At 46.5% G+C, this 71,750-nt stretch overlaps 2 protein-coding genes and 1 long non-coding RNA gene across 31 annotated transcripts; all 3 read left to right on the forward strand.

Annotated features, from left to right (window-relative positions):
• Positions 1–4,293: 4,293 nt before the first annotated feature.
• On the forward strand, positions 4,294–11,647 carry LOC127294911 (uncharacterized). Of its 12 annotated transcripts, none has more exons than XR_007847214.2 (12): positions 4,294–4,660; positions 5,230–5,370; positions 5,990–6,141; positions 6,386–6,670; positions 6,870–6,997; positions 7,663–7,786; positions 7,860–7,952; positions 8,067–8,144; positions 8,240–8,330; positions 10,943–11,022; positions 11,127–11,213; positions 11,340–11,647. XR_007847214.2 is itself a non-coding variant. In XM_051324823.2 (10 exons), the coding sequence occupies exons 1-9, from the start codon at positions 4,423–4,425 to the stop codon at positions 8,327–8,329; spliced, it is 1,329 nt and encodes a 442-aa protein (XP_051180783.1). In that variant the 5' UTR covers positions 4,294–4,422; the 3' UTR covers position 8,330; positions 11,340–11,646. The 12 variants fall into 12 exon arrangements, 3 of the variants coding, with proteins under 3 accessions (XP_051180783.1, XP_071675256.1, XP_071675257.1); XR_007847211.2 differs by having other exon boundaries at positions 11,127–11,181; positions 11,340–11,646; XR_007847216.2 differs by having other exon boundaries at positions 11,127–11,156; positions 11,340–11,646.
• A 2,517-nt stretch (positions 11,648–14,164) lies between these two features.
• Positions 14,165–14,623, forward strand: LOC139839358 (uncharacterized). Its single transcript, XM_071829413.1, has one exon. The coding sequence runs from the start codon at positions 14,165–14,167 to the stop codon at positions 14,621–14,623; it is 459 nt and encodes a 152-aa protein (XP_071685514.1).
• Positions 14,624–17,523: 2,900 nt separating this feature from the next.
• Positions 17,524–22,683, forward strand: LOC127294912 (uncharacterized). 18 transcript variants are annotated; one of them, XR_007847240.2, is made up of 6 exons: positions 17,527–18,410; positions 19,324–19,407; positions 19,499–19,630; positions 19,871–19,946; positions 20,358–21,613; positions 22,140–22,683. It is a non-coding gene; the product is annotated as an uncharacterized lncRNA (long non-coding RNA). The 18 variants fall into 18 exon arrangements; XR_007847227.2 differs by having other exon boundaries at positions 17,528–18,410; positions 19,499–20,716; positions 21,393–21,451; positions 21,566–21,613; XR_007847236.2 differs by adding an exon at positions 19,124–19,239 and having other exon boundaries at positions 17,524–18,410; positions 19,499–21,613.
• Positions 22,684–71,750: the final 49,067 nt, after the last annotated feature.

A 71,750-nucleotide genomic window follows, 5' to 3' on the forward strand; every position in this document is an offset into this window, starting at 1 on the left:
GACAGAATTTACCTTCTTACCTTGTGGAGCTCTTTCCGTGTGCCATTCAGAGTAATTAATCATCATATTATCAAGAAGCTTTGTTGCTTCACCAAGAGTGATGGACATAAAGGTACCTCCAGCAGCTGAATCTAATAGGTTCCGCGAAGAAAAATTTAGTCCTGCATAGAAGGTTTGGATGATCATCCAAGTAGTCAGTCCATGGGTTGGGCAATTCTTTACCAAAGATTTCATTCTCTCCCATGCTTGAGCAACATGTTCATTATCTAATTGCTTAAAATTCATTATGCTACTTCTCAAAGATATAATTTTAGCAGGAGGATAATATCTACCAATAAAAGCATCCTTACATTTAGTCCATGAATCAATACTATTCTTAGGCAAAGATAGCAACCAATCTTTAGCTCTTCCTCTTAATGAGAAAGGAAACAACTTCAATTTTATAATATCACCATCTACATCCTCATACTTTTGCATTTCACAAAGTTCAACAAAATTATTAAGATGGGCAGCAGCATCATCAGAACTAACACCAGAAAATTGCTCTCTCATAACAAGATTCAGTAAAGCAGGTTTAATTTCAAAGAATTCTGCTGTAGTAGCAGGTGGAGCAATAGGTGTGCATAGGAAATCATTATTATTTGTGGTTGTGAAGTCACAAAACTTAGTGTTCTCAGGAGTATTCATTTTAGCAACAGTAAATAAAGCAAACTAGATAAAGTAAATGCAAGTAACTGATTTTTTTGTGTTTTTGATATAGAGAGCAAGACAGTAAATAAAGTAAAACTAGCAACTAATTTTTTGTGTTTTGTTTAAGTGCAGCAAACAAAATAGTAAATAAAGTAAAGCAAGACAAAAACAAAGTAAAGAGATTGGATTGTGGAGACTCCCCTTGCAGCGTGTCTTGATCTCCCCGGCAACGGCGCCAGAAAAAAAGCTTGATGCGTGCAATTAACACACGTCCGTTGGGAACCCCAAGAGGAAGGTGTGATGCAGATAGTAGCAAGTTTTCCCTCAGAAAGAAACCAAGGTTTATCGAACCAGGAGGAGCCAAGAAGCACGTTGAAGGTTGATGGCGGCGAAATGTAGTGCGGCGCAACACCAGGGATTCCGGCGCCAACGTGGAACCTGCACAACACAACCAAAGTACTTTGCCCCAACGTAACAGTGAGGTTGTCAATCTCACCGGCTTGCTGTGAACAAAGGATTAACCGTATTGTGTGGAAGATGATTGTTTGCAAAGAACAGTAAAGAACAAGTATTGCAGCAGATTGTATTCGATGTAAAGAATAGGACCGGGGTCCACAGTTCACTAGAGGTGTCTCTCGCATAAGATAAATAGCATGTTGGGTGAACAAATTACTGTCGGGCAATTGACAAATAGAGAGGGCATGACAATGCACATACATGATATGATAAGTATAGTGAGATTTAATTGGGCATTACGACAAAGTACATAGACCGCTATCCAGCATGCATCTATGCATAAAAAGTCCACCTTCAGGTTATCATCCGAACCCCTTCCGGTATTAAGTTGCAAACAACAGACAATTGCATTAAGTATGGTGCGTAATGTAATCAATAACTACATCCTCGGACATAGCATCAATGTTTTATCCCTAGTGGCAACAGCACATCCACAACCTTAGAACTTTACATCACTTTGTCCCAGATTTAATGGAGGCATGAACCCACTATCGAGCATAAATACTCCCTCTTGGAGTTAAGAGCAAAAACTTGGCCAGAGCCTCTACTAATAACGGAGAGCATGCAAGATCATAAACAACACATAGGTAATAGATTGATAATTAACATAACATAGTATTCTCTATCCATCGGATCCCGACAAACACAACATATAGCATTACAGATAGATGATCTTGATCATGTTAGGCAGCTCACAAGATCCAACAGTGAAGCACATAAGGAGAAGACGACCATCTAGCTACTGCTATGGACCCATAGTCCAGGGGTGAACTACTCACTCATCACTCCGGAGGCGACCATGGCGGTGAAGAGTCCTCCGGGAGATGATTCCCCTCTCCGGCAGGGTGCCGGAGGCGATCTCCTGAATCCCCCGAGATGGGATTGGCGGCGGCGGCGTCTCTGGAAGGTTTTCCGTATCGTGGCTCTCGGTACTGGGGGTTTCGCGACGGAGGCTTTAAGTAGGCGAAAGGGCAGGTCAAAGGGCGTCAAGGGGGACCCACACAGCAGGGCCGCGCGGCCAGGGCCCAGGCCGCGCCGCCCTGGCGTGTCGTCGCCCCGTGGCCCCACTTCGTCTTCTCTTTGGTCTTCTGGAAGCTTCGTGGCAAAATAGGACCCTGGGCGTTGATTTCGTCCAATTCCGAGAATATTTCCTTTGTAGGATTTCAGTAACCAAAAATAGCGTAAAACAAGAATCGGCTCTTCGGCATCTCGTTAATAGGTTAGTGCCGGAAAATGCATAAATATGACATAAAGTATGCATAAAACATGTAGATATCATCAATAATGTGGCATGGAACATAAGAAATTATCGATACGTCGGAGACGTATCAGAGACCAATCACTCAGAAGATCCTTGATACACTTCATAGATTCATCTCTAGAAGGGTTTCCCATAGGGAGGAGCAAAGCTCATATTATCTCAAAACAAGTCTAACCCTAGAGAGGAGCTGGTGGGGAGGTACTTATAGTCTCAGATCCGAGCAGGGGTAGTTTTGTAATTTGGTACAAATAAACATGGCCACATATGGGCAGATGAACGATCCAGATTCAATGTCGACTTGTGGCGGCGGCAGTGCTGGTCTTCACGGGCGGCACTGCCGGCCTGGGCGTCGAGCTGGGGACACTGGCGGTAGTGCCGGCTTCCTGGGCGGCAGTGCCGCTCCCCTTGGCGGCAGTACTGCTGCTCCTGGTGGCAGTGCCGCAGCTCCTGGCGGCAGGGTCACTGCTCCTGGCAGCAGTACCGCAACTCCCGTCGACAGTGCTTCTTCTCCTGGCAGTAGTACCGCGGCAGCTGGCGGCCGTGCCGTGGCAGATGGCGGCAGTGCTGCTACGTGTGGCAGCAGTGTCGTTCCTCCTGGAGGAGTGTGTTGTTCCTTGGCGTCCATGATCAGGAAAGGGTGATGACGTTGTCCTTTCTTCCTTCTCGGGGTCCTTTCCTGTGCGCTCCTCCATGCCTTCCTCTCGAGGTTCGTAAGGGTCTCGGAATGAAGTAGCATGCCATTCAAAGGTGTGTCAAATGTGTACATAGAGAAGAGCGAATTGACCTCTTGATGTAGTGCTTTGGCCCGAGCTCGTGTCATTGGGCCACGAGGAGGGCTTGTCGGTCTTGAGGAGGAGGTGTCCAAAAGCCACCCCGTATTAGGAAGTCATCCTCAGCGACCAACGACGCCCACTCCTTCTTTGGCTCGCGGAGGGAGACACCGCCGTTGTCGGGCTTGCTCTTCGGCTTGACGAGGCGAAGCCGGCCGCTCGGGGTGAGGGTGCGCCAGGCTCGCCGATGACGATGCCGTTGCGGGAACACGTCCGTGGTGTCGAGTGCGACGGCGTGGCCGGCTCGGGCTTCACCGGCGCCAGGGTAACCGACCTCGTAGAGGAGGCGGCCTTCCCACGTTTGCAGAGAGCTCCGGCCAAACCCATTCGCTGCCGCGCCGTTGCCAGGGAAACGGCCGGCCATGGCTGGAGGAAGGAGAAGAGAGAGGAATGGGAAGGGAAGTGAGGGTTTCTCCGGTGAGATGCAGGGCTATAAATGGAGGAGATTGGGCAGGGGGATGTAGCCGCGAAATGGCACAAGAAGCCGAGCGAGCGGTGGCGCGCCATTACTCCGCCACGTATCCCCGTACGCTGACCGGCGGCAGCCTTCCCGCGGCAGAAACAAGGAGACAGCCACGTCGGACGGTTCGCTCGCCGATAGTGGGAGCCCACTAGATTTTCCGCGTGCTTCGACGATTTCCCCCTTTTTTACTTTTTGCGGGAGCCCCCGGTTGCCCCCAGCGTGTTGGGTTCGGCCAGAGATCGCGGGCCAAAAAAATTGGACCTATACGGCGAATTTTGTGCTTTTGAGGGCCGAGTAGGAGAAATTTGTTCCGCCAGCGATAAAAAGAACACCTGAGTGGAGATGCTCTTGCTCCCCGGTGAACCGGATGGGGCATGAGGAGGCAACCTGTTTTTTGCAAGGGTTTAAGGGTTTATGAACAGCATCAGTCACCACCGACAGGCATTCTCAAAAAAAAAAAAGTCACCACCGACAGGCGGGCCCGGAGAACAGAGAGATGGAGCGGCAGCGGCCACGAGGTCCCACTCGTCAGCAACTGATGATCGGTCGATGCCCTACTGTCTCTCTTCCTAGTTGAAGGGGATACGAAGCGGCGGCGGTGGCGCGATCGCAAGAGGTTCCGGCTTCAGAGGGCGGCGGTCCGTCGGGATCTAACAAAGGAGATGAGTTCGTCCTCGGAGAAATCCATGCACAAAAGGGCCATGGAGGCCGATCCGACAAGCGGAGAGGAGCAAGTCCAGCCGAAGAAGAAGAATCCGGGGAGGGAGGAGGCGCCCGCACCGCTCCCCGTGCCCGTGCCCGCGCCCTCTGCCGGACCAGCTTTCTTCATTGATCGCCTCGAGCTCCTCGAGGCCAAGATGAAAGCCAAGATTGGAAGAGACAGGGTCGCTCCGAAATTAGGTCTGATTCCTCCCCTTCCCCATCCTCCACAAGCGTCCCCCCATTTAGCTAACTGGTATCTCGCAAGTGTGGCTCAAATTGTTCCCTGTTTGTTTGTTTAATTGATGCATATTCCAAACGTTTTAGTTAACCGTTGCTGGTTTTGCAAATTCAGTCAGCTTTTGCATTCATGACCATGTATATAATAACGTTTCAATTATATTTTCTAAGACTACTCACAATGGTTGTATCATACCTAGTATCATGCACTACATGCATGCAAAAAGCTGATGTGTCACATCAATTAATGATGAAAGAGATGATAGTAGTATCATAGGTAGATACCGTATCATAGCACGTAGTACTCAAAAAATTAATACCAAACAAATCTTGTACACACTTTTGTATTGAGATTCTAAAAATCATTAAATACATGTAACATATGATACTACTATATGATACTATGCATTGTCAAGATAGTATCGTACACTAGTATCATATGCATGATACTACTATATGATACTCTCCATTGTGACTAGTCTGGTATGAGTCAATGAGTGTGTAATTGATGCGTATTTACCTCGTTGTAGCTACCCCGGAAATTCCTACGCTCAAGGACTTCAAACCTCCCACGTATTTTCACACTCGAGAGCTTCTCCATGTCCGCGAAGCTGGAACCAAGGCGGCGCGCACTGCGGCTAAGTCTCTTCTTGGGATTTCATCCTCAGTAGGTATGTAGCACATATGTTTTGCACCAATCCTCTCAGCTTTAGGATGATCAAATGCGTGGCTAGATTTACAGTGCCATAGTCTGCCAACAAGGCAACAAATACATACCCAAAAAACCCATCAAATATAGTTTAGTGAGCATTCTATTTTTTGCTTACCCCTTGAGCCATTGTTATCTACTCCGTACTTAATTTACTGCTGCATTACGTTGCTATGTCATTTAAATAGAAAAATAAATGCTTGGTGTCGGGAAAAGAAAATTAAGACTTACTATATTTTTGGCAAGTCCTTTCGATTTCCATCTTCTCATCAATATACTTTTGAGAAACAATTTTCCGAGAAGTACATCTAAACATTTATGGGTCTTACGTAAACCAAGTGTTCTCTACTTTCCTTCCTTGACTAGCCTCATTATGGTTGTGTTGCAATTCAATTTTTCTGCTAGTTCCATATAACGCTTGAACATCTTTTTTTTCTCACTATATGTCTCCTATAAGTTTCTATTTCTATTGTGCATGTCTAGTTAATTCTAGTCAATTATTTTACTAGTTTAGTACTACAAAAAAGTGATTATCGTCGCACAACTTGATTTATATTTTGCATGAATCTGGGTGGATGCAGGTGGCAAACCTCTAAAACGGTGCTCCGGTTTTTGGATTGATTGGAATGAGGAGAGCAAAACCGGTATTGCTTTGACAACTGCACATCTGGTTTGCACAAGTTCTCCTGTCAACATCTGGTTAGGCGGAGGAGAGTATGCTTCTCATGCTAATGTGAGTCAATGTTTTGTCTATTAACCTTTATGCACGCACTTTCACTTTACTGGGTTCCATCTTAAACTAATAGCTAGGCGTAAAATCTAGTCGCCTAGTTGCAAATTGTCTTTTGCTATTTGACTTCTCTAGTAATGAACATGAAACAGCAAATACGTGTTGCTTTTAAAATATATTTTCATGTACACCTTGCCTGTTTGGTAGCTAATGCTCAAAATTGTGATCTAATCCTTTCTCCCCTTAGGTTACTGTTCATTTGCTAGACGGCACCAGTGCAGAGGGCCAGTTGCTCTACTACCAGCCACATTACGATCTTGCTTTTGTGAAGGTTAGAGTGGATCAATCCGTTCAGGTACCATCTTTCCATGAGGAAGTGATGCTTGCTCAAGAGGTCTTTCGGCTAGGAAGAGACAATATGTTAGATCTAAGGATAACATATGGTAGGGCAGAATATCAGAATTCAACAATGTATCAGCGGTATCACAACATGTACTTCAATTGTACAGGTGATACAAAAGATGACAAGGAGGTAATATTTCTTATCACGTGATTGTATTAAATAATAGCTTTCTTTTCTGAGTTCTTATCACGTGATTGTATTTAAATGCATAGCTTTCTTTTCTGAGTTCGTTTGATGAAATTTGATGTTTTATATTTCAGAATGCTACTACTGCTATAATTTTTTGTTATTATGAACTCTCATATTTTGTAAATGTGAATTGATGTAGTATGACAACGGGGGGCCAGTCGTTGACTTGGATGGAAAAGTTGTGGGAATGTCCAACAATAGTAAGAGAGGGACTTTTATACCTTGGTCTATTTTGGTCAAGTGTGTGGATTTATGGAAGAAATATGAGTGCGTTTTCTCTCTCTCTCATATGCAATTTATAATAAATAGAAATTATGTTTAAACAAATAGCTGCAATGCATAACTTATGTAAGTAATGTTATGTTTGAAAAAAATAGCTGCAAAAGGTAATTTAGCAGCTATAGTTAGTAAGCAAAAGCATGAGTGGATCTTTGATGGGGTTAAGGTGGGCACATTGAGACCGCAAATTTTTAAGAAAGAAATGATGATTGCATTACCATTATGCTCCACGTGATTGCTTATAGAAAAAGTGCAGAGCAAGGTTTAATAGGAATCTATGCTTTGTTTTGTCTTTCAATTTCGATGGCCAAGTTTCCCGAACCCATCAATTTTTGATGGACTGAACTTAACCTAGTTGGGATATTGTCTCTACAATTTTCGTGTGATACTCATCCTGTTTATATTGAAATATGTTGTTTTATTTTAACATCAAATCATGAAAGATTTTTTTTATAATCTTGTTCAACTATTTGTCATGTCTCATCTCACTTGGGCCCTTTTTGAACTCTATCCAAATTGAAATTTTTGGTTACTATTGGATCTTTTTACAGCATGCTAGAAAGAAGTTAAATTCCAGTAAAGACGGCTCATTTAAAAAGTTTTACTTGCTCATGTATACATTGTTTGAAATATTCAAATGGTTATATGGTTAGGTATAAGTACATCCCCCGGCCCCACCTTGGGATGTCGTTTAAGGCCATCAAGCTCCTTGAGCCTGCTCATCTTGATAAGATATGGCGTATGTATAACATTGATGATGGTCTTGTTGTTCGCAAGGTATATAATGCCTTCCTAAAGATGCTCAATTTCTCATACGGATAATGGTTAATGATTGTCATTTGAAACTTAGGTGTCAAAAGGATCTCATGCCGAACAATTTGGAATCCAAAGAGGTGATATTATTGAATGCATCAATGGAAAATGTATTTCTACAACAATTGAGGTTGGTGTAGTAGAGATTTGTTAGGTTTCAAATTAAGTGAAAATAAATTACATTTGTGTGATATTTAGTAGCTTCATGGTCTTGACCTTTATGTTTTTATTCTGCTATTATTAGTTGGAAAATATGTTGGCGAGCATATGCAAGGGCTCCTCAGACAATCTAAATGACCTTAATGTTGAAATTCATGTTTCTGTAAGTTCAACTACTTGTTCATGTCATCCGTTCTTGTATGAAACTATTATTAGTGAAATGTTAGTACTAAAAGATGTCTTATGCTGACTTCATAGGTTAGGGTGTTCCACACGCTAAAAAAGCACCGAACGACGGGACAGTTGGCTGCAAGTGTATCAGATCTTGGAGAAGTTATTATGGACTGAGGTACACATCTCAACTTTTAACCTAGTACCATCTAATAGTTGTCTAGATCTAAACTACCTGTAATATGTAGACTTGTCATCTTGTCGATATCCACATGGCAATAAGCATTCACTATTTGATTAAAGAGGTTTCTTACATGGGTTTCCTTACAAAATACGCGAATACAAGATCCGAGAAAAAAACACAAGAATGATGCAGTTCCATGTTATGGAGTCTCTAGATGCCCTGAAACTCTCTTTCTCCTTGGTGATTCCAACCTCCTTGCAGACTTCTGATGCATTTTTCTACTTCTCTCCCTTGAGACCCTTCCTTCTCAAGCACACCAAAGCATGAGTTGTACGGGCACTGAGATTTAAGACCCAAAGGTCTGGAACTTGGTCAATAATGGTAAACAAACTATTTGTTTTTTTCTTGAGAGAAGTAAACGAAATATCTAGCAAAGCATAATTAAGTTATAGATTGCTCATATCTAACTTGTTCACCAGAGACATTCTCTGGTGGAAGGGACATCAATTTTGTACTAAGTGTAAAGTGTAAAACAGATGGAATTTTGTATGTTTCTATTCTCCAAGTTCAACGCCCGTGGGTGTTGACAAGAAGGAGCACATGAGTCTTGCATAGGTTAATATTAGTATATATACTGCAATTAACATGATTTTACAAGGCAACAAGAAAAGAACAAGGCAAAACTGGTAAACCTAGATATATCTTTAGGTTCATCACAATAAATAAATTCTAAGCTGCAGGTATCTGTTTAAGAGTGAAATCATATACATCTTATTGGTCAGAGGACTCCCTTTCTACTGACTTTCAGTTTTTCCTTGGTATCCAAGAGATTCTTAAAACTGAGGTGCATATCACATCTTTAGTTGGTTAGCTAAGAACACAGACTCATCCAACTTTCTCTCTGCAAATCAGCAACATGATACCACACTTGAATATAAAGGTAGTAAATCAGAATTTTTACCCAAGGAGAAGGCACCAAGCAAGTAGTTGGTAGCAAAATTTGGATCTACATTTGCTTCCCAGATGCCAAATACAGGACCAGGGGACCTGAACTAAATTGTGCCCTCAAAGAAATTTCAGGAAATAATCCAATCTGTTTTTTATTTTATTTCTGGAACTTGGTAATCACAAGCAAAGCACACATAATGAGATCGAAACATACTATGTTACTGAATTTTGCTTCTACAAAGCCTGCCTAAGTCGTGCTATCTCAGTCACTTCCCTTAATTGTGCTTGAAACCTTGTCGGTTTGTCGAGCCTTAGAGCAAGAACAATAGTGTAGCCGGTAGCTGGCTATAAGAGTTTGTCACATTATCTATAGTCAGTTTATAGCTAGCATGTAGAATAGTAAGCTATAAAAGTATAGTACTTTTACAATACATGGTCCACCTTTTAGTCTCACATAGTGCCTAGGAGCACGTGCTAGAGCTGGCTATTTACGTGTAGAGCTGGCTATTGCACGTTCTAGAGCCCACTTCCCTCCTCTCTCCTAATCTCTCTCCTCCAACTAAGCAAACATATAATATTTAATCTCTTATAGCCAGCTGACTGGATCTTATTAGGACGCTGGGCACTAATTTTGAATTGTGTGACATTTCGCAAAGGAAAACGCTTACGAATCCCCAGGGGATCCCTCGTTCTCATCGTCCGCTTCGGCTGGACGACGCGTGTCCTTCCGCCTGGAGGCATCGATGGGTACAAGCCCACCACACCAGCGTTATCCCTTCCAACGATTATCCTCCACACGACTTCTCCCTTTTTCTCCTCCGCTCCGCATCCCCACCGTGGCGCAGTTAGTCGGCCACCATGCCACTGCCTCTCGCTGCAGTTGCTCTCAGCAACGAGGACGATGCGGGCGAGAAGCAGTAGTTGGTGGCTCCTTATAAAGAAAAGGGTCAAATAACAAGCCAGATCCAACCCAGGGGTTTCCTATCCCCGCACATGCCCCTGCCCTAGTGCAGTCGCCACCAGCGCCGCCTCCACACCAACCCTGTACCTCCGCCGACGGCCGCTGGCCGGAGCGTTGCTGGTTCGACGACGCCGTCCTGAAGACCATGCCACGCCAGGTCTGCTGCTCGTAATTTTATTGGTTTGCTTCCATCTATCCGGCCTAGCAGTTTATTTGTTTCTCCGGCGGGCAATCGTGTAGGTTTGGACGTGTTCAGCAATAGTGGTTTCCTGACTCAGTCTTAGAAATAGCTAGTACGGCTCGATCTGGTAGCAGCTTGGTCAAAGTACCTACTCGAATCAAAGAATCAGCTGCCTACCAAGGACGTGTAGTCCTATTAATTCATGGCTGTCTTTATTTTACCAATCTGAATACTAATTGATGCTAGCAAGTTCTAGCTAGTATTGCCCCTAACTGATTGATCTGGTAGTTTGCACGTCTTGGCTCAGGGTTTTGGTATAAGCTTAGACCTTGGACTAGGTACACTTCTTATTTGTAATTCTGGTTCGATGTTGCCCAGTGAAACCACTCTCTGGATACGAATAATGGTATGAATGCTGATGATTGACACGCAGTAGAACGGCAAGCGCGTACAACTTAGTAATGTTGATGTTACCTTACAGTAGTATAGTATTTTTAAACGTGTTCTTATCCACAGGTGTCAGGATTGTCGGTGCCGATACTAATTCTGCCGTTGAGCGTTGAGGTTAAGGCTAGTGCATGACGAACCTCGTCTCTGTATGTGTGATTGTGTTGTTCGGTCTTCTTCTGAGTTGCTTGTTTTTTCATGTTTGATGCTTTCATCAATTCGATATTGTTCTTCTAAACTTTAAGAGTTGCAGGTTGGTAATTTCGAGCCAACACTACGGCAGGTTGGTAATTTCGAGCCACACGCTGGTAATTTCGAGCCAGCCCTGCAAAAACTCATAGTTCAGTTTTCAGTCGAATTCTGTGTTTCAGAGTGAAGTTTGATCATGTTCATTGACCAATGTTGGTTCCATATTGTACTTGCTGAGTACTTCTGTACTCATCCTTGCGTTTTATTTGGTTTTCAGGTACAAAGTAAACGGGATATGCATGGGTGACGGGCGTAGCACTTATACCACCACACTCCATCACATATTTCTAGATAATGCTTAGTGAACCATCATACCATTACTCTAGTTGTTCTAAAATGTTCGTTGCCTATCTATTTGTGTTCTTTGGAATGGCTAGTGTGAGCTCTTTGTGGCTCGTATCTTTATTTTTGTTAGCCTCCAGCAAAGTTGTGAATCATAAGTTGTGTCCTTGTCTATGTGTATTATGTTCATACTTTTTGTCAAATATATATAAACTGCCTGTCGTGGATCTCCTTAAAAACAAAGGAGGTGATATCTGATATTCCTATCGTACTGTTTTGGATAGTGTGGTACATCAGCAGGTAGTGCTGATACCTGGGATGTTAGAGCATCTCTAGCCGTCTCCCCCCCAGGATGGCGTTTTGTCATCCGGATGGACGAAAACGGCCCAGTCGCGCCCCCGGTTCCTCGTTTTCGTCCGGATTAGGCCTTTCATCCGTCCGGAGAGCCCAGGCCATCCCCGGCCCCCCGGGGAGCGCTCGGGGACTCCGGATGAGAGAAAATCGCGGGAACCGTTCGGTGGCCCCGACCTGTCGGCGACAATGGCATGGGTTTCTACGGCAATACCCTCGTCTTCACGATCTACGGCACTACCCTCGTCTTCCCGATCTACGGCAATACCATCGTCGAACGAAAGCTTTGAACTCTCAAGTGGTGCAACATAGACAAATTATATATAATTCGAATAAACATAAAAATTACATATAAAAACTTTAAAACAAACTTTAACTATTTCTTCTTCCTAGATGGCCCCGCCTCATCGTCGTGGCGGCGACGCTTCCGGCTCGTCACCTCCTCGTCGGAGGAAGTTGAGTCCTCCTCGTCGTCGTCCTCATCAGCATCCTCCTGCTTCTCCTCCTCTTCCTCGGCCTCTTCCTCGGCCTGCTCCTCGGCCTGCTTCTCGGCCTCTTCGTCCTCCTCCTCGTCGTCATCCCATTCGTCCTCGCTGGCCGGCGGGGGGGAATCGTCGCTGCTGGACGATGCAGCTGGATCCCACCAATGGCGCCATCCAGGCGCCTTCCCCTCGCTGTCGGTGTCCGATGGCCAAGAGCGATCGCTCATGGTTGACAGAAGATGGTGAGGAGAGAATAGATGAATGGCGTCGGCCGTTGGAAACCGTATATGTAGGTCTCTCGACGAAGAGAGCGGCGGTTGCTCTTCCGCGGAGTTCATGCTCCATTACGGCGGTTCTCGCGTCGAGGCTACTTCGACCGTTCCCGACGAGGCGTTTGGGCTCTCCAGACCACTTCGCGGACCATTATTACGGCGGTTCAAAGCGACGAGGGCACTCCGACGGTTGCCCTTCCCGGCGACACCGTCGCTATGCAAGCGGTGGGTGAAGGCGACCATGGGCTCGCCACTGGGAAAATGGGCCTCCCCAGGCCAAAAAATACATCCATCCGGCGCTAAATAGCGCCGGATTTCGGCCTGGGGAGCCCCAACGGCTGGGGATGCTCTTACAATCGGGCTACCGGTGGGGAGTAGCAGCGGGCTCGCCGCCTCAGCCACGCTCTGTCGCTGGTTCCTCAAGCACGTGTCCTGTTTCCCGTGGCTGGTGCTGCCCATGGAAAGCAAGATGCAAGGTTTTTATTAGCAGATTTTTTGTTCCTTTGTAGCAATATTCTTCTTTCTATTCTGCAATCTTTCTATGTGAGGTGAAAATCTTTAGAATGTTTTGGAGCAGATTTTACCCTCTTTTAATGCAAATCCGCAAAACTGATGTAGCGATTTTTTTTTCTCGCTAGGAGTTCGGAGTGTCGAGTGGAAGTAGAAGCGAAGTTAGGGATACCTGGTGGTGGAACACTGATCAACCTGTGCATTCCTGGTTTGACCTGGTTTCTGGCGGTTCCTTAAACCAAACCGTCTACTACAGTTTTATTTGGTTTGGTCTGGTTTAGACATTCAAGACAGGAGGTGATTAGCTGGTTCGGTGCGGGCTGGTCTGACGGTGTAACCGGTTTTGCACCGTTCCAGCGCTCAAAGAGATAGAACGGGCGCTCGGCAGCCACGGCCCACGGCACGGGAAGCCCCGCCTCCTCATCACACTGCTGTTGGCCGTCGTCCACTGCCGAGAAGGAACGGCTGCCGTCCGCCGCCGAGAAGGAACGGCCACCGTCCGCCGCCGAGGAGAAGGCGCCATCGCCGCCAGCCTCCACTGATCCCTCGGCAGGAGGCTCCCATCAGCTGGTGGCCGTCGCCATCGTCCTCGCTGCTGGTGCCGTCCGGCACGCGCTCGCACACGTCGATGTCGGGAAGGCAGCAGTGCGCGGAGAAGAAGCTGGCGACGTGCTCCCACGCGGCGCCTGCCGGCGTGCTCGCTAGCGTGGCCTCCACGACGCCGGGCGGCGCCGCCGCGGCAACTGCCCACCCTCGTTCCAGGCACGGGATTTGTGTGGCTGTTTTAGAACGGTTTGACCAGTTTATCTTGGTCCAACCCATCTCAAACCAGCAGGAGATTCTCTAGTACGGTTTGAACGCGTAAACCAACAAACACCGGCACAAACCAGTCATACGGTGTGGTGCGGTGTGGGCTGATGGTTTCAGCGGTTTCGCACCAAACCATGCCCGGGGTTAAACACTGATGTCCAGAAGGCTATTAAGGAGAAGAAGGATTGTTTCAGACGCCTGTAGTGCATACAACATGGAGAAGTACAAGGTAGCAAAGAAGGCCGCAATGCGAGCTGTGAGTGAAGCAAGGGGTCAGGCGTGAGGACCTCTACCAGCGGTTAGGCACGAAGGAAGGCGAAAAGGACATCTATAGGATGGCCAAGATCCTAGGGAGGAAGACGAGGGATGTTGACAAAGTCAAATGCATCAAGGACGGGGCAGACCAGCTTCCGGTGAAGGACAATGAGATTAAGCATAGATGGCGGGAGTACTTCGACGGGGTGTTCAATGGGGAGACCGAGATCTCTACCATTGAACTGGACAACTCCTTTGATGATACCAGTTGGCGTTTTGTGCGGCGAATCCAGGAGTTTGAGGTCAATGAGGCGTTGAAAAGGATGAAGGGAGGCAAGGAAATGGGCCTTGATTATATCCTCATTGAGGTGTGGAGAGGCCTCGGAGACATAGCGATAGTATGGCTAACTAAGCTCTTCAACTCCACTTTTCGGGCAAACAAGATGCCAGAAGAATGGAGACGCAGTATATTAGTACCAATCTTCAAGAACAAATGGGATGTTCAGAGTTGTACTAACTACAGTGGATTAAGCTTATGAACCATACAATGAAGCAATGGGAGAGAGTCATTGAGCACCGTTTAAGACGAATGACAAGCGTGACCAAAAATCAGTTTGGTTTCATGCCTAGGAGGTCGACCATGGAAGCCATCTTCTTGGTACGACAACTCATGGAGAGATACAAGGAGCAAAAGAAGGACCTGCATATGGTGTTCATTGACTTGGAGAAGGCCTAGATAAGATACCGTGACACGTCATGTGGTGGGCCTTAGAGAAATACAAAGTCCCAGCAAAGTACATTACCCTCATCAAGGACATGTACGATAATGATGTGACAAGTGTTCGAACAAGAGATGGCGATACCGATGACTTCCCGATTAAAATAGGACTACACAAGGGGTCATCTTTGAGCCCTTATCTATTTGATTTGGTGATGGATGAGGTCACAAGGGATATACAAGGAGATATCCCATGGTGTATGCTCTTTGCGGATGATGTGGTCCTAATCGATGATAGTCGAACGAGGTAAATAGGAAGTTAGAACTATGAAGACAAACCTTGGAATCGAAAGGTTTTAGACTTCATAGAACTAAAACTGAGTACATGATGTGCGGTTTTAGTACTACTACGCACAAGGAGGAGGAGGTTAGCCTGGATGGGCAGGTGGTGCCTCCGAAGGACACCTTTCGATACTTGGGGTCAATCCCGCACAAGGATGGGGATATCGATGAAGATGTGAACCACCGGATCAAAGCCGGATGGCTGAAGTGGCGCCAAGATTCTGGCATTCTTTGTGATAAGAGAGTGCCACAAAAGCTAAAAGGCAAGTTCTATAGGACGACGGTTCGACCCGCAATGTTGTATGATGCTGAGTGTTGGCCGACTAAAAGAAGGCATGTTCAACAGTTAGGTGTGGCGGAGATGCGCATGTTGAGATGGATGTGTGGCCACACGAGGAAGAACCGAGTCCGAAATGATGATATACGAGATAGAGTTGGGGTAGCACCGATTGTAGAGAAGCTTGTCCAACATCGTCTAAGATGGTTTGGGCATATTCAGCGCAGGCCTCCAGAAGCTACAGTACATAGTGGACGGCTAAAGCGTGCTAATAATGTCAAGAGAGGACGGAGTAGACCACACTTGACATGGGAGGAGTCCGTAAAGAGAGATCCGAAGGACTGAGTTTCACCAAAGAACTAGCCATGGAAAGAGCCGCATGGAAGCTTGCTATCCATGTGCCAGAACCATGAGTTGGTTACGAGATCTTATGGGTTTCACCTCTAGCCTACCCCAACTTGTTTGGGAATAAGGCTTTGTTGTTGTTGATGCTGCAACTAAGGTGGAAATCCTTTGAAGATTTTTGTAGCAGAATTATTCCCCTTTTGATGCAAATCTACATGACAATTGCAGCGAATTTTTTCTTCCTTCGCCGCAATTGAGGTGGAAATTCTTTGAATGGCTTTTAGCACAATTTTTGCCCTTTTGATGCAAGTCTACATAACAAATGTAGCGAATATTTTCTTCTACCGCTGTAATTTTTCTATGTGAGATGCAAATCCATAGATGATTTTGTAGCATAATTTTTCTTTCTTGATCCAAATTTACATAACAATTGTAGCAAGAATTTTCAAGGCTCTTTTCAAGAGGTGGTGTTGCTTCCAGAGGTGCTGCAGAGGTGTGAACGGCGGTGCGAGCGGGCAACCTATGCTACAAGCGGCCGCGAAGATGTGGCAACGTCTTCTCGATCAGGCGACGACTTCTCCATCGACCGATGACCGGCAGGACTCACGGGGAGGTCGGGGCATGTTGAGCGATTACGACGCGGATGCGCTATTCGCCATATACTTTTTGCGAGCGTGGGATTTCCTTTTCTCTTTCTTGGATGGGGCAGAGGGGGGTCCATCACATGGGAGACGAAATTTCAATGCGTGCACTGGCCAAACCGAGGGAGGCGATCATGTGCATCGACGGCTGCGCACCCGGGGGATCGGGGGATTTGATCCCGGGAGACGCTCAGCGTTGTCCTTTCGCGAAGGATATAATGTTGATTGAATGTGTACTTCTCTCGGTATAGATGGATATGAACATTCGCCCTGTCAGGGTTGTTTTGCTCACAAAAGGCCTCTCACTTCACTCATAACGTGTTACTCTTTTCTGCTGGTGTTGTTGTCTCTTGAACCGGTGTCGAAAAAGGAACGCTAGTAGATGGGATGCACCTTTTTTTTCTTCTTCTTTTCTTTATTGTGAACTGCTGTACATATGTAGTAATCTAGATTCTCTGGAACTTGTTTTGCACTAGACCAGCACACTTCATTAAACTAGTGTATGTACATTGGTCTCGAGAAGTGTCTTCACATTATTTTGTTATCGTTGGACCTTTGGTGTTTTGTAAACCAGCGTGATGCATTGACATCAATATGCTATAATTTTACAAAGACAATGCAGACCTGTTTAATATTCTTGTACCATAAGAATATACGTGTCAGTCTAAAATGCACTTTTGAACCAAAGCTTATATGCTCCCGCTTAATTTTTTTTTTTGCAAAAATAGCAAACAAAATTTTAAAATATGATTTTTTTTATACAACGAACATGGAAATGTGATCTAGCTGGAAGCAAAATTGTGGTGAGAAATGACATGTTTGGTGGCCCTTGCAAAAATAACAAAATATGGTGTTGTTTGGAGCCTTTGGATTTGTTATTTGCAACAATCACATTTGACTTTTTTGCACAGACTATTACATGCATTTTTAAGGAGATTTTGGCATGCTATTAGAGCACATGTTCATGGTACACAAATTTCATATTTTCATATGAGCTCGGGAGCAGAAAAACCATGTCATGGTAGGTATTTTTCTCTATCTCTCTATATATATATACTTAAAAAGACTAAACTGGTTCCTTATTCTGCCCAGCCAACGATACGTCAAACTTTGGTCCTCATTCGTCGTCCTCCCGTTCCGCACCTGGGCCGCATCCGTTTTCTACCAAACCGCTCCCATCTATCGGGCCTCTCTCAATCGACGCCTGCACACCCGCCCATCTTCATGTATCTCCGCTGCGGCGCCGCCCCTGCCACCGCGTCTCCGCATCAGCCGTCCTCCGCTCGCGCCAGAAGCCTCCATCCTCTAGCTCTCGCAGTTCCGGTAGGAGACCATGACCTTTGTCGGGCACTCGCCGCCATCGGCGATAAGGTCAACATCCGACGCGTGATGTCCTGGAGAGAATCGACGGATCTGGCGTTGTTGCTATGGCCCCTTGGCCGTCGTCAGTCGTCACCGGATCCACCTCCACGCCCGCGTCGCCGCCTACCTGTAGCCGTGCTGCCTCCATCGTTCTCGCGCCTGTGCCATCGCCTTTGCCTGCACCTGTGCCACAGCCATCGCTCTCTCTCTCTCGCACCACCCTGCCAGTGTCGCCGCTGTTGTTCTCCGATCCGTCCGACCATGTTCCCATGCTACAAATTCCCGTCATCGCAGTGTTGATCGCCGTAGGTGGCAGCCGCAGCTCAACCGCTACCTCGGGAGGTCCTCCTAAATCATCCAGGTTGTATTATCCTCTCTTCTCCATCTCAGTCTTAAATTACTGCTCACAACTCACACGTATCATCCTTCTTTCTGTTATATGGTTCAACCAGTAATCACATAAACCTAATTGTATTCTTGTGATAGTTCGGTTCCAGCCCACCAGGTGTTTGTGCAAATGTCTAAGAGTTCAAATTCCTTTTGTTCAATAAATGAGAGGTTCTTTTTCCTAATACTTCTGGATGACATGCTAATGAAACACCTCCAATGATGCCATGTCGTGAAGTCATGAGGACCCCCAGGTGTGTAGCATTTATCTACTCTTATTCTAATCTAAACCATATATCGTTCAGCAAGTTATATTTATTTGTTCTTATCTAACTAAACTGTAGAGCTAGCATTTGCTCCATACACCATTTAATAATTATTGTCCTCATGGTTTTCTAGAGGTTTCGCTTAATTTCTAGCATAGTTATAGTTAATTAAATAAATAGTTATACTGACATGTTAGATGTAATAGTCTGCAGTTCTATGATCCCTAAGCGTTGGGGTTTGTAAATTATAAACAAATTAGGTATAATGGAGTCCCATTAATTAGGCTTTCTGTCAAACTTTTCATGTCACTAAAGGTTTAGAAATGATGCTTGTCTAGAGGAATGTAGTAGCAAGGCCTGCACCTTATTTCTGTAGGAGCACAACGGGTATGATTGGAGCATATGGATATTCCGTGCCCTCACTGATCTTCATATAGATGACGATGTAACGCGAAAAATTGCAGTGCTTATCTAGAAGATTAGTGAGCTCTCACATCTGAAGTGGAAATTCACTGTTAGCTTGGTTCCACCCAAGGATAGTATGAAACTTGATTGTCAGCTTTGAAATCCCATAATAAATTCGGATCACATTGGTTTTATTTTATCAGTTTGGTTTTGTGGAGTTTTTAATATTTTATGACTTCCTGAGCTTGAGATAGAGGCACTGATTCTTTTTCTATGGAATTTCTTGGTGTGTTCAGCTGTGTAGATGACAAAGTGGTTAGTGCATCAGACTATATTGTGTCACTTTTAGGAGATAAGAATCCGGAAAATTGCGGGAGGTGAACCTGCCTCTGTGACAGTATAGTGTATACTGGTGTGATTGTTGATGACTAATTCCTATAGCATTCTGATTTTTCGGATATATCTAAAGCTTGCAATGTGATTTGTTTCGCTGCAGGGTAATACCCATCCATCTGCAGCGCTGCCGATAGCCTTATTCTGCTCTTCATCTTCCTGATTTGAATCACATGAACAGAGCAAGGTAAGCATATTTTCTAATCTGAACTGTCGGATGCTGATATTCTGGTTCTCTGATTTTTTTATTCAGCTGATTGATTAACTGCAAACCACAGAACGCCAAGGACGCCGACCACTGTGGCCGAGCTTGCTGTGTCGATCAAAATGCTCGCGGTCCTGGCCAGCCGCGGCGTGTTCCAAGCAGCACACGCGATTAAGTTCTACGCTTCGCCATAGCCCCCTTTTAGGTAACCTAACTTCATAGGGGAAATCTGAGATAGAATTCCACGATTAATTCTGTGGCATTGATCTTTTGTTAGGGCATATGCTGCATTGATCTCTGCTTGTACTTCTGTGCCACAAGATATTATTCCATTGCCTGGAAATAGCCTTTTATTGCAGTAAAAAAATACTGTAAGCTGTCCCGCACATTATAGTGTGGGAGCCTACTGTTCATATGGCAGTTAAGCTGGTTATTGGTGCTGCAGCTGACCGCCATGGCCTCCATATGCTACACATATGCAGCTCAAGCATACTCAGACTTGATTCTTGTTGTCGCTCATGGTATGACATTGTTCCAGAATATCCATTTCATTATGTTGTTACTTCATTATGTTGCACATTTATATCTCCAAATTTAGCATATCTTGATGTCCCAAACTATAGACGATGAATCAAAAAGTAGGGCTTTGCTGGAGTTTCACGAAAAGCTGTCATGCCATTTTTCAAGGACGCTTTGGATATATTGGGCTGACCGATGTATGAGTATATTCTTGTTTGGTCATTTGAACTGATATTTCCATGTTTATATATAAAAAATAAATATTCATTGACTTCACACCGTTGCCAAAAAAACATTTTATGATAAAAGCACATTCTTGAAAACTACCATTTCGTAGACGTGCATTGCACCTGCGTGTTCATTGCACCTGTGTGATATACTAATAATCTATTGTGAACTGCGAGTGCCAATAGTAGGGAACTAGGGGAGGTTATCTCCCAGAATCATAGGAGAGAAGAACTGAAGAAGCGATACCTTAGTTTGGTATGATGCAATGAGAAGAGTACAATGTTTGAGAGGCTCAGAGAGTACCAAGGCACAGGTGCAATGTTAGTGGATTACAGGTTGGAAAAACAAGGCTATTCAGAGTTCAGACACCATGTGCATGTTTGCTGCTGCTAGATGATTTTGCTTGTCACAGGACTGTTTATGACCGACAATCCAGGGCTTCGGTAATTGACGGGGGCTATTCTGGCCCCATTTTTTACTATAAAAACGATTTCATTTGGAGAAGATGCAACAGAGGAACCAGCCACACGACACCAACAAGCAGGTGAAGGTTACTGGGTTTTTTTTTTGGTTCTTTGAGTTAGTTGTGATTGTTATCACTAGATGTTGTAGGACACAACTTATTTTGTGAAGATCACTCCTCAAATGCACTGACTGAAGTGCCATATCATGTAGGATTTGCTTTGTTATGTTTTTCACAGTACAATTAAAACTTATAAATATGGCTTCATGACAATGGAGTGGTGAAATGCCCATCCAGCTTTGCAATCCTCTGTATTTGCAAATTCTCTAGATAGATCAAGTTCATTTGACAATGTTTAAAGAAGCATCACTGACAGATATTGTCTTCAGTGCTTCCCAAAACCAGGTGCTGAAGTACATTCTATCTAGACAATACTATTTGAAAATAAGGCCTAAAACATCTTGTTTTGATTCAGAGGGTTTTGCCACCCCTACACTCAGCAGCATTTCATCCAAAACAATCTTGATGCTAACTGAAACATGAAAAGTAAAACAAATCAGGATAGATATAATTCACAAATCAGGTGGACCTGTATTTTGTGTTATCTTGTGGTGGCAGAACCATTTGTCATTAATCCTTTAACAGATTATTGTCGGGTCTAAATTTCCGTTCTTACAAAGATGAAATAAATAAATGTTGATCTATTCATAGCTGGATGTACCTGTGGGCATTCTAATTGTGTTTGCTGGATGTATAGTAAAACACACACAGATCAGGAAGGCCAAGGAAATATATTGAGTTTACTGGATTGATGAAGTATGTTATTGCAACTTTTTTCTGAATTAATGTTGTCCACTGTTTCTATTTTTTTACATACAGCCTTTCAGGTTATCACTATTGTCCTGAACCATGCCATTTTATATTGATCAGATCTGATACCTTATAGAGGGTGGTATTTTGCCGTAGAACTGCAGAGAGGTAATTGTTTCATTTGTAAGAGAATTAAAAAAAGTCAAAAGTTGTTCCTTATGTAAAACTGAAATATATGAAAACACATTATATATTCTTGCGAGAGCTACTACATAATTACGTATCATCAAGCTTCTAAATTAGTGTGCCATTTTCCATCTTCCCGATGATTGATAAGATAGTAAATCATCAGTTCTTATTAAATTAAATATTAACAATTTTCAGCGCATTTACTCATCATCTAGAGTAAACTGCTTTTGAGACTATATAACATGAACGAGTCCAGGATAGTATTGATCTTACCTTAGCCTGATAATTGATAATTTTACGATTGTGTGAGAAGTGAATGGTAGAAGGATACCAAAATGAAAACTTAAATCTGAAGTTTTTTTTGTGTTGTCACATTAACATGAAGTTCTGGGAGTGTGAAAAAGTTGTGTTTTTCGGCCCTATTATTGTACCTGAAGTTTTGTTGTGTTGTCACATTAACCTGAAGTTTTGTTGTGTTGTCACATTATGACCAAGGGGTTCCCAGTTCACAGTCAACCAACAAGATATTGATGAGAGCGCAACAAGGTATGCCACCCAATGAGAAGCTATATTTCGTTCAGCAGTAGACCCACTAAGGAAGAATAATAACTTCCAATTGCACAACAAGATGGAGATATCTGAACTCTGAACCCAGTCAGGAATCAGAAAATCCTGGTTGCAACATCAATACAAAAACGGTGGGAGAAGTCAGTTGCAACCAGCAACATGCAGAAGAGCCAGCCTGCAGTCCTTCTACGGCCAGCAACACTTCAAAGAAAGACCATCATTATACTCCTACCAACAATAGCGGTGAAGCAGTACCTCAAACACTTTACATCTTCGGAAAAAACAAGACAAATGTTGTGATGCGTGCCAAAATATTCTAGCTATACTTTGTATATAAAACTAACTTGAGACTGAATTTATAACTGAGTTTAGGGAATACATCCTTAGCCAACAATTTTACTTGTGCTTGATTAGGAGCAGTTTAGGGAATGTCATGTCGAGAAGTTAGTAGAATACATGGCGTGGGAGTTTCGTTTTGGTTATCTGATGAACGACACACACTCTCTCGCCACTAGAGAGCATACATCTGGCACAGTGCCATATGCAACTAGATCGGCTTCCCCTGTTTGCTTTTCCATCTATTTCTCTTCGTGGGAGCCCATATTGAATATGTTTCTACACGATTTCAAAGTAAATGTTTTACTCTTTCAATATACCGTGGCAAACTCATCAAGGCAATGTTGCTAAGGATGTAGTCAGTGATTAGCAATGAACTGTGTGTATTTTAAAGTTGCACCTGGTTTTTTTTTTGAGAACCACATATTTCATTAATCAAAAACCAAATTACATGAAGCAACACATGTGAAAACTAAAAGACAAACCGAGATAAAATGATTATCCTAAATTTACAGATAAAATTCTAAAAGATCAAGAAATGCAAAACGATCCCTAGGGTTTCTTGCAACCACCGTAGCCAGCGGCCGCCGTCCAATTCCAACGCCGCCGAGACGGACGCTGAGCCTCCACCATTGCAAGATCCAAAAAAGCATCATCGCCAACGAGTCTTTGTGAGTCGATGAACAGCCTGCTGCAAGCAACGAGGCACATGTCGCTGTTGCACGCCGACCGGGGGATGTCCCGTGCTGTCTTGTACCAAGAAACGCCGCATCCCGTCGACGAAGTCGGGGAAGAACCGCATATCCACCACCTACGAACCAACATCTTCGCTCCAGAAGAACCACCTCGCCCCGGCCACCAGTGCCATCGTGGACAACGACAAGCGCCAGTGACACGTCGGTCTTCAGATCTCGCTAGATCTAAAGACCGACGAGAAGACCAAGCTGCTGACCTGAAAGATCGACAAGCACACGTTGCCAACAACTCCGAGACGCCGCCGTGAAGGTCGCTGCCGGTGTGGGAGTGGAGTTGAGGCAGATTTATTTGCTCGGGCGACGCTCCCACCACCCTAACGACGCACAATAGTAGCCAAGCCCTAACTACAAAACGGAGGAGGAACGAGGTCCCCTCCCCCTCCTGCCGTCGGAGCGGCAAGCGGAGGGAGAGGGGCCCAGATCTCACGCCGGTGGAGATTGGATCTGGCCGCCGCCGCCTGGTCTCCCGAGAGTTGGGCGAAGGGGTATCGCGCGTTTTGCACATGGTATTGTTGGTATTACATGAAAACAATAATGCATTGTCCCATTCCTTGATTATTTTAGCCCTTTTCTTGCTAATATTAACAAAGTTTGTGGGTCTAGAATTGCAGAACTACAAGAATTTGTCTTGCTAAGGCCCGGGCAACTAGGTCTTGATATGATGGCACAAGAAATTGTTGCAGGGTCACAATCAGCGGCACCGTGTATCAGTGATAAACTAAACGCGCAACCTATTGGTGTTCATGTCTTCATAGCACGATCCACATGCCCTCCATTACCTCAGCTTTTGCAGGAAACTTTAGGAGTTAGCAATGATATTATCATCTGTTCACACCCTTTTTCTTGGTTTCCATGGTTATCCTCTTTTGGAGCGGTTAAGAAATCACTGCCTAAAAAAATTAGCATCCGCATCACTGCCTGCTGATAGAGTTTTTTCTACACCAACCATTATTGAAGATTTGCTAAGCTCCTTATATATGTTTGACATAGAAGGCTAGGATTCGGGGTTATCTCCGGATATTTATGAATATCAAAGTCTAATTTGGACTAATCAGCAAAAAAATATTCATTCAGTTATATCTATGTTTCCAGAAAAAAATATATCTAAAATAAGAGGTTGTTGAGTTGGCAGTTATAACGGTTTAGAATGTAGGTGTGAAGCTTATCGCGGAAAACTAACAGGAAGATCTAGAGCTTGGAACAACGCAGATGCACAATGTTGCATTGTTATTGCGTTCGGTATTATCATGTTGTAGTACATTATGATATCTCTGATTTGTTTTGAAGTTTCATAATGAGCTGTGAAATATATATGTCCATTGAAAAATGAAATTGAAGACCCGTAGCAACACACGGGCATTTGTACTAGTCTTCAGTATATTTATAATTAGTGCCATCTTAAGAATATTGTAATTTGCACTTAAGGGGGTCATGTCGTCCTCCCTGGGTGACACTGGGGAAACCCTAGGAATCACCGCCTCCACTCTCTCGCCCCACCCCTCTCCTCTCTCGCCGTCGCCACAGAAGGTTGTCGGGCTAAGCCCATGCAGCGGACGACGGCGGCGGGGCTATCTCCTCCCGTGGCGGCGCGGAATGGCTTGGACCAAGGGCGACGAACCACCTAATCTTCTAGTAGGAGCAATAGTCCACACGAACGTGCTTGCAGTGGCGGATGTAGAAACTTCTGGAAGCATGGACAAACAAGGTTAAGCTATCAAATTTTAGATGAAATTACCAGAAAATCATAAATTGCAAGCTTTGCGCAGTTGGCAAGCCTGGGCGGCCGCCCGGGCTTAGGATGGCTAGGTCCGCCCATGCGTGCTTGCACATGTAGAATCCAGCAAGCCCATGATTTGGATGGATGTATGGCGGTGTGGCACTACCTTGACCCGTGTGAGAGATAATTAACTGAAATAATGACCGACCCAGATTTTGGTTCAACGCGTCGCGATCAGTGTGGCGTGAGGAAACATGAAAGGAGATGAATTTCGTCCTGCAAGCCACACGCCGCCGCTCCTGCACACCAAGGCGACATCTCCTCCAGCATAAGGTCCCGTCTCCACCCGAGCCCGTACTGCATTGTGTTGATTTTACCCCCAATTTGTAGCATTTTAGTGTCGTTGGGGATTAGCCACAACCGTTCGGTCTAGTTTCCGTTGCTGTTCAAAAGCCCCTCATGTGCACTCCTCCCTGCTGGTGATTACTCCAGCCAGATCTCAAGTAAAATATGGTGAGAATTTCTGTTGCTTACCTCTATTGCTTCTACCTGCAATTGATTCAGATAGATCAGAATTATGTATGCAGGTTGCGGAACAGGATGTTCAACTGTTCCTAGCAAATGCAACCAAGATTTTGTTCAAAGGTCCATGCAAGGAATTGGTTATGTTGTTTTGAATTTTTTGAAATTTTGGCAACAGACAATAGTGTAATTGTTTCCCTGTTGACTCAACACAGCAAGGCTTCTTGTGCTGAACCAACATGGGCTATAGTGTAATTGTTTCCCTGCTGACTCAGCACATCAGGGCTTGTTGTGCTGAACTAACATGGGCAATAGTGTAATTGTTTCCCTGCTGACTCAGCACAGTAGGGTTTGTTGTGTTGAACTAACATGGGCTATTTAGATGTGTGAACTAGCATGGGTTATGGGTTAGACATGATCCAATCCGTTTTACTGAATTTGTAACTTCGGCTTGTTGGTGGTGATGAAGTATTTGGTATTTTATTGTTACTAATGAAAATAAAAGAAATTCAAAATTGCACGTGCCAAGTGGTGCATATATGAGCCTCTCAACCACGAAATTATGTATTTACAATCTCCTTACTCGGTACTCGTTAGTGTTGCTGGGGATGGAAGGTTATAGAATGCCTGTGTACGGTGATAACAAACTTTGATCTCTTATTTGGTTATGAGATCATCAATAGCCATTTGTTCGTGGAGTTTTGCTTTTGGTCCATGGAGAGTCTGATGTTATGTTCTGAAAATGTGGATAAACCGGATGCACATTATTTTTCTATCAAACTCACTTGCTCAGAAGAACTCATGTGTACAAGCTCATCGACTAATTTTTTCTTCGCGTGCATATGATATGTAATGGTTAGCTTGATTTTGTTTTCTTCCGTGTTGATGTCATAATTTATAACTGGGACATGCAATACTTTGCTGTTATTACTAGTGAACTGGTGATCCTTATTTCTTACCAGGCTCGCTCCATCTTTCCACCATGTGTAGGAAAAGTGTGATTCGACTATTGCATCTTGTAGAATTGTTTTCTCTGCACTAGTAGGAAAAGCCTCATCAGTGGCGCACCAAAAATGGATTCTGTGGCGCATGGGAGGTGCGCCACAGAAACGTCGCCACAAAAATAAGGTTTCTGTGGCGCACCTTCCCATGCGCCACAGAATTAAGGTTTCTGTGGCGCACGTGTTCCTAGGTGCGCCACAGAAAAGCGTGCGCCACAGAATTGGTTTTCAGTGCGCCACAGAAATTGCTTGTATTATACTCGATTTTGTGCTGCCTGCTATACACATGCAGTTTATACACAGCAATATACAGAGATACAGGTTATATACAGCAACATTCAGATATAATATAAATATCATGTACATTGCACAGATATAACATAGACATCATCATCACATTACTTAGAGCCCGATCGAGATACATATATAGTGGCAATTAAGTGTCAAATGTTTTGCATACAACTCTTAATTCATACAAAATTCACAATTTCGAGATACAAAGTAGTCTTCATCCGGTTCCTCCTTTGCTCCCTCATCTCTACCCACCAGGCTCGCTTGCATCGGGGTCCTTCATCCAGTTCCTACTATGATGAAAATGGAAGAAAGTGAGACCAACAAGTCCGATGCACAAGAGAAATGGAATAAATGCCTCATACATTGTTGGTCAACACAAATGTTAACATTCAGGGACGGTGTAAGTGAGACCAAGTCCGATGCACAAGAGATTGATATTTGTGCTATCTTACCAGGCTCACTTACGCCGCCCCCGAGTGTACGGTGACCAAACATTTTAATCATCGGCATTTTGAAAATCTCAAAGCAAATGGAATGACAAAATGGAATAAGTGCCTCATACATTGTTGGTCAACACAAATACTATGGTCAGAAACCATAGTTGCAGTATACACCGCAGTATACTTTGCAGAAGGGCCCCCTTTCCCCGGCCGCCGTTCCGTGAACGGGTGCTTGACGACACAACGACGCCGATCTGCCTCTCCGGCGCAGAACCACGGCAGTCCCTCGCCGTCCAGTGAACGAGTCCTTGATGCAAAGACCGTGCCGGCCTGCCCAGCATTATGCCGGGCCGTGTTGCCGCGCTTCAGGCCGTGTGTCCCGCGCCCTGCACTGTTCGCCTTCTTGCCCGGTGAACCAATAGACTGATCGTTCGAATAAGGAAACCGATGACGGCCGGTCGCAAGATTAAATTGCGATCGGCCGTCATCGGCTTCCTTATTCCAACGATTAGTCTATTCGTTCACCGGGCAAAAAGGCGAAGAGTGCAGGGCGCCTGAGACACGGCCTGAAGCACGACAACAGGGGTCGGCATGATGCTAGGGAGGCTGACACCGTCTTTGCATTAAGGACTCGTTCACGTACTGGACGGCGAGAGAAGAAAAGTGGTGATGCACCGGAGAGGCAGGTCGGCGTTGTTGTCTCGTCAAAGACTCGTTCACGGAACGGCGGCCGGGGAAAGGGGGGCCCGTCTACAAAGTATATTGCGGCGTATAGGTGACCAAACATTCTAATCATCGGCACTAAAATGGAAGAAAGAGCCAAGTGGTATCTCAACTAGATATCATATGCCTCATACTTTGTTGGTCGAAAGAAATATTAACGTTCCGGGATGGGGTCAGTGAGGCCAGGTAGAATGCACAAGAGATTGATATTTGTGCCATCGCACCAGGCTCACTGGCCCCACCCCAGAGTGTACAAGTGACCAAACAATTTAATCATCGGCACTAAAATGGAAGAAAGGCCAATGCAATTAAGAAGTAGCTAGTATGAACTAAATGGAATGCCTCATACTCTGTTGGTCGAAACAAATATTAACATCGAGGGATGGAGTAAGTGAGGCCAGGTAGGATGCACAAAATATTGATATTTGTGCCATCACACCAGGCTCACTTGCTCCACCCCCGAGTGTACGAGTGATCGACCAACCATCTAATCATCGGCAAGTACAAAAACACCAACAAACCAGCAACCATGGTGACATAAGTCAAGATGCTCAAACACACATAGCATGCATGGAGCAGATGCTCCAAAGGGATTATTCATCACTTGGTATATAGACCAAGTGATGCTGGCAAAAGAGAGGCCAATCAAGAACCAAGGTAAATCCAAAGAAGTGATAGATATGCCTAAACAAGCAACAACACATAGCATATCCCAGCTAACCAGATGAGACAAGTCTTGGTAGCCAACTGAATCACCTAGCACCACTTAGCCTTTTAAAACCATCAGAAACAGTCCTTTTTCTTCAAAGGATACCACAGTGGCATTCATTTACATGATCCCCTACTGTGGATATCTCTATTTTCATCAAAGCCAACAAGAAAAGGATACCACAGTGGCATTCATTTACATGATTCCCTAATGTGAATATCTCTATTTTAGTATACCATCATAAGCATTCCATTTAAATCACACATTTTAGTATCTGTTCTTATCCAAGTTTTTGCCTCAGCCTTTGCATCATTGGCTGAGCCAAGACATCAAGCATCTGGCCAGGGAGCATTCTTTCTTTTTAGGGAACTATATGAACTATATGCACATGATCCAGTAAGCATCCCCACTAATCAGAGCATTATAAGCATAGTAGCATACCATAAGCTCACAAGAATCCATCAAGTAAATCTTCACAAGGATACCACAGTAGCATACCATAAGCTCACAAGAATCCATCATTTTCTTCACAAGGATACCACAGTAGCATACCATAGTAGCATTTCATGCATTTAAATGAACCAGTAGCATCAAAACCAACCAAATGTCCAACTAGCGAGCAATACCAAGTGAGCAAGTCTTCATTACCTTGTACAGGTTCAGACATGGATTTATTTCCAACAAAGGATGGAAATCAAATTAACATCACTGAATTAAATTGAATCATTACCATCACATGGTTCATCAATAACAAGTGGCAGTAAACCTCCACAAACAACAGGTACATATGATCCTGTAAGCCACACAGGCATAGCAAGTGATATAAGTTGACAATAACCAACACCTTTTTATTAGCAGCATAACAATATACTAACCACTAGCAATCCAGGCTCCAAATGGAACCTTTGGAGCAGATATATATAGAGCCAATATAGCATGTCACTCCAAATGAAACTATCCATATGCAGGCAACAAAGTAATTTATTCAGATACTGCACATGAGCAGCATCACTGAATCAAAGAAACTAGCAGCAATGCATCCAGAGCAACAACATCAATGCATCCAGAGCAACAGCAATGCATCCAGAGCATCATCAGCACAACCTAGAAGCACGAGCATTTTGTCGAGCACTTTGTGCTCGCGCGGGAGAGGAAGAGGGAGGGGAGGGGAGAGAGTTCACCGACGACAGGGGTGGAGGAGGAGGTTGACGACGACGGCAGCGGTGGAGGAGGAGGAGGACGCGGCGGCTCCTCCACCTTCACGCGACGGCGGCCCCTCCTCGCGGCGGCCCCTCCTCGCCGTAGCGGCAGCTTGTGCTGCAGGTGGCGGGGATGGGAGGACCGTGGCGGCATGCGGCCCTCGCGGAGGAAGGCGGCGGCGACGGCGATGGCGGCGACGGCGATGGCGACGACCATGGTGGCGCGCGGCGGATCGGAGGAGAGGGGAGAGGGGAGAGGGGAGAGGTGAACAGGCGGGGGAGGGCACGGGCGAGATGATATAAGTTACCTTAATTCTGTGGCGCACCCGAGCAAGTGCGCCACAGAATCAACTACTTCTGTGGCGCACCGAAGCACGTGCGCCACAGAAAGAGTTATTTCTGTGGCGCAGCATGCCATGTGCGCCACAGAAATACCTACACTAATAATTGGTGGTGGCAGGATGTGGGCCCCATACAATTTCTGTGGCGCAATGTTCAGCAGTGCGCCACAAAATTAAGCTATTTCTGTGGCGCACCTAGCATGGTGCGCCACAAAATAACATTCTGTGGCGCATTTTCAGTGGTGCGCCACAGAACTAAGCTCTGCCTATAAGGGTTTTCCTACTAGTGCTGTGTTTTTATCTAATTGTTTCATGTTGCACCATCTTGTTGCCCCCAAATTGTTCGAAGATAATAGAGAGATGAAGTAATTTTGAGTTAATTTGGTGGACTAATTATCCTGAGAACTCCAATATTTCCGGCTTAGAAACCATATTCGCAGTTTCCGATAGCCTTAAATCTGTGAACTAGTATGGGTTATGAGTTGGTGATGATCAAAACTGACTTACTATTTCCTTATATATTTTTAGCTTTAAATGACGGCTCACCACCGTGTTGATTGGACCAGGATCTTTGGTAGCTTCAAAGAATCAATATTCTTTGTCCTACTAAAAGGAAGGAAGAGAACTTTAATGACCTGCAGCAAATGGTGGACATGGTAAAAACTATGTCTCCTAGGGCAGAGTGTAAAGCGAGGCTCAAAGATGGCTACTCTTCCACTGTGTTCGTTCTCATGTCTCGAGACTCCACGCTATATATTGCGACCACTACACACAATTTGGATCACCTATTCAAGGCATCAGATCCTCTTGAGGGATATACAATGGATATGTTCAAGGTCTCCTTTCTGTGTCACCACTTTGAGCAGGACTACCAACAACATGGGTTTCCTGGTGAGAGGAAGTATGTCAATGGTATGAGTACTACCAACAGACCATCTAGAGGTGGGACATTCCGTATAGCCATACTGTATTGCCTTACACGCATCATTTGCGACAAACTTGATAAATGGATGGAAATCTTGCGAATGTTCGGTTGTATTTTATAACTCATTTTTGTCGATTATTTATACTGAACTTATATAATTGTTTATAACTCATTTTTGTTTATTCATAGTCATTGTATTTTATGATAGAAGTTACATTATTTTTAATACATTGTGCCTTAGAAACGAATAAACCAAATTATGTAAAATGTGATAAAATAAGAAAAGACAATACTATATGTGTCCTTGTATGAATTTGCATCACTTGTTTGAATATATTGTATATAAATGTGTGTACCCTTCTCTCTCTTGGTAGGGATATCTAAACTGTATGCCATAAAAATATCATAATAGAAGTTTCTAGGTATATTCAAATATAAAAATCTAAAGTATATATGATTTAAGAGAATATTGTTACCAAATCATTGTCATTGTACTATCATTTTTAGGTCAAATGTACCTTACACATAACACCAGGTTCAATAATCTATCCGTAACAACATTTGATTTTTAATTGTTACTGAAATAACATTATCCTAGTTAAAGTTGGTGTTTAGTAAAACTTGTAGGGCGGTACCTCGAGAAACCCACCGTCTAAGTGAACCAACCATGGTGTTGGGTTGTTACAAAAAAAAAAACATGGTGTTGGGTTGATTATACTAATTTGTTATTGTGTGAATCGGACTATCAATTTGTGATGTGGACTTACACCTAGAAATTAGATATTTTATTTTTTCACGTAATCAATAGACTCTTTGGCATTATAAAAAGTTGCTAATAAAAATAGTTGCTGAATATCACGTTTCGGAGAATATTAAATGGTAATAAATGGACTTCATGGTTGCAATTATGTCGCAAACTAATGATGGTACAGTTAAATGAAGAGGATGATCATTTTGTTTGGAATTTGTCATCAAATGATTTGTTTACAGTAAAGTCGATGTATGAAGATCTTATGTGTGATCATACCCCATTTCTGAGAAAATACCTTTGGAAGGTTAAGATTCCGTTAAAAAAAAATGTGGTTCTTGAGTAATAAGGTGTTGTTAACCAAAGATAATTTAGTTAAACGTCATTGAAATGAGTGTACAAAATGTGTCTTCTATGGAGAACAAGAGACCATTCAACACCTGTTTATTGAATGCCCCTTAGCTAAACTATTATGGCGTACGATGAACTTTACCTATAATTTTCCACCTCCCACCAATATTACTAATATGTTTGGTATGGTTAAATGGAGTAGATAGACAATCTAAGGCATATATCCGGATTGGGGTGGCTGCCTTATGTTGGTCTATTTGGAGACTCAGGAACGATATAATCTATACCTAATAATAAAGGAGCTAACGTTTCCGTGGTTTGGTCCGTCGCTTTGCGCTTTCGTCCAACATACTATGCGCCTTCGTCCATCCCAAACAATATGGCAGAGCTGGTAAGGTTTTGAACGGCAACTCCGATTGCGTCGTCGAATCGATAAGGCAAGTACATGCAGATCGACTCTAACTCTACTCCCATGACGCAGTCCATCCAACGTACGACATGCAGGGCCAGGACATAAATATCAGGCACGCAGACAGACCACCCCAATCTAACGAGTCCTTTGCCCGCAGGAGAGAGAATTAGGGTTTGCCACCACTCGGCGAAAACCATCGTCGCGTTTGGTTTAGTAGATCGTATCGCCGATTTCCTTCGGCATGAGTCGGAAAGCCTGATGTTTTCCTTCCCGGACGTGGTCGATAAATTAGGTCTAAAAACAAGCGGCGGCGGCCGGGTCGAGCGAGCCAGCGGGCAACGACAACGCAGCGGCGACGGGTGCCTGCACTATCAGCGTGAGGCTCGGGCAACAAGTTTGTGAAGAAAAGCAGCGACGCGTGCTTGAGCCGCTCCCGCGCGGGACGGGACGGATGGCTGCCAGTGTGTCTGCCTTTGGCCGCTCTGTCGCCTCCGTTACGACATGGGCTGGAGGAGGACAGTGGTCGCGTGGCAAGGATGTAGGCCAAGGGTTCGACAGGAGGAGTCTTATAAAAATATAGCTCAGTAGCTCCCGTCGTCATCGCGGCATGATGCCGCTCACCGTCGTCACCACCCATCACCATCAGAATTCAGACATAGAGAGGTCGAGAGGATGCAGTTCACACGCCTCGCTCCCCGCTGCTTAGCCGACCATGGTGGCATGGTCTGGTGATTTTGGAGATCTCTGTCGGCGAGGCTTGTCGAAGAAGTAGGCCGGAAGGGCGTCGAAGGAGTTGCCGTTCATGTACGTGTGGCGGAGCGTGGCCATGCCTCGGAAGGACAGGAGCAGGCCGGAGAGCGCGTTGGTTTAGAGGCTGTGGTCTTGGAGGGCGTTGAGTTAACGCGCAGGCCAGGTTGGAGTTCTTGAGGTCCAGGTGGTTGACCCGACTTGGGCATCGCGTGGTGAACGCCGATCAGCAGATCCTGCACATCTCGAGCAACTCCTCGCCGCAGCAAATTGTGGAGCCGAGACGAAGCAAAAGACCGAAGAAGTACTTCATTGCACTTTTCCACTTATTCGAACCATTGGATTCAGACCACATGGTATATGTGGTGAGGAATCTACAAAAACCAATATCAAGAATCAATGCACCCAGAATTTATCTTCTTACACAATATTAGGTGAACGTAATTGAATGTCAATCAAGATGGGAATGATGCAATTTAGTTGATAGATATTTTATTTTTTATTTTTTAAAGTGAACAAATTTAGCTCATCAGCAGCAACGCGCGGGCATTGTCCTAGTTTTTAATAAAAAACCTTCTTTTCATTTCTTGCAGGTTATCCATATGGTTTCCCATTGGGTCCAACTTTGGGCTCTGCTTTCTCCGGTGGGGCAGCGGGATGCCATGACTACTGGATACACACGGCTCCTGATGGTCGCTCAGGATATCTTGTGCCAGGCTGGTTGGCGTCATATTAGAAGGCTATGTTGATATGTAGTCTTAGTATGTGTTTCTTTCGGTGGTTGATTCTTGTATCAATCCCTGATGATGCGTGATTTGTAAACATTAATACTCGGACCTGTTTTATTTTAATAAAAGGCTGTGTGCATCGTCACGATGCAGAAGACGGGGTATACCCCCATTTCGAAAAAAAACTAATCCCTCCGCTCCATAAAATTTGTCTGAGATTTATCAAAAAAATTAAATTTATTTAGTATTGTTTAGTGTCTAGGTACCTTCAATTTTATATAAATCTCATGCATGTTTTATGGGTCGGAGGGACTATTTTATAACATCTACACACTTACATACAGTGAACTATTTGACAAAAAATAACTCGTGTCTACATCTCCATGTACTAAACTCTAAAGAACTCTAAGCTCCCTAGGTTTTAGTGGCATGTGGTTGTTCCACCGTGTTCCTTTTGTTCAGTCCCACCTATCCTAGATCGATCGATGACCTGCAACGAGTCTGGTATGTGTGCGCGCTCTCAGTCTCGGGTCTCACGCAGGAGGTATGAATGAGCAGCCGGGGCGGATTTGGATCCAAGGACCATCGCTTGCGCAAAGATTTGATTGACGCATACCACCAAACACAAGTGGGTCGGTCTGACTCTGGCGCAGAAGCAAAGATGGCGGCCCAGTTCTGACTAGATGCTTGCCTCCAGGGGCGGATTCATAATTCAGCTGTTTGGTTGCACATATCACAGTTTCATAGTCTTACTACAATTCAAATTGGTAACATGACATAGCATGTTACATACGATCACACCATTCAGACGAACAAGATCCTCACGATCACGACGGTCAGGAAGACGATGATGTAATTTTTGACCCGTCTCTCACGTACCTCCGATGCTCATTGTAGAGCATGCACTGCCTCCGGCGGTAGCTGTGTTACCAACACTGGCTGATCGATGGCCTCAACTGTGATGGCCTCATCATCCAAGAGGCACTGGTACTCTTGTTGTGCCTCCTCCAATGTTTCATACCCTCTATAGCTCTTGTTGGAGTAGCCACTGACTTGGTCTTGACAGATCCTCCATGAGCTGTAAATTCCTCGAATCCTTCCTCGGAACACCACATGCCACTAGCACAAAAAAAAAGAACAAGTAAGGTTGTTGATCGATCACAGCCATGAACCAGTTCATGTCAGAGCAACATAACTACAAACAAAGTCATAAGAGAACAACACAAATGTTGACATCAAATGATAAACAAACAGGGGCATGCATGATCATTGCAAAAGTGGATCACAAGTTCATCCTACACTACTATGGTGTCATCCTACCACCACAACAAAAGTGGATGTCATCCTAATACCGCAAGTTCACCATCACATGAGGGGTTAGTATATACCATATCATCATAGTTACAAAAGGGGCCATCAGAAGTCCTTCATCCCTAACTACAACCAAAATGTACATCATCATTATCATTATCAATTCCATGAACTCCATGTATGCATCCCCTCACCCACGCCCTCAAGGGCACCACTACAGGTTGTAGTGGTACATGGCGTGGTAGTTCCTTAGCCAAAGGATGCAGTGTGGGTCGTTCATGCCCACAAATTTGGAACACTGGCCCTTGTGTTCAACGGGGTGGCTCAGCGCCGCCATGAGAACCTCCTCGGTGAAGCCAATCATGTTCATGACCTCCTGGTATAGCTGAGGGTGCATGTCTGTGGGCTTGTTGTCCCGGATGCCCCGTCCGATGTCCTTCACAGCAACAACCATGTTGGTTAAGGCCACCAGCTCGTCGTTGGCGAAGGCACCTCTATTCCTTTTCCCGACGTTCGGCTTATCAGGCGTGTCAGCAGCCTTGACAAGTGACCATCGAGGATGACTGTGTTAGACTCCTGAGTGTCAGCATCCTCAGCTGAAGATGCAGCCGGAGCCGTGCCGAGGGGCTCACTTGATCCCATGGCTTACTTGCCGATGGCGAGGCCGAAGGAAAAGATGGCATGCATCCCGTTGTAGTTCACAATGTGATAAGGGGTGGTCCGATCTTCTCAGTAAGCGAGTTGGATGGTGATGAACACACGATGAACACAACGGAGATAACTTGATGATAACTTGTATGACGCAATGAGATCTCTCGATTGGTCCCTGTCGCCAATGCAACAGCTCTCAACCCTGCAAGATATTCGAAACTCCACACACGTACTTGCGCACGTAGCCGCCGACCACGAAGCGGTAAGTTGCAACCGTCTAATTCCCAATGGAACAGCAGATCACACAAGACTTTTTCAGGATCTACACCAAATCAAGGCAATATGGTGTAGGGATTCAATAGAGTTGCAAAGCAATCAACTATGAACTAGGGTTTATCTTAAACGTGGTCTAAAGCTACTTTGGGGGCGTCCTGGGCACTTATATAGGAGTTCAGGACGACCTCAGGTCGAAAAAGTACGAAAATAACCGACCCAGAATAGATTTGGTCGAGACAGACTCGGACTCGGCCGGCCTGGGGGCCGGTCGATCGGGCCTGGGACCGGCCGGTCCAGTTCAAACCGGGCCTGGCGCCGGGTGGTGACCGGGCGATGGTTCCGGGCATACTGGATAGTGCCCGGCTGGCACAAGCACCACTTCCGATTTGGACCGGACGGATCCGGCGTGGCAGCCGGTCGGACCGGGCCTGGGACCGGATGGTCCGACGGTACGTCCGATCGGACCGGGTCTGGCGCCGGCCTGGACTGCATCTCCTCCTCTCGCGCATGCCTCCCGCTCCTCCCTCGCGCGTCCATGGGATGTCTTCATGTTCAGCTCCATGCCCAGCTTCACGTTTATCTTCTTGTCCAGCTGCTCCTCTCCTCCTCGTGCGATGCTTGGTTCCTCTTCATACCTGATCATACATAAGTAATACGACTTAGGCAGTATAAAGTTCTCATCGATCAAAGTATCTCTTAGGAACAAGTTCACCTGTTGTTTAAGTAACTTCGCACGAGCTCGTGTCATTTGTCCAATCCTGACTTCATTGGACTTGAGCTTCACATCAGCATCATCTTCATCTTGTAACGATGGAGGTAGTAGCGTAGTAGCAGGGATGTCCTCATCACAATGGGCACATTCAGGAACTCTGCGTCCCTTGAGTTATCCTACGATATGAAGGGACAATGTTTGTTGTGCAGGTTTGTGATGAAAAGAGTTAGTGAGGTGGACAGAGCGTGCTCACCATGACGTGCCCATGGTAGTGGTCAACCTCAAGGATCATGATAACTCAGCCCATTTGGGACAAACAAGGAATAGCAAATGTGGCCAACACAAACCCTAGCAAGATCACGATAAATCGTCCTATTTAGGACTAACCCTAGCAACAAGATGAAGCGAGATGCATTCGATTCCGCCATCGCCCACCGGAGATCTGCGTGCCGCTTACCTGCTTGCCGATGGGAGGTGGAGCTCGAAATTTGGGGGTAGGGGAGTGGAGGAGGGGTAGAAATAGACGATGGGGCGCGGCGGTAGGTGGCGGAATCCTCCCCCCTTTCTCTTTTCACCGGTGCACGCTGCAGCTCGCACACTCTCCCTCCTCGTCCCCGCTCGTGCAGCCGGAAATTCCCTTTTGCATCAGCTCCGAGCGAGATTTGGGTGGCTCACTGAAAACGGCCGAATGGGGCGTTTCTCCCGGGCCTGGCCCCGGGGTTCTTTAAGAACCGTGCGATGCAACAATGCGGAGGAGCCCATGAAACCAAACGGATCAAAAACTGCGCCCCACATGCGATCCAAGCAGGGGAGCCAGACTATCAAATAAGCCCTAGTTGTTTCTATGGGTCTATGGATACGCGCATGAATATTAAAGGAAGTACTCCCTCAGCCTGTCTTTTTGTGTAAATTTGCATGTATCCACAACACGTGCTAAGATATGAGTGCATGTTACTAAAAACCAACTTTAACTAGCGTGAAACTGTTACATTGAACTGTTGTTACATTGTTTCCTTGCACTGTTCCAACTTACAACCTGCACCAACAGATGCGTGAACTAGAATGAGTTAAGGGTTAGCCTTGATCCACTCCGTTTTACTGAATTATTAACTGCTGCTTGTTGGTCGTGATACAGTATTTTGTATTTTGTTGTTACTAGTGAAAATAGAAGAAATTTCCAAATTGCACATTCCAGACTGGTGCATATATGAGCCTCTCAACCACGAAATTATGTATTTACAATCTCCTTACTCCGTAGTGTTGTTGCGGATGGAAGGTTATGGCATGGTGGTGTACGGTAAATACCAACCTTATCTGGTTATGTGATCATCTATAGCCATTTGCCGTCAAGTTTTCATGTTTCCTAGTGTTGCTTTTGGTCCATGGAGAGTATGATGTTATGTTCTGAAAATGGAGATAAACCGGATGCACATTGTTCAGTTTCTATCAAACTCGCTTGCTAAGAAGAACTGATGTGTACAAGCTTATCTACTAATTTTTCTTTCCGTGCATATGAAATGCAATGTTTAGCTTGATTCTGTTTTCTTTCATGATGATGTTATAATTTATAACTGGGACATGTAATATTTTGCAGTTAATGTTAGTGAACTAGTGATCCTGGTTTGTTACTAGACTTGCTCTGTTTTGTTGTGATGTGTAGAAAAAGTGTGATTCCACTATTGCATTTTGTAGAAGCTTTTTCCCGGTGTTTTTATCTAATTATTTCATGTTGCACCATCTTGTTACCCCCAACCTGTCCGAAGGTAATAGAGAGATGAAGTATTTTTTAGTTAAGTTGGTGAATTAATGATCCTGAGAACTTTAACGTTTGCTATTTACAAACCATATTCATAGTTTCCAACAACTTTAAATGTGTGAACTAGTATGGGTTATCAGTTAGCGATGATCCAAACTGTACTTGCACTATTTCCTTGCATTTTTTCAGCTTCAAATGGCGGCTCACCACCCTGTTGATTGGACCGTGATCTTTGATTGCGTCAAAAGATCAATATTCTTCCCAGCGGGTGGCGGACAGCCATTTCTGCTAGGGAACAGTGTAGAGCGAGGGTAAAAGATGGATATTCTTCCACCGGGTTTGTTCTCATGTCTGGAGACACCATGTTGTATATTATGACCACTGCACATATTTTCGATCACCTTTTCATGGCATTAGATTCTCTTCAGGGAAGTACAATGGACATGTTCGAGGTCTCCTTTCTTTGTCAGCACTTTGAGCAGGATTACCATGAGGAGAGGAAGTATGTCAAGGGATACATTCTAGCAGCTGATATACTTATCATGGGAGTTTCAAAGGAAAAACCTAAAGAAATTAGTTGGTGATGGAACATGTAAAAAGAACCACAACATCCTAGTGATCACTGAAGGTGCGTCGAGGGAATCAAAAGAGTGTATGTTGGTATCCTGGCCATCTCACATGCACGCACTAGTGGAAAACAGGGCTTCCGTGGGAGCCTTTTGTCGCGGGCGCGCCTGCACCCGCGACAAATGGCCTGGCCACGTCGCCCCGAAACCATGTGGAGCGCGCGGAGGCTTTTGTCGCGGGCCGTATTACGACCCGCGACAAAAGGGGTAGGAGCGACGTGGCCACCCCTTTTGTCGCGGGTCGTAATACGGCCCGCGACAAAATGTCCCCCCCTATATATATATATATAGAAGCAGCCAGCCACCCCCCACCTCATTTTTTCCTTGGTGGTGAAGGTGGAGGTGTATGCTAGCTCATTTTTTCTACATGTGCACAAGAGGTGTTTGATGGAATGCTTGTGAGAGGGATGCCACTTGGTTTTATTTGATAAGATTTCTCCTCTTTTTGATCCAAAAAGGTTAGCAACTATTTTCTCGACTATATATATATGCATAGTCCGTACAATATTAATTTTAGCAAGGTGATTGCATCGATACATATATAATTGTGCTTATGATGCAGATGAGTCATCCTTGGATGTACGGTAACCGATGTGCTCCCGCTTTCAGAGAGGGCGTGAATTCTTTCCTGCTTGTGGCCGAGGCCAACAAGTCGAAGCAAGGTTTTATGTGCTGTCCATGTCTAAAATGTAAGAACGAGAAGGATTACTCTTGCTCAAGAGATATTAAGAGCCACCTGCTTCGGTTTGGGTTCATGTCCAGTTATAATGTTTGGACCAAGCACGGAGAAGAAGGGGTTATGATGGAAGACGGCGATGAGGAAGAAGATAATGATGAGAAGTATTATCGATCTATGTTCTCTGAATGCTTTGATACCGCAATGGACGACAATGAAGAAGAAGGAGGTGAAGAACAGGCATCGATGATCCCGTTGATGATGATCTTCGTCGGGCCATTTCTGATGCAAGAAGAGACTGTGACACGGATAAGGAGAGGTTGCGGTTCGACAAGATGTTAGAGGACCACCACAAATTGTTGTACCCAGGTTGTGAAGATGGGCATAGAAAGCTGGGTAGCATATTGGAATTGCTGAAATGGAAGGCAAGAGGTCGGTGTGACTGACTCGGGATTTGAGAAATTGATGATAATATTAAAGAAGCTGTTTCCAAGAAATAATGAATTGCCCGTCGGTACATATGAAGCAAAGAAGCTTGTCTGCCCTCTAGGATTAGATGTGCAGAAGATACATGCATGCATTAATGACTGTATCCTCTACCGCGGTGAGAAGTACGAGAATTTGAATAAATGCCCGATATGTGGTGCATTGCGGTATAAGATCAGAAAAGATGACCCTGGTGATGTTGAGGGCGAGCCACCCAGGAAGAGGGTTCCTGCGAAGGTGATGTGGTATGCTCCAATAATACCACGGTTGAAACGTTTGTTCAGAAACAAAGAGCATGCCAAGTTGTTGCGATGGCACATGGAAGAACGTAAGAAAGACGCGATGTTGAGGCACCCCGCTGATGGTCGGCAGTGGAGAAACATCGGGAGAGAGTTTCCGGATTTTGCGGTGTGAGGCAAGGAACTTATACTTTGGTCTAAGTACGAGATGGCATGAATCCTTTTGGGGAGCAGAGCTGCAGTCCAAAGACCTGGCCCGTGACTCTATGTATCTACAACCTTCCTCCTTGGTTGTGCATGAAGCGGAAGTTCATTATGATGCCAGTGCTTATCCAAGGCCCAAAGCAACCGGGCAACGACATTGATGTGTACCTAAGGCCATTAGTCGATGAACTTTTGAAGTTGTGGGCCAAACCAGGTGTGCGTGTGTGGGATGAGCACACGGAGCAAGAATTTGACCTACGAGCGTTGCTATTCGTAACCATCAATGATTGGCCTGCTCTCAGTAACATTTCAGGACAGACGAACAAAGGATACAATGCATGCACACACTGTTTAGATGAGACTCGAAAGTAAATATTTGGGAAAAAGCGAGAAAAGTTGTGTACCCGTTCAATCGTCGTTTCCTTCCGCGCAAGCATCCCTTAAGGAAAAAGGCAAGCATTTCGATGGCGAGGCAGACCGCCGTCCGAAGCCTGTCCCCGTAGTGGTGCTGATATATTTGACATGGTCCAGGATGTAAATGTTATCTTTGGAAAGGGTCCAGGCAGTCGCCCTGTTCCGACAGACGATGACGGACACGCGCCCATGTGGAAGAAGAAATCTATTTTCAGGGAGCTAGAATATTGGAAAGTCCTGGAAGTCCGCTCTGCAATCGACGTGATGCACCTGACCAAGAATCTTTGTGTGAATATTCTAGGTTTTCTGGGCGTGTATGGAACGACAAAAGATACACCAGAAGCACGGGAGGACCAGGAACTTCATAAAGGACGAAACGGCAATCATCCAGGGCAGTTTGTAGGGCCTGCCAGCTACGCTCTTACCAAACAAGAGAAGGAGATCTTTTTTGAAGCCCTATTCAGTATCAAGGTTCCGTCTGGTTTCTCGTCGAATATAAAGGGGATAGTAAATATGAAGGAGAAAAAATTCTAGAACCTGAAGTCCCATGACTGTCACGTGCTTATGACACAATTGCTTCCGATTGCATTGAGGGGACTTCTACCAGAAAATGTTCGACTAGCCATTGTGAAGATATGTGCATTCCTGAACGCAATTTCTCAGAAGGTAATGGATCCGAGAAACTTTGTCGGGATTACGGGAAGATGTGGTCCAATGTCTTGTCACTTCGAGTTGTTGTTCCCACCATCCTTCTTCAATATTATGACGCACCTCCTCGTTCACCTAGTTGAAGAGATTAGAATTCTCGGTCTGTATTTCTACACAATATGTTCCCCTTCGAGAGGTTCATGGGAGTCTTAAAGAAATATGTTCATAACCGAGCTAGGCCGGAAGGAAGTATCTCAAAGGGCTACGGAACCGAGGAGGTCATTGAGTTTTGTGTTGACTTTCTTCACGACCTTAAGCCGAGGGCGGTTCCAGACTCTCGGTATGAGGGGAGGCTGACTGGAAAAGGCACACTAGGAAGGAAAGCAACGGTGTGGAGGGACAAGATTTCTTTCAATCAAGCGCACTACACAGTTCTATACAATTCCAGCTTGGTGGCTCCGTACATCGAGAAACATAAGAATGTTTTACGAGAAATAAACCCGGGCCAGCCCGAGTCCTTGATTACACGTCAACACATGAATACCTTCGGCAGTTGGTTGCAAAGACATCTCATTAATGACCCATCTGCGGTGGAGCAGCTGTACTTGTTGGCCAGGTTACCATCTTCAAACATATGTACATTCCAAGGGTACGAGATAAATGGGAATACATTTTACACGATCGACCAAGATAAAAAGAGCACCAACCAAAACAGCGGTGTCCGCTTTGATGCAACAGACGAGAATGGGCAGACCACCACATATTATGGATACATAGAGGAGATATGGGAACTTGACTATGGTCCCACTTTTAAGGTCCCTTTGTTTCGGTGCAAATGGGTGAAGCTCAGCGCTATACATATTGACGATAAGTACGGTATGATAACAGTGGATCCCAACAATCTTGCGTACTGGACGAGCCTTTTGTCCTAGCCAGCGAGGTGGCTCAAGTTTCCTACGTGAAGGACATGTCTAGCAAATCAAGAAAAAGAAATCAACAAAAGAATACATCAATCGAGGAGCCAAAGCGCCACATAGTTCTTTCGGGGAAAAGAAACATCGTGGGAGTGGATGACAAGACAGACATGTCAGAAGATTATAATAAGTTTAAAGAAATTCCGCCCTTCACGGTGAAAATTGACCCAAGCATCTTGCTAAATGATGAAGATTCTCCATGGCTACGGCGTAGAAGATCACAACACTAGATGGCGATGTAATAATGTATTCTTCATATATAGTTCCCAAGACAATCTCTACATTTATGTAATAATGAAGATTAAACTGTGCTTGGCTTGTTGATCTGCTTGGCAAGGCGTATCGATGCTCCTTTTATAGGCACGGCACCGCTTCTACTTTGTCTTATTCCTTCGACAGGCCGTCGTGCGCTACATGCTTTATCTCATCGAGCAGTGCGTCCACCCACGCGTCCTTATCCTGCCGACACCTTTAGTCGCGGTTGCAGCCACCAACCGTGACAAAAGGTTACCGACACATCCTTATCCTGCCGACAACTTTAGTCGCGGTTGCAGCCACCAACCGTGACAAAAGGTTACCGACACATCCTTATTATCCTGCCGACATCTTTAGTCGCGGTTGCAGCCACCAACCGTGACAAAAGGCCCTCCTAGATAAGCCTCCCCAGTCTTTTGTCGCGGTTTGAGCCTCCACCCGGGATGAAAGTTTCGCGCGCCACTTCGTTCCCGCCTATTTTCTTCCCGCATTCCCGCCATTTTTCCACTATATATATGTAGGCTTGGACTCTCATATCTGCAAACCTCATCACTCTCTCCCATGGCTTCCATCGTATGTCTAACACCCCGGGAGGCGGAGGCGCTTTGCGCCTCGAACTACCCCTGCCCGCCCGGCTACCGCGTCCCGACCGGCTGGTTGCTGAGCGTCGGAGGCGTACCGGTCCCTCCTATCCCTGTAGGTGTGCCACGCGAGATGGCCATCACGAACCACTACTATTTCGAGCTCACGCCTGAGCAGCGGAGGAATCCCCGATGGCATCCCGACTACAGCCCGACTTGGGACAGCTTCTTCATCAATCGGCGTGAGAGGGCGGTTGCCAGTACGAGGAGGACGGCCCGCCTCCTTCGAACTTCAACGAGGCCGGCCGTCGGATGTGGTGGCGCGGCTGGACTCTCCAGAGCGTCCTGGCCTATCGTGGCCCCCGCTGCGCTACCCTCAATCCCAGCCCACGCGTGGTCATCCGCCGAGGTTCGACAACCGCGACCCCGATGCTAGCGACGATGACGTCGGCGACTTTGATGACTACAGTGGCGACGTGTATAGGACTAGGCACGACTATGATTGAATGGCTCCAACATTCGAATCTGGCCATGTATATTATTTTTCTGTTGATATATGTAATTTAATTTCAGTTCAATCGTAATAAATTTCGTGTCAACCACTTTATTGAACAAAAACAACCGACAACGACTTTATAAACTAAATTTAAACTAATAGAACCGACAACGACTTTATTGAAATTACAATAAAATAGATAAATTACTAGTCTAGTCTCTACTCGTCGTCGGAGGTTGTCTCCGTCCAAAGGTCATCCCACCGAGGGTCGTTTCGGTCCAAGTTGTATTCGAGTTCTCGAGCTCGAAGGCGGCGACGGCCCGACGGTGGCGCCCGTTGGACCTGCGTTGTGCCCTAAGGTTAGCAAAGAACGCGTCGGGGGACCGCGCCCTCCACCGGCGCATCAGCTGCTCGTCGCGCTCGGCGATGGCGATCTGCGCCGCACCTGGCGATGCCGGTGACGGTCCTCGTCGGTGACGAGGCACGGCGGTGGCGCGAGGAACTCCGCCTCTCTAGCGATTCAACATCCGGGAAGTTCATGTCGTGCCCTGGCCGCCGAAAGCGCCACGCCGCCGCGTCGTAAGCGCGCGCCGCCTCTTCCGGCGTGTTGTACGTGCCGAGGGTGAGGCGGAAGCCACCGGCGCGTATCTCGGCGGTGAACCTACCGCTCGGATGCACTCGAACGCCACGGAAACCGGACGCCTCGACGACATGGAGGCATCCCGGAGATGAATGAGCGGAGGTGGTGGCGACGTGTGGTTGCGCCCGCACTCGTCGCTCTATATAGCGCACGCGGGGCATGGCACGTGTCGCCGGTGGCTACACGTCGCACGCCGGCGTCGGTGGGGTGAGGCACGTGTCAGCGGTGGCTACACGTCGCACGCCGGCGTCGGCGGGCGAGGCACGTGTCAGCGGTGGCTAAACGTCGCACGCCGGCGTCGGCGGGGTGAGCCACGTGTCACGGTGGCTACACGTCGCACGCCGGCGTCGGCGGGCGAGGCACGTGTCAGCATTTATATATGGGAGATGCAAATAGTTCTATGGATGTCATATTCATGTTCATTGGATTTTTCTGATCAATTTTCATATATAACACTTTTCTTTTTGAGTTACCATTTAAAAGTTATTGAAATAATAGTTTTTATTAAAAAAACAAAAAACAAAAAACAAAAACCAAAAAACAAAAAACATAAAAAAACAGAAAAACAAAACGGTCCAGGCCTGATCCGCGTCCAACGGCTCCAGGCCGTTGGATTCAAACGGCCGGAGCCGTTGGATGCGCTTCACGCGGATCGGCCGCCTCCCCCTCCCACCCCCTTTTGTCGCGGGTCGAGCCACGGCCCGCGATAAAGACCCCCTTTTGTCGCGGGTGGGGGCTTGACCCGCGACAAAGGGGTCTTTTGTCGCGGGTCAAGCCCCCACCCGCGACAAAAGGGGGTAGGTATAAATACCTACCGCCGCGGGCGAGCCCCCACCCGCGACTCCCGGAGGCCAGCACTTAGCCAAATCACGCCGCCGGCTGCCGGGATCGCCGTGCCGCCATCGCCGCCGTCGCCGCCGTCGATCTGCTGCGCCGCCGCCGCCGTCGATCTCCTCTGCCGCGCCGTCGCCGCCGTAGGCCTCCTCGAGCTCCTCTGCGCGCGCGCCTCTCTGCCGCCGTCGATTGCCGCCGTGCCGCGCGCGCCGTCGATTGCCGCCGTGCCCGCGCGCCCGCCGCCGCCGCCACGTGCCCGTGCCGGCCCCGCCGCCGCGCCGCCGCGCCCTCGATCCGCAGGTACAAACCGGCCGCCATGTGCGCAGGCGCCGGCGCCGGCGCCCCCGGCCGGCCCTCTTTTTTTTTAATTTTTTTTTTCTTAGTTAGATAATTAGTATAATTAGTTAGTTCATTTTTGTAATTAGTTATTAGTTAGTTTATTTTTGTATATAGGCATTTTAGTAATTAGTTATTAGTTAGATAATTAGTATGTAATTAGTTAGTTCATTTTTGTATATAGACATTTTAGTATGTAATTAGTTAGTTCATTTTTGTAAGTATTTTGTTGTAATTAGTTAGTTTATTTTTGTTGTAATTAGTTAGTTCAAATTTGTAGTTTAAATTTTGTAAGTATTTTGTTGTAATTAGTTAGTTTATTTTTGTTAAATGTAATTACTTAGTTCAAATTTGTAGTTTAAATTTTGTCGTAACCGCCGCCGACACACCCCTCTCGCAAACACCCGCCGACACACCCCTCTCGCAAACACACCCCTCTCGCAAACACCCGCCGAGACCCCTCTCGCAAACAACTGACGTCGACTCCCTCCCCCCTCGCAAAAACCAGTCGCCGACACCCTCCCCCTCTCGCAAACACGCGCCCTCTCCCGCTCGCAGAACACGCGCCGACACCCTCTCCCTCTCGCAAACACGCGCCGCCGACACCCTCTCCCTCTCGCAAACACGCGCACTCTCCATCTCGCAAACACGCGCCGACACCCCTCTCCCTCTCGCAAACACGCGCCGCCGAGACCCTCTCCCTCTCGCAAACACGCGCCGACACCCCTCTCCCTCTCGCAAACACGCGCCGCCGAGACCCTCTCCCTCTCGCAAACACGCGTCGCCGACACCCCTCTCCCTCTCGCAAACACGTGTCGCCGATTAGGGTTAGGGTTTGGTTTGTGTTTGATTAGGGTTAGGGTTTGGTTTGTGTTTGAACATTTACTTATCGATTTAATTCTTTTGCAGAAACAATGGATCAATTCGAACGGGACTTGGAACAGGAAGACATATTCGCGGACATAATCCGCGATGGTACAGAAGCCGACCGAGCCGGCTCCGGTGATGGAGAAGCCGACGGCTCCGGTCATGGAGAACCCGACGGCTCCGGTGATGGAGAAGCCGACGGCTCCGGTGACGGAGAAGCCGACGGCTCCGGTGACGGAGAAGCCGACGACGGCTCCGGTGACGAGGTATTAATGGATTTCTATATGTACATATGTATTGAGGCATTAGTATAGAGGCATTAATGCAATTCTATATGTATTCTCTTAGGCCTCCGAAGATAAGATAGAGAAACGAGGCCCGGCAAAGAAGTTGACCAAGAAAGACCACTTCACAATTGAAGCTATATCACCGGAAGGCCAACCGGTGGTACCCGAGAATGTCGGAGTGAAGTTCAAAAATCAGTGCGGAGTTGTGGTTAGAGATCGTGTCCCGATCACTGTCAGAGAATGGAACAAGACGAAGAATGTGTCCGAAAATCAGGTTGCCGATAGGTACAAAGACACACTTTTCAGAGACCGGATGGCACATTTCACTTTGCCAGATTTGGGATCGGAGTCTGAGAATGCTAAGCAGCGAGAGCTAGTGAAGAAATGGGCTCTTAAGAAGATGGGGGAACTTTTCCGGGCGTATAAGAACCGGTTATGGAAAAATTATAAGAAAGACAAGAAGCCTCCATTATTCGAGAACTACCTAGCGAAGCAGGAGCATAACTGGGAAGAATTTGTGAGGTACAAAGAATCAGAGGAGGCTGTGAACCTGTCAGCGAAAAACAAGAAGAATGCAAGCGAGAAGAAATATCACCATCATACGGGGCGAGGGGGCTACGGAAGAGCCATGCCTAAGTGGGATGCACAAGAGGCTGAGATGGAGCTGAACGGGATCACTCCAACCCACGCGAGAAGGATGGGACATAAGGGCTCGAAATTGGTTCCTCGCGCATGGCTGTGAGTATGACATGAAGACAGGGAACATTGTTGAAAGTGACACCAGGGTTAGGGTACCCAGGCAAAAATGGATTGAAGTGACGACAGATATAAAGGCGGGAAAACTAAAGTTTGCTCCCGATAGAGAGAAAGACTTGCCGACGCTTGTCCTCGGTAATCCTGAGAAGGGAGGACGAACAAGAGGCTTCGGCCCTAGTGTTCCGTGGTCGCTTGGGTTTCCGGCCGACGCGGAGACTTATAGAAGCCGAGCGAGAGCTAAACAACGCCAGCTGGAGGTGCAGAATGACCGGATGGCCGAGTTCCAACGCCGACTTGACCAGCAGCAGCGGGAGCTTCAGCAGCAGCAGCGGGAGATAAATGAACTAAAAGGACAACGCCCGCCAGATAATACCGCTGAAATATCTCAGCAACGAGACAGCAGCGTGGCCGACTCGGAGGCCCCTCCTACACGGATGATGATAGATGCCGGTCCTGGCGACCCCTTGGATGGAATCAAGGAGACAACACCTTGTGATCTCCATGAGGTGTTCAGGAAGGTTTCTGTTAAGGTGGCGGTCGGCTATGTCTTACCGGCATTTGGACCTGAAGGTGAGCCGGCAACATGGCATGGCAATCCGATTCCAGCGGCTATGCTCGTGTCGGGGTGGATTCGGTTGTCCCGCAGTGGGAGACATTGGCGCGCCATATCCCTGGAGGTGATGGGGGGCTTACACTCGAGAGGTGCTTTGGGAGAAATCATTCTGCGGGAAAAGAAGAACATCAGGCTGCCAGGCTGGGTAGCACCTACTACCGGTCGTCCCCAAAGAGGTCACCATCACCTCCTCCAGGGTGATCGCAGGCCACCATCACCTCCTCCTACCGATCACATGTCGCCACCATCACCCCGTGGGTACGACGTCGACCACGACATCGGTAGTCCATCTCCATCTCCAGCGCCGCCGCCTCCGCCCACTAAGACTCGGAATGCACCCAGCCGGAAGCGTTTCAAGAGTCCTATCCCCAAGAGGTCGCCCCTCCCAAAAGTACCAAAGGTTCCTCCCCCCCGTCCTTGGGATCTTACTGTCGAGGAAAATGCGGCCGCTGTTGCGAAACACAACTATGATCATTTCCATAAGCCAAAACCTCCAGCGCCAGAGCCATACACAGAGAAGCAAATAGAATATGCTACTAGTTTTCTGAACACACCATCGCAGTATGAGTTACACGAGAAGAAGGATGACTATACACGCACTCTTGCGAAGGTAATTGACCAAAAGAAGGATGAAAAGGCTAAGGAGAAGGACATTGCTGGCACGAGCAAATCATCAGCTAGAAGTGCAGATGAGAAAAGGTCAAGTTCAACAAGTGCACCCCTCAAGGCCAAGCAAACGACAAAAGGCAAAAAGAGAAAGGAAGTTCCCCTCCTCGGTGCTCAGCCCAAACAATCGATCCCAAAGCACTCAAAGTGTTTAATGTTCCCAAGGTGTACGATGATCATGGTGGTGTTTTCAATATGGAAGAAGCTGCATCTCTAGCGTCTCAATGTGGAGTTACCGTGGAGGAAGTGTTAGGAGCCGCAGATGCTCCCCGACCCACCGCTGATATAGCTCCTAAATGTGTCTACGGGGCCGACTTGGTCAGCAGAGAGCAGCTGCATAAACTGCCAACACATATGCGGAATTTGCATCAGTGGTACCTTGATGCATTCAAGGAGAAAAAATGTACATCGTGGCGAGTATACCATGGGAATATTACTACCGAAAGGAGGAGATCCATATTGAGATGAATGAACTCTGGCAGTTATTCAATCTAGAAGCCCTCGACAAATCTCTCATGAGTTGCTATTGCTTGTAAGTTGTTAACTACATATAAGTTCATTTTCATTCAGTTCATGTTCGTTTTCATTGCATATATATACTCATTATATCTTATGGGTTCTCTTTTGCAGACTGAAGATCAGTGAGTGCAAAAGTAATAATATTATCAATGTTGGGTTTGTTGACCCAGATAAAATACATGTTGAAACGGTGAAGCATAAACGCGAAGAAACGGGGGGAAACCTACTAAGGTTTTTGGGGCAGCAATATTTCTGTGATTCAATATTGTTTCCTTACAACTACGAGTGAGAGTCTTAATGATCTTTTATATATGCACATTCAATTTTTCTTACTCGATGTTAAGTGTAATTCTGACGTATATGCATAACATGTGCAGCTTCCACCGGATTCTACTAGACATTCAACCTGATAAGGTAATAGTTGAAGTAAAAGACCCATCGAGTAGAGGCTCCGGACGGGTTCCAGGACTTGCGTGGTTGCTCCAAGTGTAATTTCCTTCATCGCCGCGCTTTATCTTTCGTGAGATATCAATTAATTATCCACTCATTCAATCATTCTTTTGCATGGCAGGGCTTGGCAAGCTTTGAAGAATGTTCATAAGGAGATTACCTTTGCAAAGAAGCTAACATTTAATCCTGTACCGTGCCCCCAGCAGCCACAAGGGACGAATCTATGTGGATACTACGTTTGCGAGTCCATTCGCATGTTAACCACTGAGAAGCAGAACAGAAATAAATTCGACGTAAGCAATAACATTCACAACTTTATTTATTATCATCAATATTTCGTTATCAAGACTGATATAGTCATACTCATCTCATTTTCGTATATAGGTCGACTTCATGCGGGACAGACTCCAACCAAAGGAACACGCACTAGGAATCGCGGAGGAACTGGCGGGACTTTTGGTTAGAGAAGTCATAAACAACAAAGGCTTGTTTAGTCCAGATAGTTGTTCTACCTCCAAATAGACGGTCGTTAGTACCGTTTGTCGATCGTGAGCTCCATGTATATATGTAGGGAACCTACGAATATGTGTAAGGGGAATCGACTTCTGCTTCCAATATTTGTTTGATCGATCTATATATATATATATAATGAATGAATGTGTACAACTTCTAGTAGCGTACAAATATATGCAACTTTTATTTTCGGACGAAAAAAATGAAATAACAGGCGGTCGGTGGCGGGGGGGAGGGGTGCTGCACCCCTCAAACCCTAAAGCAGAAGCGTTGTGCGCGCGCCACGTAGAGGGCCTTTTGTCGCGGGTGGTAATACCGCCCGCGACAAAAGGGCCTGTGCCCTGCGCGCCCCGCGGCTGCCACGTGGTGGACCTTATGTCGCGGGTCGTAAGTGACCCGGGATAAAAGGCCACCCTTTTATCGCGCCTTGCTTGTCGCGGCTGGCCGCCCGCGACAAAAGGCCCTAACCACCCGGATCAAAAGGCCTGTTTTCCACTAGTGACGACAAGGTGTTAGAGGTTGGACCAGCCCTTCAAGGAGAGTCGGTACAATCTGTGATCTAAATCCTTTGAGTACAACATGTTGATCTTGGAGGTTCACGTGACTCCAGAGAAGGGATCCTCATGCGCATTGTTGGTTGATGAGGAGGGAGAGGTGATAGGGATGCTCCACGGTGGCTTCAGGGGGGCACATTCCTACTTTGTGGATGAAAGGCACCTCAGGATGTGGGTACTACCAACATACGATTTGGATTATTTATACCAAACTTATATAACTATTTATAACTCATTTTTGTCGATCCATAGTCACCATATTTTAAAATAAAAAGTTACATTATTTTTAATACACTGTCCTTCTAAATAAATAAACCAAATTATGTCAAATGTGTGAAAATAAGAAAATACAATACCATTTTGGGTGTTTTGGGTGTTCGAAATGCGTCGCGCCGCTGGAGATGCCCTTATGCTGCATGTGTAAAGCCCACCGCTAGCAAGCCCAGTTCACGAGGGAGACGACTACTTGCGATTCAGCGGGCCCCATTCCGCATCCATGGCGCCAGTGATGGGAGGCTAGCCAGCTGCCGTGAGCCGGTGACCGAGCATCGGAGGACCAGAGGCAACAGCTGATCAGCCTGTTCCAACGATCGGCGAGGCAGCGTCCGTCTAGTCCAGCAGCGACGGCAAGCCAGTGAGGGCACCCAGGCGCCTAGCCCCAGCCCTAAGAGCATCTCCAGTCGCGTCTCCCAAACCGTTCTCCAAAACGCGGTGGATCGAGTGTTTGGGGGACGTGTTTTATTCGTGCCGCGTTTGAGGGACGTTGCTCTCCAGTCGCGTCCCCCAAACGCCGCCCCCAAATGAATATTGGTGCACGAAAATAAAGGTTTTCATTCAAATTTGATTATATATTACAAAGTTTGAATGAAAACAGCTAGCTTTCAACTAAACCTAGCCTACTGACCGCCCGGCGGTGCGTTCGACGGTCCCGCCCCGTCGTCGCCTCCCCTCCGCCGCAGCTCTTGCTGCACGCGTCGCCTCTCCGTGCGTAGGGCGGTGGCCAGACGCCGCTGCTCCAGCAGCACGTCGACGTCCGCCCTCCCTTGCTGCGCCGCCTGGAGGGAGAGCTCGACGGCGCGACGAATCTGCGTCTCTTCGCGGGCACAAGCGTCGTCCTGGAGCTTCTTCTCCGACTCGAAGGACTTGACGAGCGCGCGTTGTTGATCGGCCGCCTCATCCAGGTGCGGCCCGTCGTCGTCGGACCACTCGAACTCGTCGTCGTCGTCATCCTCCACCTCGGTCTCCTCCTCCTCCGCCTCGGCCTCCTCCTCCTCCATTGGCGCCTCCTCCTCCACATCCGTCGGCGCCTCCATCATCGCCGCCGCCAACGCGGGAAGAAAGCGCGGGAACGGGCGGTGGCGTGCGAACGCCGGCGACGCGTGGAGGCTCGGCAGCACCGACAAGACGTCTCGTCTGCCCCTCCGTCGCCATTAAGGCAAAGATGCCGTCGTGTGTCACTGCGCGCGAATAACTTCCGCCTCGAGGTAGGCGACGGTTAGGTCCAAACTTGAATGAGTCGCTGACGCATCGGGCCCGCGTCGCTTCGCCTCGCTTTTCGTTGTGTCCGACGTGCCCGGTGCGTCCCCTGTGGGACGGGGACGGCCTCGGGGCGCCGGACACCGTATCGAGGCGCGCCGGACAAAAAACGGGTTTGGGGGACGCGGCTGGAAGCGTTTTTTTGTCCGGCGCCCCCCCCATAGCTTTGGGGGATGCTTTGGGGACGCGACTGGAGATGCTCTAAGCAGCTAAGAGCAAGTCTAGCAGGCCTGTAAAACGCCCAAAACTGTATAATAAACGCCGGCGCTTCCACGGTGTTTATCAGGCCCCTTAAATCGCTCGACCCGTATTAAATTTTCCCAGTTCCGCTCCGGGTCCGCTCGGGAACCCATAGGTGTGCGGGTTGGCGGCCAAAATTGAATCGTGACCCGGCCATTTCGTTCCCCTAGGGCGCGCTGAAATTTCAGGATCCCCCACTCCTTCCGCCCGCGCACTGCCGGCACTTCCTTCCGCCTCAGCCCTCCACGAATCCGGCCGCCTCCGCCGCCCGCCGAGCCGCTCCAGTGTTCCCCGACGCCCGCCGCACCCCCGTCGCACCTCGGCGCACCTCTGCCGCACCTCGGCGCCCCTCTGCCACACCTCCGTCGCGGTGAGTTCTTCGACCTTTCCCTCTTTGTTTTCGCCGGTGCGAGCTTCGATCTTGATCTATTTTTCACGGTGGTAGATGAGCTCGGATGCTACTATGGAGGATTTGGTCGATTTGTCGACCGATTGGTCGTCCTCGGATTCGTATGATTCGGACCTCGATGACCTGCTCCACAAGGACGACATGGAGATGATGATGGCCATCCTCGGCCTGAAAGAGCTCGAGGACCGTGCCAAGCTGCTGGATCAGAGGAGGGTGTCGACGATGGGGCGCATGTGCATCCCGCGGAACCGCACGCTCGGCCACGAAATGTTGATGCAAGATTATTTTGCCGAGGTACCGACCTATCCTCCCCGCCTCTTCCATAGAAGATGCACCGACTCATCGTTAGCTCACCAAAGATAGGATCGACCACCATTGGATGTTGCATGGCCAACGACAATGATCTACATTTGTTTCCTATTTGTGTATGTGTGAGATGAACTATTTATTTATTTGATTAACCAGTGAAATTTTGTTATTTGTTTGATCAGTCGATTCGAACAATTGTTGTCATTCGCAAAAACCATTATTGTAATAATTATGATGAATATTGTTTGTGGTTTGGTATGGAAATCTGTTTAAAACCCTGCTTTTACGGGCCAAAAACATGTCTCAAATATTCTGTTTCACGGGAATACGGGGCATGATATTTGAAACGCATTTTCGGCCCGTAAAAACTGTTTACACGGCCCTTCACACGTCCAATACGGATCGAGTGAATACGGGGTCTGCTAGACTTACTCTAAGCTCCAGGCAGCACAGGCGCAGGCCGGTGGGCAGCCAGGGAGCGATCGAGCAATCCAGTCCACGTGTCAATTGCTAAAGTTGGTTCACGGGTATAAATTTATGAATCAGGTCTCATAAAATTATTTTCCGTCCACCACAAGATCTCCTCTGTCCTCTCCGATTTTCTTGCCGCAATACCACGGGCCACAGCTGCTCCAATTTTTGCTCGGCAAAGTGCACAACACAACCGCACAAGTGACTGCAGGAGTGCAGGTAATTCACTTCCCCAAATCTTACTGCTTAATTCACTTTTAGTACCAATTTTTCTATAGGCTATAGTAACTGAAGTTATGTTGAATGTAGATGGGCTGCAGCCCAGTAAGACAGTCCATGTAGTCTACAATTTCTGAAATCTCAAGGCACATCACGTTGGCAGCTTGGGACAGCCTTGGGGGACAAAGTTTAGTCCCACATTGCTAGTTGGAAGAGAGTTGGAGTGGTATATAAGGGCTGCTGTTCTAGTCATTCCAAGTGAGTGAGAATAGAAAAAGCCCTCGCGCACTCCTCCTCCTCCGCCCGCCCCGCCTCGTCATGCACGTCGCGTTTCGCGACTCGAGTTCGAGACACACTGAAGGCAGCCTAAATTTTTGCTTGGTGCACCAACTGAGTTGGGTACGTGTCGACCTGCATATGGATGTTCGTCGCGTGTCCCTGACTTCCTACGCGTGTACAAGGAGACAGATCAGATCTAGAGAAATACACAGTTCTCAGAACTCTCTAGTCCATCTCTCTCGCGAAGTTCCTTTTGCTGCGCTACTCTCTAGTCTTCCCCATCCCGGCGACTGCGTGCACAGCCGTCCGAGAGAGCAGACCTCCAAAATTCCGTCCGTTGAGATCCTGCACCGGGAGACTGGTGACAAGGTATCAACTTGTCAATGCCTATGGATTGTAGGCTAGGGTTTAGTTGGAAGTAGAGGGTAAGTAGATCTCGAAGGTTTCAGCCGAAAAGTACTCGACGATTATGAAAACTAGGGTTTGTAGACAATGATTCGATCCTTTCTTCGTCCCTCGACTCCCCCTTTATATAGGAGGTGGAGCCGAGGGATTCGTGCTGTACAAGTTACAGAGTCCGGGACGGTTTCTAACTCATCCCGCCATATTACAAATAACATTTCCTATTACAACTCTTGACTTTCCTTGATATATCTTGGGCTCCCGAATCTTCTTATTCTTCGGGTAGTGGGCCTTCAGTAAACCCCGGGTACTATCTTCGGCAGGCCCATTTGGGATGCCTATGTCAGTAGCCCCCGAGATTTTGCTTGAATCGTAGAATCAGGGAAAATCTCCACTGTTTATTTTTATTCGAAAGCTTCAACTTTTTTATATTTCTTCACATAAAATTCTATATTGTACAGGGATAATGGTAATTGGGGCTAGTTCATCTGACGGATCAGGTACTAGTTAACTGCTCTAGTGGCAATCCGCAAAAACCTACTTCAAGATCACGTCCCTGGACATGATCTCGGGATACTGGTGTAAACTTCGACAGGTGCCGCTTAAGGCCTTACCATTCTGTCGAGTCCCAGTCAAATTTATCGGGTACCTAACGCGTCCGTTAGGATTTTTCTTCGTATCTGTTGATACGGATAAAGGTAGCAGAGCGCAGTCTTTGGCGATGCCGCGCCCAGCAGAACGGATCTGGGGTCTTACCTTCGCAAATTTGCGGCATTCAGAAATTGATCGCAACTTCGGCGTTCTGAGAATATATTGTCGAGTGCTTTTCCGGCTGTTGGAATGGCACATTTTATCGAGTCAATTTTGACTTATATTGTTCTCCCGATGGGAGTATATGTAGAGTTAATTATAACTCGAAATATACGCTCTTGCTTTTCTATTTTTCCTTTGTTAATTTCATCGGGCACGCGAACAGCGTTCCCGATGGGAGTAGCCCCCGAGGCTACAACCAAGAACTTGTGCTTGGTTGTAGGCTCGACATTTTAGTCCACCTTGTCGCTATATTGTCATTATTTCCCAATATGATCTCTCTCTTCTTTTTTATCTCTCGGGTGCGCGAACAGCGCTCCCGATGGGAGTAGCCCCCGAGGCTACAGCCAAGGACTTGTGCTTGGTTGTAGGCTCCCGCAATTTCTATATTGCCATACTCGAAATTTTACTTTTTGTCGAAGTAGCCCCCGAGCATTTGGGCAAAAACTTGTATTTGATCAAAGGCTCCCGAAGTATTTAATAATTCTCCCTGTCGCCAATCTTCTTTTATTTTCCTTGTCGACATGCTTCCCTTAACCAAATTTACTTCATCCCTGTTGAATAGTCGTGATTTTTCTGCCCTGTGGGTCCATTGCTTCCACCACGTTGACACGTCGTGCAAGTGGGAGACACACGTCCTCCGCTTTTTCTGGCGCACGTACGGTAACGCCTATCTCAGTAAAAATACCTTTTTACCCTTGTATCTAGGAGATCTTTTTTCACCACACGATTTCTTCATCCAACGGCGCACTGCTTCACCCGATTCTTATATAAACCTTTCTTCAACCTCCGTTCATCCCCTCGCTTGCGCCGCTCATCTGTTCCTCTTCGCAAAAGCTTCCCCTGCGCCCAACTCTTTCTGATCATCCGCACTCACGAGCATTGCTCTGCCCATTGCCGTTGATGCCACCGCGCACGCGACTCACTCGCCACAGTACTCCGGAATCCAAGATGGCCGCCGAGGATCTTGAGTGGGAGAGATCTAAAATCTCCAACCAGGACATCAACATGCTGAAGAGGCTTGGCCTCATGAAGAAGGAAGACGCCATCCGCTTTCCCAGCGAAGAAAGCTACCCCAAGCCTCCAATGGAGTACCGGGTTAGTTTTGTTGATCACCTTATCCGTGGTCTTTCGACCCCAATTCACGATTTTCTCCGCGGCCTTCTTTTCGTTTATGGGATTCAACTGCACCAGTTGACCCCCAATTCCATCCTTCACATTTCTATTTTCATCACACTTTGCGAATGCTTCCTCGGAATCCCCCCCAATTGGGCTCTGTGGAAACGCATTTTCTGCCTCCGCCGCAATGGCTCCCACAACGTCACTTATAACATAGGTGGCGTTGTTATCTGTGTTCGTACTGATGTCGATTATTTCGACGTCAAATTTCCTGATTCTGTCCAAGGATGGCGCAAAAAGTGGCTCTACATTCACGAAGAAAGCGCCAACTCCGTTGAACACAACATAGTTCCTTTCGACGGAAGTGCCAGAATTCAGCGCCGCCGCTCCTGGGATGCCGAAGCTTCTGAGGAAGAGAAAAAGGCGACAGAGGCACTCATGTCTCGTATTCATCAGCTTCAAAACACTCGAGGCAAAGAGCTGTCGGGTGTTCAAATCACTGCCTACTTCCTTAGGATTAGAGTGCAGCCTCTTCAGGCTCGCAAAAATCCCCTTTGGACGTACTCTGGCAAAAACGACGCCAACAGAATCTCCAACGATCTTTCTGTAAAGGACTTGGAGAAATTGGTTCGAAGAGTTTCTCGACTAGCCAAGAAGGATCCTATTCCCTCCTCTTGTCGAGTAGAACCATACAGTGCTTCCAATCCTCTTCCCGAGGTATTTTGTCTTCTCGAGTTTTTGTCTTGTTCTAAACTTTTCCTTGCATCTCATTGTATTGGTATCTCGCTAATTTTCTTTTGTCGCTATTTTCTTGCAGAACCATCCTACTATGTCTTCCCTTCCTCCTCTTCCTGAGGATGGAGAAGTCGAAGAACAGGCCATCGTTGCCGAAGATACTCAAGGTTCTTCTATTCCTGAAAGTGAAGTCGCGGGTTCTCACAAATCTGCGGCTTCTCACGAAAAAGAAGAGTCTGAAGCCAGTGAGTCGACGCAATCCCTTCCTCCTGCTGTTTCTCCAAGGAACAAAAGGAAAAGGACTGATGCCGAGGATTCTGGCACTTCTAAGGCTGAAGAAGTTGTTCCTTCTCATCCGAAGGCAGCTTACGATCCTTATGTTGAATCCCTCGTCAGCTCGTAAGTCGTCTTTATTTCTCCCCCTTTTTTTTTTTTTTTTACTCGAAATATTTATCTTGTCTTGCTTTTTATGCTACCGATTTTTTGATCAACAGTGATGACGAGGAAGAAGTACCAACTACTGACGTGGCTCCTCGGACAAGCACGTCACGTACTGTACTTGCTTCAGACACGCTAGTTGAAGGAGAAGAAAACTCGCCTCCTCAACAAAACGTCGTCACCACTACTCCACCATCAAGCCCCCTTGCTCCTTCACCAAAAAGGACAAGGGTTGAAAAGATTGTTGAACCTGCCCCTCAGTTGGGCAGTTCGTCGACTCTGCTCTTAGATGATGTAAGCTTGTCGACATCTATATTTTCCTTATTTTGTTTTTTCACACCTTTTCTCTTTTTCATGCCGATGTTTTCTCTTGCTGTGTTCACCTTGAACAGCCTATGATCAAAGATCTTCTCCGCATCGGTTCCCAATTTATTGGATACCGTGAATATGCTAATAGAGTAGAAGGTAACGACTTTTATACTTGCTGTTTTTCCTTGATTTTTTACTCCTGTTGCTTTTCGCGATTTTGATCTTTCTTCTCTCTCTTTTCCATATCTCGACAGAGAAACTTGCAGAGGCCAACGAACGCGCCAACGCACTTGCTCGAAAACTTGAGCAAAGTGAGGCGGCTCGCAAGAAAGCCGAACTCGCTGCTAACAAAGCCAAGGCCGAAACTGATGAAGCCAAGGCGAAAGCTGCTGGTGTCGAGGAACTGCAGAAAAAACTTGAGGATGCTACAGCTGCCTTGGATGAGCACAAAGCTGCGCAAGCTTCTCGTGAAGAAGGAATCCTCAAGCGCCTGAAAACTCAGAGTCGCCGCACTTTCAGTAATTTTGCTGATCCCTTCTATTTTTATGAGAATCGTTGTTTCTTGTCTTTTCACTAATTCTTTGTTTCCTTGACAGCCCAAACAAACCAGGATTTTGATCTGACGAATCCTGTCAATGACCCTGTCCTTGACGCACTTTCCTATCTGGAGCTTCATGGATCCGAGATTCGTGAAGGTGTGTCGAATGCTAGCGCAGTGTTGTCGGCATTGTTCCCCTACTTCTTCCCGAAGAAAGAGGAGCCTGCGACTTTCCTCAACCTTGCCAAGATGTTCAATACACCGGAAGATCTTGGACTGAAGGTGCGCCAAGAAAATATGAAGGTTGCCGTTGAGAACACTGTCGCGTTGGTTGCTGACAGTCGACAGACTATTGACTGGATGAAAGTTGGCGACACCGAGCAGATAGAGCAATCAAGATGGAGGTCGTTGATTAAGGCAGCCAAGCCTAACACGAAGAAGATCTTGGCCTATCTCGGGATCAAACCAGCGTCGACTCCTAGCTCATCAAGGCCGGAGGTCTAGTTGCATGCCTCTTTATTTTTCTTTCTATGTTTCTTTTGTTCTTGTCGCCAAAGTAGTCATTTGGCGACACGTACTTCCTTAGCTCCACTGTAGTGCCCTTGTAATTATTCCAAGAGATTAATGAAAACTCTATCTTTGCTTGTTGTTTGATGTTGTCTTGTTTAAATTTCAGTTGATATTTGATAACTATACTCCATCTTCCGCTCCTTCCGATGTTTCGCCTTCTTCTCGCGCGAGAACTTTTGCTGATACTGCACCTGTCGACGATATCTTGTCGCAAGAACTGGATGAGCTTCGACAGCAGCTTCAGTATGCGAAGAAGCAAACACTTGTGATGATGGAGCAATCTCGTAAGTCATCTGAAGCCGAAAAAGTTGCTCTTCAGCAAGCTCGCGAGGCCGTGGCTGCTAAGGAAATTGCTGCTTCCGAGGCTGAAAAGGCAACCACTCGAGAAAATTTCATGCTCGAATTAATGAATGAAGCCAGTGCAGATATGTCGGGTATGCTTGCTTCATCCTCCGATATCTTTCATCCTCATGCTATGTCTCTTAAAGGTTTCCCCTTCGTTGTTTTGATAGGTTCCTTTACTGATGCTGCTACCGAGGAAGAGAGGGTAAATGCTAGGACGAACCTCCTTGTTAACCTTTCCCTGGACCATGGTTTTTTGTTTTGGGCTACCCCAGAGAGGACCCGACAAATTGTCAGATTCCAAGATCGCACCTCTCAAACTCGCGATTTCCTTGACTTCTGTACCAAGACCTTGTCCATGGTTTACAACTCCATGTTTCCTCGGAACGTCCAACCAAAAACTCTCCCTGAATTGATGGAACGATTCAAGGATGCTCGCAGTATCCATGATTTTGTCAAAGCTCAACTGGTAGCTGGCGCCAGATTTGCTCTTATCATGCTCCAGATCTGCCACTCAAATCTTGACCTTACCCAAGTTATCGCAAAAGTTCATCAAAAGGTACAACGTCGAAGAGTTGGTGTTGACAGGATTAACACGAAGGTTACGCCTATAGCCGAAGAAATGATTGAGGACCTTCTTCGGATGGACGCCGACTTTTTTGCCGATGGCAATTATGCCGATTTTCTTGGTGCTGCTCCTGAAGAAAACAGAGTTACTCTTGATGACATATTGAATCAAGACTAATTATTTTCCTCTTGTAGATACTTCTTCTTTGTAATCCATGACTATATTGTAAAGCAATCATTATATTTCTCTGTTCGTCTAGCCCCCGAGTGTTTCGGTGACTCTTTACTGTATTTATATATTTGCGAGGTTTTGAACCAAGGCATTTATATATTTATGGCGAATATGAGTCCCCGAGCTTCTTTATTGAGTACTATTTTGTATTTTTACTGACTCACGAGGTATTTTAATACCAAGGCAAGGTTTTTTCTTTTTTTGATGGACTATATTGAAATTCGTCGGAGCGAAGACTTTGAACATGTCGATAAAGAGAAAGGTATATTGACAATATCTTTATTATATTGCAGCACCGCGAGCCCGCCTCATTAAAAACCTTCTCCGGCCCAACTCGGTGCCCCGAAAAAGGAAAAGAGTGCGTCTGAAAACTCGCGGGCGTTTCAGTATATTGAAGTTTTACAAGGACTATATTTCGACTCTAGGCGTAGAACCGCCTGAGTTGCGCCAGGTTCCAGGGGTTTGGCTCCTCCACCCCTGTCTTCTTGTCCTTTATCCTGTATGCTCCTCCTCCGATTACTTCCGTGACAATGTAAGGGCCAAGCCATGGTGACTCGAGTTTTTCATGACTTTTTTGCGTGAGCCGAAGAACTAGGTCTCCCACCTGAAAAGATCTTGGCCGCAAACGTCGACTGTGGTAATTCTTCAAGTCCTGTTGGTATTTGGTTACCCGAGACAATACTTCGTCTCGGGCTTCATCAAGTGCGTCCACGTCGTCTTCTAGTGCTTTTCTCGACACTTCTTCGTCATATTCGACGACACGTGGAGAGTTGTGCTCTATCTCGATTGGTAGTACTGCTTCTGCTCCATGAACCAAGAAAAACGGAGTTTCCTGTGTTGCTGTGTTTGGTGTTGTTCTGATGCTCCACAACACACTTGGTAGTTCTTCTGGCCAGGTATGTCGAGCTTTTTCCAGTGGTCCTAACAAGCATTTCTTGATGCCATTGCAGATTATACCATTGGCTTTCTCGACTTGCCCATTGGTTTGAGGATGTGCAACTGACGCAAAGTGCAACTTGATACCCACCTCTTCGCAATAATCTTTGAATTCGTGGGATGTGAAGTTACTGCCGTTGTCTGTGACGATGCTGTGGGGCACTCCAAATCTGAAAACGAGGCCTTTTATGAATTTTACTGCGGATGCTCCGTCTGGTGAATTTATCGGCTTCGCTTCTATCCACTTTGTAAATTTGTCGACAGCTACTAGCATATACTCCTTTCCTCCTGGCCAGGATTTGTGTAACTTGCCCACCATATCAAGTCCCCATTGAGCAAAGGGCCATGACAATGGTATTGGTGCTAGCTCTGCTGCTGGAGAGTGAGGTTTTGCGGCAAACCTTTGACACGCGTCGCAAGTTCTTACTATGTCCTTAGCGTCCTCGATTGCTGTCAACCAGTAGAATCCTGCCCGAAAGACCTTGGCTGCAATAGCTCGACTACTCGCGTGGTGGCCACATATTCCTTCGTGTACGTCCTTCAGAATTATTCTTCCTTCTTCGGGTGTAACACACCTTTGCAAGACGCCTGAAATACTTCGCTTATACAGTTCTCCTTTGACCACCGTGAAAGCTTTGGAGCGTCGAATTACTCGCCTTGCCTCAACTGGATCGTCGGGTATTTCTTTCCGAGGATGTATGATATGTACGGCTGCATCCACGGTGTACGTATCATCATGACCAGGTCCCGATCTTCTTCTTCTTCTTCTTGCTTTTCCTTGGTAGCCCCAGGGTTTCTTCTCCTTCTTTTTTGATTTTGTTGATTTGGTGGACCTCTCTCGTTATCTCTTCCCAGAATACACTGGCGGGACTGCAAGGCATTGCGACCCGATGTTTGCAAGAACGTCGGCTTCGTCGTTGCTCAATCTGCTAATATGATTTACTTCGCATCCATCGAACAACTTCTCGAGCTCGTTGTACACCTCCTTGTATGCCATCATGCTATCATTGACTGCGTCACATTGGTTCATAACTTGCTGAGCCACCAACTGTGAGTCGCCAAAGATTTTTAGTCGAGTTGCACCGCAGCTTTCGCCATCTTCATCCCGTGTATGAGAGCCTCATATTCTCGCTTCATTGTTAGATGCGTTAGGGAACGTCATCCGAAGGATGTACTTTAACTTATCGCCTTCGGGTGATATGAGTACTACTCTGCGCCAGCTCCTTCTAGTCTTTTGGACCCGTCAAAGTTCATGGTCCAGGTTCTCGACAAGTCTCGGAGGTCCTGTATTTTGCAACTCCATCCACTCGCAATGAAGTCCGGCGATTTGCGACTTGATTGCTTTTCTTTTCATACGTGATGTCCCGAGGGGAAAGTTCTATTCCCCAAAGGGAGACACGACCCGTAGCTTCTGGGTTGTTCAGTATATTTGACAAGGGAGCTTCATTGACCACTATGATCGGATGTGCCGAAAAATAGTGCCGCAATTTTCGTGCTGTCGCGAACACTCCATATGCTATCTTTTGGTACTGAGGATACCTTTGTTTTGAGGGCGATAAAACTTCGCTAACGAAGTATACTGGCCTCTGCACGCCGTGGAGGGTTGCTTCATCGTCCCGGTCAACCACTAGCACCGTGCTCACCACTTGGGGCGTGGCTGCAATATACAGCAGGAGAGGTTCCCTTTCTTTTGGCGCCACCAAAATTGGTGGTGTCGAGATTGTGCGCTTCAAATCCTCGAAAGCTCTGTCGGCTTCTTCGTTCCACTGGAATTTATCTCCTTGCTTTATCAAAGCGTAAAATGGTAACGCTTTTTCACCCAGCCTAGCGACGAATCTGCTCAAAGCTGCGACTCGCCCAGTTAGCTGTTGTATTTCTTTCAACTTTGTTGGCTTCCTCATTGTTACGATAGCTTGTATTTTATCGGGATTTGCTTCGATCCCTCTTGCTGAAACTAGAAACCCCAGAAGTTCTCCTGCTGGGACGCCGAAAGAACACTTCGTCGGGTTCAGTTTGAGGCAGAACTTATCAAGGTTGTCGAAGGTTTCCTTGAGATCCTCGATCAGCGTTGCCCCCTTTTTTGATGTTATGACGACATCATCAATGTATACTTGCACGTTCTTCCCGATCTGTGTCGCCAAACACTTCTGCATCATCCTCTGATATGTTGCTCCCGCATTTTTTAAACCAAAGGGCATTGTTCTGTAGCAAAACACGCCGTAAGGTGTAATAAACGCGGTCTTTACTTCATCTTCTTCTTTCAATCTGATCTGGTTATAACCAGAATATGCATCCAGGAAGGAAAGACGTTCACATCCAGCCGTGGAGTCGATAATTTGATCGATCCTCGGGAGGGGAAAGTGATCCTTTGGACAATGTTTATTGAGACACGTAAAGTCGACGCACATGCGAAGGACCTTAGTGTTTTTCTTTGGCACCAGCACAGGATTTGCTACCCATGTGGCTTCTGTGAATATCTCTTTGATAAAACCAGCTTCTTGTAGTCGATTGATTTCTGACAGCATGGCTTTGCGGTTTGGTTCCGAAAAACGCCGCAAAGGTTGTTTGATTGGTCTCGCTAGTGGATCCAAGTTTAGGTGGTGCTCGGCAAGTTCCCTGGGTACTCCTGGCATGTCAGCTGGACACCACGCGAAGATTTTCCAGTGCTCACGGAGGAACTCGATGAGCGCGCTTTCCTATGCGATATCCATGTCGTTTGCGATAGATGTCGTCTTTTTCGGGTCTGTCGGGTGAATCTGCACCTCTTTTGAATTTTTCTCGGTACTGAAAGTTGATTCTTTGTTTGGCCTTCCAACGTCTGGCAGTACGTCGTAATCAGTCATGCTTTTTGACGCCAAGTACTCAGCTTGCATCCCGAAAGTTTCTGACAGCCGGTGAAAATCCTTGTCGCATTTATCGGCTAAGGCAAAGCTTCCTTTGACTGTGATTGGTCCCTTTGGCCCAGGCATCCTCCACAACAGGTATGTATAGTGTGGCACCGCCATAAATCTAGCATATGTTGGTCGTCCCAACAGAGCGTGGTACTGCGACGGAAAATCCACCACTTCAAATTCGAGCCTCTCGATTCTATAATTTTCTCGGGTCCCAAACTGAACGTCGAGATTGATCTTTCCCAATGGATAACTTGGTTTCTCCGGTGTGATGCCGTGGAACCTTGTGTCTGTTGGTTTCAAGTTTGCTAAGGATATGTTCATCTTCCTCAATGTATCTGCATACATAAGGTTCAAGCTGCTGCCGCCGTCTATGAACACTCGAGAGACATCAAATCCCGCGATAACTGCTGGCAGAATAAGTGCTGATTGCCCTGGTCGAGGAACTTGCTGCGGATGATCTGCTATTGTGAAGCCGATATCTTGTCCTGACCAATTAAGGTACTCAATCGTTGGTGGAGGCATTTTCTCGCCATAAACACTGTCGTGAGATTACTTTCGAGCTCTATTGGACGGCCTTCCCTTTTGAATCATCGACACTGCTCCATTGGAGTTAGGATCAACATAAGGTGGTGGTGCAGGTGCTGCCGCTATTCTGAGCTGATGCCGATTGTCGTCTGTAATCGCGGGAGGAGGCGGCAAGTGAATCTCGCTTCTGGGTTCCCGAGGATTTCTCTGTGCTGCCCGCGCGTTAGCGTTTTCTGCATACCGCAACATTGCCTGAAAATTTCGACAGTCTTTCTGCAAGTGCCCTGACTGTCTTTTTCCGTTCTTTGTCGAGGAAAAAGTGCATCCGGCACGGTCCATTCATCATCTCTTCAGGGGACACGAAAGGTCTTGGGAACCTAGGCCCGCTTATTTTGCCCGCTGCGTGAATCATCCCTGTTATCCCCTCGCTGTTCAGAGCTTCACCGGTAATCATCTCTGTTGCTTCCTCCTGTATTTGTCCGAAAACCTGCCGAAATTTGTCCTGGAGCGTCGTAGTTCTGGTACTGCCGAGGAAATCTTCGCCTCGGTTGATAGTTTCGACCACGGTCCTCCTCTGGCGACCTGTGCCGTTTGTTGTGGACAGCGTCTTCTCCATCTGCCCATTTATTTGCTATCTCCATTAACGCGGATACTGTCTTTGGATTGGTCCTTCCCAAATCCTCGACAAAATCTCCACGCCTGACTCCTGCGACAAACGCATCTATTGCTCTCTCGTCAGATATATTTTCTGCCGAGTTTTTGATGATATTCCACCTTTGGATGTACTTTCTCATTGGCTCATCTGGCTTTTGTCGACATGCTCTCAATTCCTCTAACGACGCGGGTTTTTTGCACGTGGATCTGAAGTTCTTGACGAACACATCCTCGAAACTTTCCCAAATTTGTCGATGGATCCTGGAGCGAGTTTCTTTATCCAAGATCGTGTGGCTCCACTCAAATGTACCTGGATGCTTTGCATAGCTGTTGCCCTGGTTCCTCCTGTCAGCTTCACCGTCTCCAGATAGTCGACTAGCCAATCCTCTGGATCTTGGAGGCCGTCGAACTTCTTGAAATTATCGGGTAGCTTGAATCCTGAGGGGACTCGAGTTTTTCGGACTCTCCTCGTGAAGCATGGCAAGCCGCACATATCTTCGTCGTTAAGCTCCGGAGATTGCCGATGATCCCTTCTGCTTTGTCGTGCTCTGTCGACTCTTGCTTGTGCTGCCGTATCTCTTGCTCCACTTGGTCCTTCAGGGGCTGCCGCCGTTGCTGCTGCAGGTCGTGGACTATTTTGCCTTGCTGTTCCTTCGGGAGGCGTTGAAACGAACGCTGTCCCCATAGCTCCAACTCCTGCTATCGCCATATTGTATAGTGTTTCCCTTGGATCACCTGGAGGTGGTTTAGACGCGAGGATAAAAGCTTGTGTCGCCATATACCCAGCTTCTGGTGTCTTAGGGATAATGTTTCCTCTTGTGTCTATCGACATAAAGGACATGTCGAGGTTTTGAACCAAGTGCTCTCTTTCTGCTTCGGGTATGTGTTGTAACCTTGATCTTCCTCTGTTCCGAGCCTCCCTGTGGCTATCACCCGAAGTTCTAGATTGTCGACTTAGATCTGCCCTTCTCCTGCTGGATGCAGAAGCTGCTTCCTTTCTCCTGTTCAACTCAGCTGTCTGTTTTTCCAATTCCCTCGCAGCTCGTGCAAGCCTATATTGATATGCTTGCAATTTCTCTGGTGTGGCCGTGGTAGCCATTGGTTCTGTACCGTTCATAGCTCTCGCGGCTCTGTCCCACGCTGCTTGTGAAAGTTGAACTCTATCTCGCGGCTCTGGCCCGACGTATTTGTTGCCCAGGCCTTGTCGCAAATTGGAGGGATCGACGTATGGATTTCCCAGACTGTCGAAAGCCTCAGATGTCTCCTCTTGATCTTCAATGGCGTAAATCTGATGATACTTTGTACTCAGATCTACGTTGGGTTTGGTGACATCATCATTGAGATTGATGAAGACCTTGCCTACTGTGATGGATTTGTCGATGAAGTCGTAACTGTCGACATCGCTTGAGCCATCGCTTATATATGAGTCCGCAGATGACTCAAACGACATGTCGTTGAAGATCTTGGCGAGTTTCTCTCTTGTTCTTGTGCTGACGTAACGTGTCGCCGAGGTTTCTTCTTCTCCTGACTCGATTGATAGTGCATAGCTTGAAAAATCGGAATCGACCACCGACGATCCCGACGAAATCGGAATCTCGACACGATACGATCCTTCCTTCTCGACGCGAAAGTGAAACCTTCCGAACGTCATCTCCATGGGCTCCGCCAGATACGCATATGCATCCAAACGGGAGGGTGGGTGAGGAACAAAATCGACAAGACCAGCAGCGATCTGTTTACCTCGATCCATTGTGTTGCTTGCGGTTGACGATGTCGAAGATCTTGAGCGTGCCATCGAGATCAGATCCTTACGCCTCTAGTTCCCACAGACGGCGCCAATTGACAAGGTATCAACTTGTCAATGCCTATGGATTGTAGGCTAGGGTTTAGTTGGAAGTAGAGGGTAAGTAGATCTCGAAGGTTTCAGCCGAAAAGTACTCGACGATTATGAAAACTAGGGTTTGTAGACAATGATTCGATCCTTTCTTCGTCCCTCGACTCCCCCTTTATATAGGAGGTGGAGCCGAGGGATTCGTGCTGTACAAGTTACAGAGTCCGGGACGGTTTCTAACTCATCCCGCCATATTACAAATAACACTTCCTATTACAACTCTTGACTTTCCTTGATATATCTTGGGCTCCCGAATCTTCTTATTCTTCGGGTAGTGGGCCTTCAGTAAACCCCGGGTACTATCTTCGGCAGGCCCATTTGGGATGCCTATGTCAACTGGCGATACGGTTTTTGGGGAGCGTCTCGGCGCGACTGCTCGCTGCTGTTCGTCTTCTTCGACGGTTCGGCTGCTTCATCGACAGATCCGACTACACCATGGGCGACATCAACAATACCCATGGTGGTGGTGGTGCTGCTGCTAGTGCGACCTTCCCGGTCGCGATGTACATGCTTTTCCTCTCCTACCTTGCACTGCTACTTGTTCCATGTTCAGATCTGATGCATGTGCTTAGTCTGATGTATGTGGTTAAGTATGCTTGTGCATCTGTAATGTTGCTTTCGGTAATTAAACTCACACCGAAATTGTCTAATAATCTAACAATCCAAAAACCGTATTTGCTTAGGCAATTTTAACCATCTGGTTTTGCTGCTGCGCTCAAACCGAGCCCGTTTACGAGCTCTCATTTCAAGAGATGGCAGAATAAGACCCTCTTGTGGCTCACTTCTATGGGCGTGCACCGAGTTGCGGAAGGTACTCCCAGAGGTCCGCTTACTCCTGAAGAGGATAAAGCTTTCGGGGATGCCACCGTAATCTTTGTGGGTGCCGTCCTAAGTGTGCTTGGAGACAAGTTGGTGGATGCTTATCTGCACATCCGAAATGGGAAGGAACTGTGGGATGCACTGGACGCTAAGTTTGGTGCCGCCGATGCCGGAGGTGAACTGTATGCTATGGAGCAGTTCAATGACTACAGAATGGTTGAGAACCGATCTGTAGTAGAACAGGCTCATGAGATACAGATCATGGCAAAGGAACTTGAGCTCCTCAAGTGTGTGCTACCGGACAAGTTTGTCGCGGGATGCATTGTCGCTAAGCTTCCACCTTCATGGAGGAACTTTGCCACTTCTCTAAAACATCAGAGGCATGAGTTCTCTGTTGAGAATATCATGGGCTCTCTGGATGTTGAGGAGAAGGCGAGGGCAAAAGACAAACACACTGGAGGAACCGAGGGACGTTCTGCTGCCAATATGGTGCAGAAAAATGCCCACAAGTCCAAGGGAAAGAACAAGGGAGTCTCCCACACTACCAACTTCAAGAAGAAGGGGAAAACGGAGAAGAAAGATCCTTGCTGGGTGTGTGGCGAGACGGGCCATTGGGCTAATCGCTGTCCACAACGCAAAGGAAAGAAATGTCAAGCTGGACAAAACTCAAATTCTGTCAGCATGGTCATTGGCAACACAGAGGAAGGAACTACAGGGTATGGTAATATATTACCTACTGTTCTTTCGGTGTTTCAGCCCACAGAATGGTGGGTTGATACAGGTGCCAATGTTCATGCGTGTGCTGACATCTCCATGTTTACCTCTTATCAGGCTCGAGGTTCCTCAGTAATGATGGGGAATTTCCGAACTAATAACCAATGATTTCCATTTTGACCAATGGATACAGCTCATGGTAAGACAACATATGGCTTCTTCCTTGAGGGAATGTTCTAGCCGCCTCCTTCCGCCGTGCTTCCTCCGATCAAACAGCTACCTAGGCTTCCTCGCATACTCGGCTTTATCTAGTTTAGGATTTACTATTCTCTGGTGGATTATCTGGTGTCATAGTAGGAATCACCCCTTTCTTCTCAGATGGTATAGATCCAGTATATTGGTCAAGGCAGCTTGCTCCAATCATGCTTTGTTTATTGAATGAAGAGTTCACTCGTAGAAATGTCCATTCTTTCCTTTGAGTCATATCCGTAAGAAAAGAAATACATGCTACTGTTCGTGGTGTTGGCACGGTAGATCTGAAGTTTACTTCGGGAAAGATCGTGCAACTGAAGAACGTGCTGCATGTCCCTTCTATCAAGAAGAATCTTGTTAGTGGCTCCCGTCTTATGAAAGATGGGTTTAAGTTGGTGTTTGAGTCCAATAAAGTTGTACTGTCTAAGTATGGAACTTTTGTTAGAAAGGGTTATGAATGTGAGGGAATGTTTCGCTTCTCTCTAGAAGACTTCTGTGATAATGTTGTGAACCATGTAAGCACTAGTGTTAATGAAACTAATGTTTGGCATTCACGACTTTGTCATGTTAATTTCGGTTGTATGACGCATCTTGCTGATATGAGTTTAATTCCGAAATTCACCTTTGTCAAAGTCTCTAAGTGTCATGCTTGTGTGCAAGCAAAGCAGCCTCGCAAGCCTCACAAGCCTGCGAAGGAAAGAAACTTGGCACCACTAGAGCTCATACATTCAGATCTATGTGAGATGAATGGTGAGTTGACAAGAGGTGGAAAGAAATATTTCATGACTTTGATTGATGATTCCACTAGGTACTGTTATGTGTATCTCCTGAAAACTAAAGATGAGGCTCTTGATTTCTTTAAAATCTATAAGGCTGAAGTTGAAAACCAACTTGAAAGAAAGATAAAAAGGGTTCGGTCCGATCGTGGTGGAGAGTACTTTTCTAATGAGTTCAATTTATTCTGTGCGGAACATGGTATAATCCATGAGAGGACGCCTCCCAATTCCCCACAATCCAATGGGATTACGGAAACGAAAAACCGTACTCTAACAGATTTGGTTAACGCCATGTTAGATGTTTCGGGTTTATCCAAGGAATGGTGGGGGGAGGCTATATTGACTTCGTGTCATGTCCTAAACCGTGTTCCAACCAAGAATAAAGAGATTACCCCTTATGAGGAATGGGAAAAGAAAAGACCAACACTCTCCTACCTACGAACTTGGGGCTGTTTGGCTAAAGTGAATTTGCCAATCACCAAAAAGCGAAAGCTTGGACCAAAAACCGTGGACTGTGTCTTTCTTGGCTATGCTGCCCATAGCATTGCTTATAGATTTCTTGTGGTGAAATCAGGAGTGGACGACATGAATGTTGGCACCATCTTTGAATCAAGAGATGTTACATTCTTTGAGGATATATTTCCTATGAGAGATATGCATGGCATGTCTAGTTGGGAATCTGATCCAATACATGAAACTCCTATGGAGTCTGATGACGAATCTGATGATGAGAGTTCAGATTCTGATGAAGATGACAGTGAAGCTCCCACAAGGAGTAAGAGACAAAGGACTGCAAAGTCTTTTGGTAATGATTTCATTGTGTATCTTGTGGATGATACTCCCACTACCATTTCAGAAGCTCTCGCATCTCCTTATGCAGACTACTGGAAGGAAGCGGTTCAAAGCGAGATGGATTCCATCTTGGCTAATGGAACGTGGGAGTTAACTGAGCGTCCTTATGGGTGCAAACCTGTAGGATGTAAATGGGTATTTAAGAAGAAGCTTCGAGCTAATGGTACTATTGAGAAGTACAAAGCTTGGCTTGTAGCCAAAGGCTATACCCAAAAGGAAGGCGAAGATTTCTTCGATACCTACTCACCTGTGGCTAGATTGACCACCATTCGAGTACTACTGTCATTGGCTGCCTCACACGGTCTTCTCGTTCATCAAATGGACGTTAAGACGGCTTTCCTAAATGGAGAGTTGGATGAGGAAATTTACATGCAACAGCCTGATGGTTTTGTACTGCAAGGTCAAGAAAGAAAGGTGTGTAAA

Source organism: Lolium perenne, chromosome 4 (genome assembly GCF_019359855.2).
Source record: "Lolium perenne isolate Kyuss_39 chromosome 4, Kyuss_2.0, whole genome shotgun sequence".
Classification (NCBI taxonomy): domain Eukaryota; kingdom Viridiplantae; phylum Streptophyta; class Magnoliopsida; order Poales; family Poaceae; genus Lolium; species Lolium perenne.

Bases quoted from the DNA above. Each gene is read 5' to 3' on its own strand.
- LOC139839358 (XM_071829413.1), top strand. From the start codon at position 14,165: ATGGCCAAGATCCTAGGGAGGAAGACGAGGGATGTTGACAAAGTCAAA.
- LOC127294911 (XM_051324823.2), top strand. From the start codon at position 4,423: ATGAGTTCGTCCTCGGAGAAATCCATGCACAAAAGGGCCATGGAGGCC. The intron at 4,661-5,229 runs GTCTGATTCCTC...ACCTCGTTGTAG, and splicing joins CAGGGTCGCTCCGAAATTAG to CTACCCCGGAAATTCCTACG. The intron at 6,142-6,385 runs GTGAGTCAATGT...TTCTCCCCTTAG, and splicing joins AGTATGCTTCTCATGCTAAT to GTTACTGTTCATTTGCTAGA.